The sequence below is a fragment of the Zeus faber genome, assembly GCF_960531495.2.
Source record: "Zeus faber genome assembly, chromosome: 4".
Lineage (NCBI taxonomy): Eukaryota > Metazoa > Chordata > Actinopteri > Zeiformes > Zeidae > Zeus > Zeus faber.
The window spans coordinates 9,007,999-9,070,352 of NC_137191.1; the positions used below are offsets into that span (position 1 = coordinate 9,007,999).

At 44.9% G+C, this 62,354-nt stretch overlaps 2 protein-coding genes across 2 annotated transcripts; both read left to right on the top strand.

Annotated features, from left to right (window-relative positions):
* The first annotated feature begins 9,805 nt into the window (after positions 1–9,805).
* LOC307229239 (uncharacterized protein) lies at positions 9,806–15,713 on the top strand. Its single transcript, XM_079999185.1, has 5 exons — positions 9,806–10,088; positions 10,189–10,448; positions 11,906–12,018; positions 12,147–12,255; positions 14,163–15,713. The coding sequence occupies exons 1-5, from the start codon at positions 10,021–10,023 to the stop codon at positions 15,320–15,322; spliced, it is 1,710 nt and encodes a 569-aa protein (XP_079855311.1). The 5' UTR covers positions 9,806–10,020; the 3' UTR covers positions 15,323–15,713.
* A 16,980-nt stretch (positions 15,714–32,693) lies between these two features.
* Positions 32,694–36,227, top strand: LOC307229240 (uncharacterized protein). The gene is made up of 4 exons (XM_079999186.1): positions 32,694–33,736; positions 33,884–34,029; positions 34,139–34,244; positions 34,700–36,227. Exons 1-4 carry the CDS (start codon positions 33,466–33,468, stop codon positions 35,830–35,832), a joined length of 1,656 nt encoding a protein of 551 aa, XP_079855312.1. The 5' UTR covers positions 32,694–33,465; the 3' UTR covers positions 35,833–36,227.
* The last annotated feature ends 26,127 nt before the right edge of the window (positions 36,228–62,354 follow it).

Below are 62,354 nucleotides of genomic sequence, written 5' to 3' on the forward strand. Positions count from 1 at the left end.
GTGAATGCTCGTTGAATACTCGTTGTTGCGCCGTTTTAATGCAGTTTGAATAACCGTCATAATTAAACCGCGCCGACTGCCTGTGTTGTCTCCTCGCCTTGACTTCGTTATGGGATGTTGGGTGGCCCCGAGAGCTCAATGCACTGCAGCTTAAAAAGAAGACACGCAACGAGACAAACCACGAGCAAATGACGAAAAACACAACCCTACCCACCGAAAACACAGCCGCGTTACGGAAGCACTGGTTGATCTGCGATAAAAAAAAAAAAACCGACCGAAGCTAAATTAATGTCGTGTCCGTTATTATAGATGAGAGTTTACACAAGTAATAACCTGGAGCCACAACTATCACAGGCCAGTCGCGCCACGTGAGGCCACCGTGTCCAAAACCCTCCTCCTGCTTCGTCCGTGCAGCGAATACACAGAAAGAGAAAAGAAACAATACTTTCACACCAACCCACGTATCTTATCTAGGTCATGTAAGTGCAGCGTTCCTGAGCAACCGGCGTCCAGCGGCTCTGTGATACTGTGGTGAAGTTCCACACTATATTTTTTGAACGCTCTTTTTTTCCCCCCCTTCTCTCTCTCATTTTCCCCCAGACTACGCCCTGCAGCAGCTCAGAGTACCTCTGGGGGAACCAGATCCCCCGTTGGAGAAACACTGTTTTAGTGTACGGTGCAGGTAGACCGTTCACAGATGCCGACCACCGTGGCGTTGCCACTGCCGGTCGCTGTGAGCGTGTGATTCCATCTTTATTTTACCTGATAATTAGCTGGCTATGCTAAATCTTTAAAATCACAAGTTGTTCGAAAGTAGTATGTGGGTGGAATAAATATGAAAATCTATAAGTGCATGGACAGAAAGAAGTGTTTGGGTGGAATGAACCCCTCTGAATTTTCTACTTTTTATTTTATTTAATTTTTAATTTTTTCCTAGGACATATTGTGTGCTATCACCGGGTGCGCTGCATTACATTTCACTGCATATATGTATGGAAGTATGTATATGTATGTGACAAATAAAAATCTTGAATCTCTTGAATCTTGGCTACAACCATCCAAAATAAACTCAGACTAAAACAAGTAGTTGTTGTGTATTCAATACTTTATGATTTATCTCACACCTGGGGGCAATAGGAGAAGTTCCAAAGCGCACTGTGGGAATTTCCACGACAATTCATGGTGACGAGAATGGGATCGCAAACTTGATTTTTCCATTCCGGTCTCCACTGAGGGTAAAGCATGCACGGCCGGGGTCCAGCACCACTGGAGCCTTACCCCCCTGCCGCGTAATCGAAGCGGAAAGGGACGAAGGGCGCCTGAGAGCGAGGTGACCGGACTGGACTCTTCAGTACGCGATCCCCGAAACCAAAGTATCCACGTTAAAAGGTGAGAACACAAAACATCTTCAAGTATCTGGGATACTTGGAGCACAAAAAGACCGCCAGTACGGGATAGGGCTCTGGGTCAAGGACATTACCTTGACAAGGTTAAAGACACTATTCGCGGAATACACATGAAAGAAGCACTATTCAGGGAATAGTCGCTGTAGTTACTAGAAAATGGTAAAGTAACAGTAAAATAATAAAAAAAACTATATATTTGTAGTTTTTTAATTATTTTTTTAAAATTATATATATATATATATATATATATATATATATATATATATATATATATATATATATATATCAAGAGTTATAAATCACAACTGATAGAAATATGATTCAAGCCTGCTGAGAACAGTGTAATAAAACGAAGCGTACAGTCGCCATAAAATCATAATGCGTGCATTTACAATTTGTTAAAATGGGTTCCAAAATAAGTAAGGAAGAGCCGTCCAATTGGCAATGCTATCAAAAATAATATGGTCTTGGATATACAATTGCAGGAAGGGGTCATATTGGGGGTTTCCCGAAAACTGTAGTGTCAGCAAAAATGAACGAGACAGATTAGGGAGAAAAATTTGATGAATATGAAAAAATGTAAAAGATAAAGGTAAATTGGAAAGTGCTTGGGATGTGGTATAAAGAGATATCGATTAGGATGACGGAAAGGAGAAATGAGCCAAAATATGTCAAAGAACCCATTAGCCCTGGCCACGGCCAGTTACCCATGTTGATTTTTTTCCTTAAAGGGCCCGGTTGCGACTCCTCAACCTCCCGCTGTCTGTGGCAACCGCTGACACAGATCGGGCAACCACCACCAATGGCTTTTCCGCTGCCGCCGCCAGAAATATCGCCGCCACCGTCAGTTCTACCCCCACCACCCCTCGCTCCGCCGTCACCAACGCCTCCGTTACCGTCACCGCTCCGATCCTGGTCGACCTGGATGAACCGCCACAGCGGCAAGGGAGTCGGGTCCCCCCCCCCCGATCGCAGCCCGCACCAGGAGAACTCGGCATTCACATGGAAGAGGGGGACCCGGTTTCTCAGGGGGGAGACACGCAGACCAGGAGCCGAGGGGGTCTCACGACCCTCAGTCCTCGACTGTCCCCAGACCAAGGGCGGGACAAGACGTCGGTGGGGTCGCAATGCCAGACACCCTACTGGTCTACAGACCATTCAAAGTGACTGAACTTGTGGCCTTAGCTTCCAAACGCCCTAATCCTGCTATTTGAGGAGCGGCAGCCTTCTGTGTGGAACGAAAAATCCTGATGGAATTTCAAAAACCAGCTATCACCGAACTTAACGTTTTACTGGTAGAGGTCTTCGACTTGAAGTGGTTCCATGCGAAAGGTACTTCCCACCCTGAAGGACCCAGGGCTGATGATGGCACTTACCGAGGCCACATACAGGGTCTCATGGACAACATTACACGTGTCTACATGATACGCTTGGACTGGGGCCAAGTAAAATGCTGCAAGCAGGAAGAAAGTGAAACCTGCAACTCCTACCTGACAAGGTTGGAGGACGTCTCTCACACACACGGCAGAATCCGCTGCCCCCCAGGGGGTTCCCAAAGTAGACAGTCGACACCCTGTATGAACAATAATTCAATAACTTTTATCTAGATGGCCCGAAGCCAGAGATCACTAAACTGGTGAAAAGCTCATCCACCGGGTATGAGGTACGACGGTTGTACACCATCCACTCCCATGCCGTCGCCAGGCCAGAGACACAGATCCTGGAGAAAAATACTGTTACAGAAATTAAAGGGTCGCTTTAAGCTTCAGTTTGTCAATCGGTGGTCTTAAATAAAGAGGCAGACAGACGTTGGTTTTACTGGTACAAGGGTCGGATCAGAGATATGCCAAGCAGCAGCTCTCTGAGACGAACAGTTTATTTGGGGAAGTCAGAAACAGTATAAAGTCAGTTTGGTGTCACAGATTCGTAGTGTTGAAAGTTAAGGTGAACTTCTGTGACGAGTGTTGTCCCCGCCCTCTGCAGCTGCGTTTCCGTGAGGCCTAAACACAGATTGCTGAGTCCGGACTCCAAGGCTGGGATGTCTGTGGGAGTTCACACTGTGTGCTGAAAACAAAGATATGTGACTGGGGTTATATGAGGTTGTGTTCGTCATTATGTGTGTGCATATATGTTTATGTGATAACATAAATTTATATATATTGTGACATTATTTTGTTACAACACCATACAACTTCTACCGTCTGGTCAAGGCCGCAGCCACAATCAAGGGAGAGGGAGAAACTGGGCTCCCAGCCGTGGACGGAATCATGGATGTAACCAGAGCGGGGGCGAAGGAAATAACTGTTGCCGTTGCGGAAAACCAGGACATTATGCCAGAGAATGTCCTACAAACCCAAAATCGTTCGAACAGCATATAAATCGCCATGCCAATTAGTGAAAATCCTGCGAGGGCGAACCAGTTTATCACTATTCGTGGGACTTGACTCCAACGGGACCCCGCCCCATTTCTAATGATTTATTAGAGAAGGCCCAGACTCTGTGGGGAAACAAACCTGTCATTATGCCCCTCACTGGTTTATACGTCACAGCTAAGACTGCAGCTGCACCAGACACAGAGTTTGAGAGAAAACGGATTGAAAAAGGGAAAGATGTCGATTTATTGCAAGGACGATATTATCTATTTGGGAGAGGATTATTGTGCCTTATCTAGTTTTTTGACATACCGCACAGCACCCCACACGTTTCACTCTGCAGGGCCCCATGCAAAAACCTGGCAGAGAGTTGGTTTTTGGTAAGAAAAATGTTTGGAATCTACTGATTGGGAGTGGCAACCAGATGGCAGCGAATAGTCCAGATGGATCGACGCTGTTAGATATCCTGATCAGTGTCTTTTTCAACATCAAATTCATCTGGTTCCTCAAAGGCCCTGAAGGCCCAAAATCAATCATTCAAACGCCGAAATTAGCCACTGATGTTCCTGGGTTATTGTGGGCAAAAGACAAATACTGGTTTTATGAAGGGGGCTGCACCACTTGTGGTTTATCCAACAACTTCTCACAGGCCTTGCAAAGCACAATGCCCCCACCGACCCGATGCTGAACAGGGAATCACTGCAGTGTTTGACTCTCTCTTGGAAAGAGGAATTGTTGCACCGCGTCCAACCTCTCCAACGCACGCAACGCACCCATCTTGCCTGTTAAAAAAGGCAGACGGGGTCTCCTGGCGTGTTGTACAAGATCAAGATGTGCTAAATGACGTGGCACACCACAGTGCACCGGTAGTACCCAATCCGACCACTGTGCTCTCACAGGTCCCGGGTGAATCAAAATATGTTTCTGGTGTAGATTTGGCCTACGTGTTTTTCAGCATTCCAGTAGAAAAATCATCTTCAAATTGGTTCGCGTTCACTTCATATACAACAATTAGAATAAAGTGTTGCTCTCAAAGAAAACGTAGAAACGTTTGTTTTTTTCTGCCGGCAGTACACTGATCCAACATGATCTGCTTATCTGTTCTTCAGATGAGGAGTCTTGCGAAACGGACACAAAAGCACATGTTGCCCCCCGGATGCTGCGCTCGTCAAATGAGCGTCGCCTGGCTCTGCCGGCCGTACAGCCACGGCAATCCAGGCTGTTCTCATTTGTAGTCCCACGTTGATGGAACGAGCTGCCAAAAATGACCAGAGCAGGGACCTCCCTCTCTGTCTTTAAGAAGCACTTGAAGACCCAGCGCTTCAGTGAGCACCTCCTCTCCTAACCTACAATTACTTAGCACTACCTAGCAGTATTTATTGTTACACTAATGTTGTTGTTACACTAATCTCTGTCGCCATGTAGCTTGAATGTTATTCTCCCTTGTAAGTCGCTTTGGATAAAAGCGTCTGCTAAATGACTAAATGTAAATGTAAATGTAATGCTCTCCATGCTCGGAGGGAATCAAGACTGTATTAAGCGTTCCTGAACCGATAACAAAAACACAGCTCGGCATTTCCTGGGACTCGGAGGCAGAGGAACGCTTTAAACAATTTACGGCCTCTCTCGCTGCAGCCCCGACTCCAGGACTACCAAAAATGGACACAGATTTCACTCTTGCCGAAGACGAAAAAAATGGTTTCGTGCCATCCCTTTTACAGACTCGCCCAGTGGCATACTACTCTCATCGGCTCGGCGCCGTAGAGTGCGGCCGCACCGCCTGGAGCTTCTAGGCCGCTCAAAGTTCTAGTCCCACATGCTGCTTCTGCTCGTATCCGACTGCAGTAGACGTCTCATTTCTCTAGTGCTCCCTCTCTAGTGCTCCTCTTTAATCTACGTGTTACCATTCAACGCTGCTCTGTTCTCAACCGGGCTACGCTCTTACCAACGGGAGACGACGGCGAGCCACATGAGCGCACCGAGCGTTATTGCTCTCACCGGGGCCGGCATCTTGGGGAAAGGGAAAACCCCATCACGATTCACACTGACAGTGCGGATTCGTGGGGAATTGTGACGTCACAGGGTTGTTTTTTTTTGGAATCTGATGTTTCTCCTATTCTGAATGGAAGGTTTGTTGATAACCTCCTGCGTGCCGTTTTGCTTCCCGCTGAAAATTGCCGTTCGAAAATGTGCCGCTCGCACCGAGGCCTCCTGACCCTGTTTCGGAGGCCAACCACGCTGACGCTGCGGCCAAAGCTGCTGCCACGAGCCCCAATTCACACGCCATTCCTTCGTGTCCACAGCTTACGCCGTCACTGTCCCTCTCTGACCTGGTAAAGTTCCAACAGCTCGCCTCCGTGGCTGAGAATGGTGGTGGTCGCGATGGTCCCGCGAAGGGGTGTGGTATGGTCCTTCTGGTAAACCACGCCTACCTAAATCGCTTCTCCATTACTATGCTTAGTTGTCACTTGGGGTGCACCATGTGTCAAAAGGGGGGGGTGGTACAGCAAGTAAAAAGATGGTGGGACACTGCAGGGTTCACAATTTTCGCTCCGATTTTCTGTGGAAACTGCATTGCCTGGGCTACTAACAATGTGGGCGGAAGGGGCGGGGCTTAGTTCTATATCGACAAACGTGATTGGTCGGAGGTGGCGCTTCCAGATCAGCTTCAGATCGTCCAAACCGATTGGCTTCCCGTTGCAACTTGCCGAGCGCGGAAATGAGCGGATCTGCAGACTTTTTTTTTTCGAAATGATCCACCCAGCACTCATTTCAAATTGGGCTTGGAGGCAATTATTTTCACCGGACATTATGACCGGAGAGATTTAAATATGTGGGACTTCAACAGATTTTCCTGGTCCAAAATCGCCAATTACCGGATAACGGAAACGCTGCTCTGTCACATCTGAGTACAACAAACAACGTCCCGTTCATGTTACTGTCCTGTTGTAGTTAACCTTTTAAGAAGCTTACACGCAGGGAGGACTCAAATATCGAAGACAGATGACACTGGTCCAGACCGACTGTACCCGGAGTACTCAGTTCTGGTCAGCCTGCGCCCCGGTATCACACTCCCCTACTGTCCGCTTAGATGAAAAAACCCTTGGTTAACGCCATATCCATCGTTTCTATGATTTCCCATTTACATGCTTGCGCGCTACCCTCATTTAGGGTCAGAACCAACAATAGAAATTGTTCCGCTGATTGGCCCCCACTAAAAAAAAGGAACCCATGGGGGTCGAGGGACGGCCCTGGCACTGGGAAACAGCAGCTGTGATGGTAACATCACTGTGACAGACTCTGTTTCCCCAGCACCACTTCCTGAACCGGTTTATCTTGTATGTGGAGACAGAGTGTACAGCTGCGTAGCTCCTCATTCAACAGGCGCATGTAACTTGTCTATCTGATTCCGTTGGTAAGAAAGGCCTCAGCTGCGGAAGTGGCACCGTTCCACCCATCACCACACCTTGTTATGCTCTCGCCTTATCTGCCTTCCAGCCAGAAGTTAGATATCAGCAAGGTCGTACAGCAGAACAGAATGGCCCTCGATATCCTGTCAGCCCCAAGGGGCTGGAGGTAAAATCACCGGGAGCAAATGTTTTACTTATATCGCAGATGCCACATCAGTCGTCCAAGGCTTCGCCCATGACACCTAAGCCAGTCTGACCGAGCTCCATGAGGTTCCTGGCCTCGACCCATTCGAGGCGGTATACAACATGTTTGGCTCATTGTTGAAAGGTCTCATCCGTATTTTTGCCCTCATAACCACTGTCTGTGTTTTTGTGGCTATTCTTGTGGCATGCGTGGAAGCCAGTGGGGCTGGGACTACGACCTCAGTGATGGTCCAAGCGGATGTTTCATCAGCTCGCACCGCCGTGACCCCGTCTGACCCTGATTCGCATTCTATTTAGGATTGGATCCCAGGCGACCCATACGCTGATGATGATGATCAAACCCTGTGTCATGAACCCTGTTAATTGTTTTTGTTTTTTTTACCGCGTTGCATATCAATTACATGTCCATTATAATTTTTCTGTTAACTTAGTATGTAGCCATTTTTTAAACAATTATGCATTGATTTTAATATCATGTTTTGTTATGCTCATTATCCTGTTTTGTTATCATTATACTGATCAAAGGGTGCAATGTAGTGGAAAATGATACATATGACTTTAGAACTATAGATATTGCTTCAATAATCACAGATACTGCTTAAGAATAATCGACCACGTTAAATACCTCATGGTGCACGGTGTCTCCGTTTGCTGCAACCTTCCAAAATAAACTTAGACTAACATTGTTGTGTATCCAATGCTTTATTGATTTGTCTCACACCTGGCGGAGCGCGGTGCTGCGGACGCCTCCTGCTCCTCTATGGTTTCATGCACAAACGGTGTTTTGTTCCAGAAAGTTGGAGCGTTGGGATTTCTGTCGAGATGTGACTTTTGAGATTTCCAAAACGGCCTATCAAGCGCCTGGAAAAATGACATTTAGCCATAATTCCACACCGCATGGCTCCACCTTGTGGAATAATGGAGCCCTTACAATTCATAGGAGACCTTATTTAAACAAGAGTGGTATGAGAAATAAAAGGGTTTTAAGTTGTTGATTTGATGCATGAACATGGCCAATCTATACAGTTCAGCTCATTTATTGAAAAATTTGATTTAAATTGCTCTGAACTTACAAATTAACTGCTAATGTTTTTTAGATATAAATTATTTTCTTATTTCAAAACACCTTCACACCTAAGAGTAATTGATAACCGAACAATGTCAATAAATACATATTGTAAATCATTTTAATGCCCAATTTCACCAAAAGTAAAAGACATTCAGTTTAAAATGATGAAAAATGTCTTCATTTGGAAGTAGATCCTTGTGGGTTTTGTTTGACAGAGCCTGACCCTATTGAGCTTTTCTTTTTTTTTCCTTTTTTTTTTTTTATTGTTCGCCCAAATTGCAGTTTTGGCAGGACCCTACAGCTGGTTAAATATCCACACTGGCAACCCTGCATTTGATTTGTTTCAGGTTTTGATCCATATGGACGGTCTCCCAAGGAAGGTGACGGACAAACACAATTATCATTATGGGTAAATGTCATATAAACAAATGCTAATGGAAAACCAGTGAACCCTCATAGCTTGCATTAAAAATGAATGTAAAAACTATTTATTATCCTTAAAGATGTCATCCAAGAATAACCAGTCTCTAAATGGATTACGTGAAGTCATGTCCAGGTCTCTTTCATTTTGAGTCATAGTCCTTATTGCACAAATGATTTAAGTTTACGTTTTTTTATATTGTCAACACCCCACGTTGTTTGGATTCTTCTCGTTTCTTTTCGACCGTTTGTGTTACAAATGCAGACATATTGGTGTACACACAAATATAGTGTATACATATATACACACACATTTTTTATATATATATATAAATACATACATACATACATATACATATATATGTGTATACATACATAATACATATATATATACATATAGATATACATATATATGTATATATATATATATGTATTATGTATGTTTACATGCATACATATATATATATATATGTATATATGTATACATATATATATATGTATATATATGTATACATATATATATATGTATGTATGTATATATATATATATATATATATATATATATATACACACACACATACAGTTATATACATATACACACACACACACACACATATATACATATACATATATATACATACATATATATACATACATACATACACACACACATACAGTTATATATATATACACACACACACACACACACACACACACACACACAATAACTAACTTTAATAAGGCTGGGAGTATACTATGTACACGTGTATTTGCTGGCTTGCATGTATTGATTGTATACCAGCCACTGTTCCCAACTTGAGTCTGTAAATAGTGCGATTAAGGTTGTCCCATCCTTCACCCCGTATTTTCTTCCACATACCGGAAGTAGCTGATGCTAAGCGACGAGCTCAGCTCAAGACAAATTACTTTGCAGTCAAAGGATTTTGACAACACACACGTGTTTCACCTTGTATATGATAGTTGTTCGCGATAGATTTTTTTTATGGTTGTCGTATCTGCAATATTACGGCGGTGTATATACATATATATATATATATTTTTTTTTTTTGTCCAACTCGGGCAATCCTTCCTTTGTACAACGCTAGCCTCGGCCCTGAACTGTGGAAACAGGCGAATCTATGCTTATTCTGCGGGAGAAACCGAACAACAACAAGTCACCCAGACGCGTCAAACGTCCTCCGCTCAGGTTTTGTTTCAGGAATCTAACAACCATCGCCGCGTCGCGCACCGTAAACATCTTGCAGCCCCCGACTAACCACCGCTCCAACTCTGCCGTTGCGTTCCAGACCAGGCATGTCCGAGGCCATCGTAACGTTTCAGTCCCAGCTCTCCGGCGTCATGGAGACGGTGTTCAAGGCCGCCATGTATGAAATAACACGGCTGGTGGAGGATAGTTTCCTGGAGGAGGTGACGCGGAGCCGGGAGCAGGTGGAGTCCCTGACGAGGCGCCTGAAGTGGTCGGAGAGTCGGCGAAAAGAGAGGGACCGAGAGGGGGACGGAGGGAGGTGTGCGGACTGCGGGAGGAGACCCTCACCCGTAAAGACAGGTTGGTTTTAGAGTGACAATTTAAAGTGGTAATTCTTAAGATTATTTTGTGAAGTTAAAAACATCCATTTCAATATATATATATATATATATATATATGTCCTTGCACTCCATCACAAAAAGCCATTCAATGTATTTGTGTTATGCATGCACTCCTCCATATGTTTCCATTTGGTGGCGGGGTCCGCCTTTACTGGAAAGAATGCACCGATGGGGCACCCACAAGAAGTGGAAGACAGCTGCGGTGAATTTGATAAACCAGTTTAGCTGTTTGCGGTCAGCAAACTGTTGATATGGATGCATTCAAGAACATTCACAAAAATTATCCCCGCTGGACTGGAAAAAAAAAAAAATCCACAACCTCAAGTGACCAAGAAAAAAATATCAGATTATCCTCGTCTTCCCTAAAAGATCTTTGAGGGAAGACGAGGATGAGACCGGGTGTTGAAGAAAAAGTGTTGATAAATGAGCTATAATGAGCTCATACGTAGGATTTTTAAATTGGATTAAAAAAAAAAAAAAACGTTTAGAAATCCTCATTATATCCTGTAACCACTGCACCAAAAACCCGGTGACACCGCTAACACCGCTAACATCAGGCATTTGTCACCAGTGGGAAAGGAAAAACCCGGGTCTCAGGCCCCGATAAAATGACTCTGCAATAGACCCGGAATTTAATCGGCTCCACCTCCAATGGGTTGGGATACGAACAGGACACTCGGGTCGACCCACAAGTTTTGGCCCCTTTACCTGCGCGATGAGACGTCTGTTGAAATTCCGGACGCTGGTGCATTAATAGACAGGAATATCAGTGTGTTATGCTATTATTTCATATCCCATTTAGTATCCAAAATCAGAAGTTATTGACTTTTTTTCTGCATGGGGGACTGTGAAATGTTATGAGTGTGGGGATCGCACCGTGGGGAGCACGGCGGAGAACTCTCCCACTCCCCGCCGGGCTCTGAGTCACTCCAGCATTGTCTGACACCGAGGGACCGATGCGTGCACCGGCAGTATGGAGTATGCCGGTGCTCCATGCGGTCGTTCATAACTGATCCGATTCTTTTGAACAGCTCAAAATACTTTTTCAAGTTTTACAATTTTATGTCGTTGTTTGTTGAAGTTGCTGTCTGGGAACGCAAAAGTAGACCAATCACACTGGAACCATGACACGCCCCTTTTCCAGCCTGTTCGTGATGTCGAACGTAACGCACCAGAAAAGAAGGGTTTTTCTCCTGGCAATGGGGAAGGTGTCAATCTCCTATTTTCTAAAAATGTGGTGTATTCCAATGCCTCGCTGTAGTAAAATGACTGAGAAAGTGGAGTTTGGTCCATTTAGGAAGAAAGGCTTGTCTCAGCTTCTCTCATATCTTCTCACATCTCAATGACCTGTACATGACTGGTTCTTTTTTTTCTACTTCTTTTTTTTTAAATTTATATCTATCTTTTTTGATAAAGAAAAAGATCAGACACCTGGGAAGGCTGTGAAGGAAGACATTCAGAACTCCTGCACCAGTGCCACTACACATGAACAAGAAGAAGCAGAATGTGAGACCAATGGACTAGTAAAGGTACCACAGGAAAATAATTTAGAAATTCCCATTTCCTAAGATGTCGCATGCAGGAAGAACATTGAAATTCCTCTATGTCCACAGAGTTTTTTTCTTTTATGAATTAATTTGAGTCATCCGTCCGTCAGTCTCCAAACACAGATAGGGAGAAGCTGGAAACGACGCCTAAGGAGGAGGCTCTCCGCATCACACCGGATACCAATGAGCACCCGGAGAGATGGGGTGTCAGTTTGAGTGGTCAGTTTTGTCATATACTTTTCTTATCCTTGATGAATACAAATCATAAGGTGTTTTCGCACCAACCAGTTGTAGGGACTTCCTGAGGGGAACTAGGGAGCTCTCCCAAGAACTAGATACCTTCAAGGGCTTTTTCTCCTGGTTATATTCGCACAGTGAGTAGGAACGCTGAAGGGATATCAGCCAGCGGGGTTTCAGCACGACTTCCGTGTTCCTCATTGTATTTATTCTGTAACTTTCCCTTTTTTCACCTTATCAGTGCACTAAAATCTGTTACTGAACTAATTTGAGGCAAGAAATAAGCAACGAAGCTGCTGAATCTTCACTCTTATTAGTTCTACAAGATCAGATTTCCCGTTAGGAAAAAATAGGTTCTGGTCCACATGTCCTGGAAGATTTCAGTGTGATTCCGGTCAAATATTATTTGTGTTTATTGAGCTTTAAAACAATTGATAGGCAGGCTACACAAAGAATGAAATCATGAAGGCATGTCGATTTATAGTAGTTCTTATTGAATATTCAAAATAAAACAAGTCCCGTCAGTTAACGCCCTTTTATAAATAAATAAATAAATATAACTGCTTGAACTCAAATAATTTCTGTTTGTGAACAATAACTAACAAGTGCAACCACTTTAACATTTCATTTCAAATCCAATTTTTATCAAATAAACATAAATATGGCAAGTAGGTCTAAATAAATAATAAAGTTTGTGGTGTTGTCCGTCTTCGTCGGGACGTCTCTTCATCATATTTTGCAACACAATGGATATTTACCATCTGCTTTGGGTCGAACTTAAATATATATTTAAAAAATATATATGGATGTATATTGCCCTGTTGTCAACGATACATCATCTTTCTGCTTCTCCTCAGAGTTTGGACGCTGCGCCAGATCTGTCCTCCGCTCTGTGTGTACTATGTTTAGAAGCGCAACCTGCCGGCGGGGATTATGTCTATATTGACAAATGTGATTGGTTAGAGGTGAAAGGTCAGCTTTAGATCTTCCAAACCGATTGGCTTTCCGTTGCAACTTGCCGAACATGGAAATGAACAGATCTGTGGAATTTTTCTTTTATCAAAATGGTCGCTCAGCACTTATTAATTTAGATTTTTCTCAGAGGGAATTATTTTCACTGGACAATATGGCCATAGAGATTTAAATATGTTGGACTTGAGCAGATTTTCCCGGTCAAAAGCCGGCAATTACCGGCTGATGGAAACGCTGTACAAGACGTAGTTTAAAAACTTGTTTAAATGCCCGTGCCAACTTTTGTAAGGCACGGGCATGCGTCGGGACACCGCACAGGGTTTTTTTTTTCAATTCAATTAACATCCTAAAATTAAATAAATGAAACAAATAAAAATACTATTTTTATTGTTTTTATTTTCATTGGTTATTTTTTATTACCACTGAGTGTGCATGGGCTGGTCCGCACCCAGAGCGATGCGACTCGACCGGGCGGACTGTCCTCAGTCTGAGGGACCGGCGAGGGACCGTGGACTTACGTCACTGAAGTTTCCTCTTGTGCCGGTTAGTCCCTGCCCTGGAGTAGGAGCTAAAAAAAATCGCACAAAATGGCACTCTAAGGACTACGAACATCCCTAGTTCCTGCAGTACGGGCACAAAGAAAAGGGGCGGTTCCTCCAAAAGTTCTTAAAACTACAAAAAAGTTCCTGCAGTGTGAAAACGCCTATAGGTTAATATATTTAAATAGTTCTAATGAGCCAGCAAAATCCCTATTAAATACTTAATGCACATGCTTTGGTTTACTGCTTCCAAAGTCACCCACATGAGTAAATTATTTGGAAATGATTGCTTTCCTGAATTACTGTATATTAATCTACAGAAGTCATTCCAATTGTTACAATTTGTTTAAAATCAATGTTTTCCCTCTATTATATCAGGAGCTGAAGGGTCAGAATTGTCCAGGCCAGCTAAAAGTTTGATTGACCAAGAGATCCCACAGTGCCCGCAGGACTGGGAGCCTGGCCTGGACCAGAGTCAAGAGCCGAGTCTAGACGAGGACTCAACCGATCCACCCGAACCTCTTTATCAGAGCCGCTATGACATGGACGACCTGGGGGGCTTTGACAAGGCTGGATATACCGGTGGAAGTATGCTAGATATCGGTGATGTGGACGGATCACAACAGTCGCCAACCTGCGTGAATGAGGAATTGAGTTACATTGGCCAATATGAGGATGAACTGGGGGTGTACGAGGGGGTTGAGCATCAGCCTTATCAGGTCGATCACCCTCAGAGTAGAAGAGGTACATCATGTTCACCCTCAGGAGCCAATATAGAGGTGAGCGGGGAGTTCAGTTGTCTATTAATTAACGAAAAGGGATACCTACAGGATCCGAGTGTCCTGTACCCTGAACACGTACCTGCTGAGTCAAGCAGCCGATTGGGATTCCGGGGGCAGGGCCTTCCCTCCGGAGACCCACCTTTAGCTGGCTCAGATGAAATCTACGGGCCCTCAGAGACCTATAGTCACACTCTAAACATTGGAGAGAAATTACAGCTTCAGACAGGAGGAAGAGGAGGGAGGAGGCACAACTGCAACCAGTGCTCCATGTCTTTCCCCGACTCCTCATCTCTTAAGACCCACAAGCAGACACACAAAAACTGGCAAGGGTCCCGATATTCCTGCAACCAGTGTGGAAAAACGTTTACCCAGGCGTGTAACCTCAAAGTACACCAAAGGATTCACTCAGACCAGGGGCTACACCTCTGCAGTCACTGCGGAAAAGGTTTCCCTTCCTTCTCTGACCTGAAGACACACAAGTGTAGCCAAATGGGGGACAAACCATACTGTTGTACTGTATGTGGGAACAAGTTTAGCCGCCTGTGGAATCTCAAGTTGCACCGGCGCATTCACACCCAGGAGAAGCCTCACCAGTGTACCATGTGTGATAAAAGCTTTACGCGGGCAGACATCTTGAAGGTCCATCAACGCACCCACACCGGGGAGAGACCGTACTGCTGTGCTCTGTGTGGGCTCAGCTTCAAACGCCTGGATCATCTAAAATCACATCAGCGCAAACACAGGGCTGATCTATGAGTTTCTCTGGGGCAAGAGAATTGAAGTTGTACTCAATTTACTATTTGTAATGATGATTTGTTTGGTATTTTTGCAGAATATTGTATTTTGTTTTTTTTCATCAATATCAGAATATTAATTCACATTTTGTTTTTACATTGAGTTTGACTCTTTCTTCATGACTCAGTGTTTTTGATTAAGGTATTATGAAATATGCTCATGTACAAAATTAATAATAAACATAGTATTGTTTATTTCTTTCAAATATAAAGCATTTATTCACATGAAGCCAACTACATTTGTCATGCATATACGTACATACAGTATGTTTGGTAATTTATGAAAACATTTCAGAAGATTGTTCAAAATTGAATTGTTTCACAGTTAAAAAATAAAGCCAAATGTTTGTGCATGTTCTTGTTGTCCGTGTGTTACTTTACCAGATGGCAGCTTATTTGTGAAGATTGAATTTAGATTTGGGATTAAATAACAAACTCTAGACTGGCATGTAAAAAAATACAATGTTTTTTAAAGTAAACGTAAATGTAGAGTGTTTTGGTCTTTTTTGGGCAAAAATAAAGTTGCTTCACATAATTAACGGGCAGTCCAAAAGAAATCCAACAAGTATATCAGCATCCATATAAGCGTCACTTACGTTAGATAAATAGAGAAAGAAAATCACAAAACTTAGCTCTACATGTAATCTAATACAATGAGTTTAGAAATTCTGCATTGGATTCACCCTGTAACCCAGGTACAATCCAGATACAGAGAAATTGACCCAAAGTGTGGATGCTAGGGTTAGGGTGTGTGTGAAACCAATGATGTTTGCAGTGCTGTGCGTGCGCTGAGGGATAAACCCACTGGCGGTAGCTTAAAGAGCTGCGCTTACTCATAGGATCTGGAGTTACAATACGTAACTAACATTCTATTTCGTATAAGCGCCACCTCTAGTGGGTTAAAGGCGGAGCACAGCAGGATATTATCTAGGCCTCAACGCTCAATGCCCAACCACTGCACCACAGGACCCCATATGACCCTGAATGGCACAGCATAGTAGAATAATAAATTCTCGATGATGGAATGAAGGCTGGGAACAAATAAATCCTCATGCTGTGACAGGTGGAGACAGAGGTTACGCACTGTAATGGGGAGCCCTTGAGATTGCTCTCTAGTGCACAAAAAGGTGCTGGGAACGGCGCAAGGACGCCGTGTGCACAATGCCGCAGGACAGCGAGCGCACCGAGCAGCGGAGGTGAGATGTGGCTTCCTCCTCAGAGCTGCGACGGGGGGGGGGAAGAATCCACCGAGAGTTATCACTCTCGATCTGAAGCAGCTAGTGATGCTTTGAGATTTAATAGACAGGTTAGGGTGAAAAATAGCCGAGCTGCCATCTCCTTGGATCCTGAGGCATGAAGGAGCCACGGACAGCGCAGATAAATCACAAACTCTCTTTGCAGATATCAGAGCCAATAGCAGAGTTGTTTTGGCTGACAGAAACTTAAGTGGAACCTGGTCCAAGTCCTCAAAAGGGGCCTCAACCAGCACGCCTAAAGCCAACATTAGGTCCCATTGAGGAGCTAAGGAGCGTGACACCGGTCTGTCTCCGTACACCCTTTAGGAAGCGTTTCAACATAGGGTTACTTAACACCGATCTGTCACAGAAGCCCTTGTGGCAGGACAAAGAGCCTAAAGCCATGTCGTAACTGTGCTGGAAGCTAAATTCCTATCCACCAACAGTTAGAGGAATGAAAGCACCTCAGGCAGGGGACCTACCCTGGCATCCAAATCTTTTCCCACACACCAGTGGTGAAAAGCTGCCCATTTGGCAGAATAAGATGCTCTGGTGGACGCGGCTCTCACGCACTGGATAGTGCCACGCTGTCATTTCGGTTTAGTTTAATTCCACATCTAGACAGCGAGCCTGGAGGGAAGAGGGGACCCCTTTTTCCAATTTATGCTGATGCCCAGGCTTGACAGATATGTCACCAGTGTCTCGTCTGTAGTGTCGCGTCCTCCTTTTAGTGGATCAGCAAAAGCAGGTCGTCCAGATAAAAAAAGCACTATCCCCATCCTGTGTAAGGGCTGCAGAGCTGTTTCCACACATCTGGAAAAAGTGTGTGGAGCCAGGGAATAACCGAATGGCAGATGGTTGTACTAGTACTGAATCCCCTGGAATGGGAAGCGTAGGAATTTCCTGTGTTTCGGAATGATGGAGAGGTGGAAATATGCTTTCAGATCAATTGAAGTGAACCACTCGCACTAGTGAACACATTCCAGCACCAGTCTTATCCTCAGCATGTGGAAAAGCCTTTCCATTATTGCTTGTTGAACAGCGACAGGTCAACGATTGGCCTCATTGCTCCCATCTTTTTCGGAACCTGGAAATAACGAGAGTAAAACCCATGATTTTCCTCTCATAAGGGAACCCTGGAAATTTCATTTTTCAACAGGTGTTCCTGCAGCTCTGTTTGGAGAGCAAGACACTGTTCCTGGGATGACAGGACTGTTTCCAGACAGGCGAGGCAGGCGCTGTTCTTTTTTTTTTTTTAATCTATTTTATCTCTTTCCTCTTTCATATTACCCTGGATCAAACCTAACGTAATTTCTCGTGCCAGAGACACGGCTGAAGTCTTGCTAAATCAAGTGTTTAGCGTGCACAGCCTCCCTGAGTCTCAATTCACTGCTAGTTTCTGGACTGAGTTTTGCAGTCTGCTAGGGACCACAGTCAGCCTCTCTTTGGGTTTCCATCCCCAGTCCAATGGCCAGACCGAGAGGATGAACCAGGATATAGAGGCCACGCTGGTTGCATGGTTTCATGGAATCCTACCTCACGGCACAGACAACTGTTATGGGTAGAATATGATAACATAACACCTTGCCCAGATCTGCTACCGGTCTCTCTCCATTCCAGTGTTCCCAGGGCTATCGGCCTCCTATGTTTCCCAAGCAGGAACGTGAGGGCAGCGCCCCATCTGTTCAAGCTTTCATCCGCCGGTGCCAACATACCTGCCGGCTGGCCTGTGCCACTCTACTACGCATCTCTGACTGCTATCAGAGATCAGCCAACCGTCACCGCATCCTTGTTCCTGCCTACACTCTGGGACAGAAAGACTTGCTCTCTTCACAGGACCTACCCCTCTGGGTTGAGCCCAGAAAGCTGGTCCTATGCTTTGTAGGGCATTCCCCATATCCAAGATCATCAACCATGCAGCTCTTCGCCTGTGTTTTCCCCGGTCTATCTGCATCCATCTGTCATCCACGTATCTCGACTCAAGGAGCTTAAGGAGAGTCCGCTTCAACATTTCATCATGCCATGTCACTAACCTCCATGTAATTTCTTCTTCTGATGATTTTGCGACAGGCTAGACGCAGAAAAGGTGTATTGCTGCCCTCCAAAGTTTATTCGTATAACTTCATTAAATTAGTTATTCCTTAGTTCGATGTGCGATGGAGAAAATCCATTACAGTTTGTTTTTTTCACAATGTTCTGCGATGAGTATTGATTTCAAAGAATGATCTGTTACTCCAATTTCTGACAGCTCTACTTACACAAGGTTTCTCTCTGTGGGATAGTTGGTGCATTCCATCAAAGCATAATTCACAGTTTTTGCCTCTCCACAGATGCATTTTCCATCTGGGTGCTTATCAACCAGTGCCAGCCCATGTTTCAGTGCATAGTGCCCAGTCTCAGCTTAGTTATAACCACATTGTCCCTCCGGCCCATTCTTGTATTAGATGTGTGTTTTAGTGTTTGCTGTAATGAAAAATAAAACCTTCCCTTGTTTCCCTCTTCCCATTCCTTGTGCCAAAACTTTGTTTTTCCTTGTTGTATTAAGCTCTTACACGCAGCTCTTCCATGCGTTACTTCCAGAACTAATTTATTCCTGTTGATGGCCCCTTTTTCTGTCTTATCAGCATCTTCATTCCACTGTACTCCTATGTGAGCTGGGACCCAGAAAAAAAAAACAGTATTCCTCAACTTAAACACTCAATTTAACAGTCAACTATTAGATCTACTATTACTATTCTCTACAATTAGATCTGGTCTATCCCCAATTTTCCCACCCTTCCATGCCATTAGTGGTGCAGTAGAATCTGAGCATGTAATTATCATTCCTAGTCTCACTTCCTCCACCCTGACAAGTGCCAACAAGATAGCCACAAGCTCTGTAATGAAAACTGGTTCGTGATTTGATATCTGCTTTCCATGTTGTATCTGTAATTGTGGGATGCTTCTTCCTATTGCAGCTTTTCCATTGTTCAGATTCCTGGACTCATCGGTGTAAATCTGTATGTAGTATACCCATTTTTCTTGAGGATGGTCACTTACTGAAGTCACAGGATCCCCCGCATCCTTCTTCTTGATTTAGTCTGATATGGAAAAGTCTACATCAGGTTCTGGCAAAAGCCATGGCGTAACAGGAGGCTAGCACATGGCCGGGCCCATTGACAGATCTTTCACTCCCACTTTCCGTGGTCTCTCACCTATGGAATTTACTTGACTCCCCCTCCCCCTCCCTGAAGTTCAGAGTGCTCCCCCAACAAACACCTGGCAGCTATTAAGCACCTATAACTCTATAGCTTAGACCAGTAGTTCAGAGACAATTTGGTCCCTCTCAGCTGTAATGTGGTTTTCACATTTCAATTAAAAGGACATTGATAGAAGCTGTTATAAAAGCCCCACAACATATTCCAAGTGCTTTAGCATGCACCCACTCCAGCTTCTTTAGAACAGAGGAAGCTGCTGTCCCATATTTCATACAACCATAATCAATTGCAGATCTTATGATTTCCCTGTATATCATCAAAAATGTTCCTCTATCTGCTCCCCAGTCAGATCCTACCTCAGATTGTATGACATTAATGTCTTCTCTACATGTACCCTCCATGTCATTCTCTTCTCAAACCAGACACCCAGAAATGTTAATGTTTTAACTCTTTCAATAGGCTTGATGTATAAGCCTGAGGTCCTGCTGTGAAGCTTTCTCTTTAAAACCATAAACCACATACTTTGACTTTGAAATTTCAAAACCCTATTCCTCTGCTCATGTCACTACTTCATCCAATGCCTGCTGCAGTTGCTTATGAATGTGTGTGGTCTAAGTTTCAACCTCTTTTCGACATGGCCCCATCATCAGCAAACAGTGAACCAAGGTTGCACCAAAACCATTTCCCACTTTACAAAAAATATCATTGATCATTATGCTAACCAAAACTGGGCTTTTTTTTCACAGGATATAGCCCCACCTACAGTACTCTCAATTGAATAGTACGACCTCTCAAAAAGCTCTTGATCCAGTTCAGCATCCTACCTTGTATACCAGGATCATACAACTTTGTCACTAAACCCTCATTCCACAACATATCATACGCCTCCTCAATGTCGAGAAATACACTCACGAGTGTTTCTTTATTTGCCAATGCCTTCCTGATGTCCAATTCCAGCACTATTGCAGTGTCCATAGTGGATCGCCCAACCCTAAAGCTACTTTTATAAGGGACAAAATATTTTTGTTTCTCAAGCATATATACTAGTCTGTCTGTAACCACACGTTCCATTATTTTACATAAAACAGCCGTCAGTGCAACTGGGCGGCAATAGCCATGTTCATTTGCTGTTTTACCAAGTTTCTATACAGGGACAACAATCAAGTGTTTCCATTCTTTGGCAAATGTCCTTGTTCCCAAATTGTATTGATTAGTGCTAATATCTCCTCGAGTACCAGATCATCCAGATGGCGAAATATCTGGTTGTGGCAGTTTCTCCTACCACACACCAGCCAAGTGGGGTTTTCAGGGCCCTCCAGCACAGAGACACATAAGAGAGAGAGAGAGAGAGGGAGAGAGAGAGAGAGGTGGGGGTGGGGGGGGGGGGGAGTGGCAACAGTATATTGTAGAGAGTAGTGGGCCAGTTGGAATTAGCCAGGAGCAGATAGACATGTGTCATGAGAGGGCTCCTGTCCTGAATGTGTAAGGATGCCGGTTTTACCTGCTGCTCGTTAGATCAACCAACGAGCCACAGGCATGCAGCCACGCTGATCCAATCACCTAGATCAAGGTCAGGTGTGGCTGCTCAACCAGACCCTCCCCATACCACACTGGTACCGTAACCCATCCCTTCCAGGTGTTGGGTCTCTCCCTTTCTGAATGGCTTGTTTCAGCTCTTACAAAGAAAGTAAGGTATTCACTACATTTGTATTATCATCATTAGGTTCTAGTTTGAAATTCTCATCCTTCAACTTCTTCTCCCTCTTCTTTTTGCTGGCTGAGCTTCTCTTAGCTATGTACTGTTATAAATGTTTTAACTAGCATGACTGCCAATAACTTCCTAACCTGTTTGTGTTCCTGAAGTACTGCAACATTTACACCAGCTTTCTCACTTTCCTTCCTCTATAACCCTCCTGGCTTTTGGCCCGAGTTTCTTATATGCAATTTCATGGCTTTCCAAATGACTGTTCCTCAACTGCCGGTAGGCTTTATTTTGAGCACATACAGCAAGATGCATGCATCATTCCATCATGGTACAAGCTTACGTTCTTTTGGACCTTGTGTTTTTGGTATGCACTCGTCTGCAGCAAATGTTACCATTTCCCAAAGTGTCTGCTCCACCTATCCACATCCTCACTACTTACATTTCCGACCTCTCCCCGAGTCTTCTCTTTGAATTCTTCCCACCTTGCCCTTGAGTAATTGAATCTCCTTGGCCAGTCATCCTGCTCTTTTACTAGCATCCCACCAAACTTCCTTAATATTGTGTATCTGTCCATTATATTTCATCCCCCCACTTAGGCAAGCTCAGATGATGATGTAAATGTTCAGTCCTTGCACTATTTTGCTGCACAACTGACTTGGAACCATGTTGGCATACCATCATTAAATACTTCTTAGTCTGTGTTTGTCTTGAAAATCCTCCAGCACAATTCCATTTCTGTCTCGTGCTCTGCTCTCCTAAACTGCACTATGTGCAATAAAATCCCCAGTCCATATTACTGGTAGCTCGACTATATCCAATATACCACCGGCTTCTCTTCCTCCAACTGTAGTCCAGGGTTGTAGAAGTTACCTACAGAGATCTTTTCCTGTGATGACCATACTTTAACAACCACACATTCAAGCTCATTGTTGATCTCTACTTTTCTGTGTTTGTAAACCTTTCTTAATAAATGTGGCACACCCTCCCCAAACTCTATTGGCTGTGTCTGCCCTTAAGCATCCACATCCTGGAATTGAAAAAATCGAAACATGGCTTAGCCAAGTCTCTTGTACACAGATAAAATCCTGTTTCTCAACAAATGCATCAACAAGCCATTTTAATTCCTGACCATGGCTACTACATAATCAATCCACTGCAGGACATAAAACATATTTTTTTGGAAAAAATTCAGGTGGATGCACAAAACTTTAGAAACAGTCGACATATCTACATTCATTTAGGTAACACAAAGAAATGTCAGATGCAGACCAAGTACAGAAAAACATTTGTGCATTCATTTTAATAGACCAATGTTCAGAGATACAGGACATACACTGTGCCCCTCAAAACATCTTACTGTGGCTACAGTATTAAACACATATTAGACAGGACACCGCTTGCTTTAAAGACCAACTCCTAGACTGTCATATTGTTACGACCCAGTTTTTCATTAGTTTCTACAGTAAAAAATGTGGATAAGCTGCTGTCTTTTATACTGCTATTATATTATGGGGCAACAAATTGGAAAGAGGAAACTACGGACGCTGCTTCTCTGTCGAGAATAGACTTCATTGACATCCCATTTCAACGGGACTTTGAGTGTGCGCCCACTTGCCTAATTTCAGAAAGTTGTCCCACAAACAGTCCTATGAGCCAGACTGGCACCAGCATCCTTCTTGGTGCCAGCTGAATGATGACATTTGCAGAACATAGATCATTGCCCTTTAAACTGAACCGATACAAAACTACCAGTTGCCAGACCATTTAATTTATTCTGGGGTATTTGAATGCTTGAAACTGAACCTTGAAAGGAATGTCTTTGAACTTCTAAGAAGTGAATCAATCACTCAACCACACATTTTCTTTATTTCTAAACTATAAGTACTTGGACGGGAAGTAGTTTTTGGTAAATAAACTTTTAAACTATAAGCAGTTTGGCGGCAAGTAGTGTTTGGGTAGAATAAATCTTCAAAAATATAAGCAGTTAGACAAGAAGTAGCATTCAGGTGGAATAAACATTTTAAACTATAAGCAGTCAGACAGGAAGTAGCATTTGGTTGAAATAAACCTTTAAAATGATAAGCAGCTAGACAGAAAGTAGGATTTGGGTGGAGTAAACCTTTAAAACTGTAAGCAGTAAGACAGGAAGTAGTATTTGGGTAGAATAAACTTTTCAAACTACAAGTTCTTGGACAGGAAGTAGTATTTGGGTGGAGTAAACCTTTAAAACTGTAAGCAGTAAGACAGGAAGTAGTATTTGTGTGGAATAAACCTTTAAAACTGTAAGTAGGAAGTAGTATTTTGTTAAATAAAACGTTAAAACTATAAGCAGTTCAACAGGGTGTAGTATTTGGGTGGAATAAACATTTCTGGAATAAACCAGAGTATCTCAGTCATCTGAGGTATTTACAGCACCTTCCTTCCACACAGATGGGGCCATGCCCCCGCTCTCAAGAAGGCCTTGAAGAGCCTTATAAGCTACCTGAGAGGGAGCCTGTCACAATCAAAAGGAAGAGATACAGCAACTTGTTATGTTTGTTCTCTGGATAAATCACAGGTCAGGGTGACAGGTGGTTCTTATTCAGTTCTGTGAGCTAGATGGCACTTAGGAAGTTATCAGTAAGGACCCTGTTTGTTCGAGTAAGGGCCCTTCACTTTTACTGGCACTTATCTCTCCACCAGAGCTTAACTTAAAGTGGAAAATTGTGATATGAGGAGAAGAAGGAAAAGAGGAGATAGGTATTAAAACAGGAGGTATTTGATGTGGTTGATTATCCTTAAGCAGTATCTATGATTATTAAAGCAGTACCTATAATTCTAAAGTAATATCAGTATCTATGATTATTAAAACAATATGATACTGAGCATAACAAATCATAACATCAATTACTCAATGCATAGTAATCATATAAGAAAATTTCTACATACTAAGTAAATAGAAAAAATCACAATAGACGTATAATTGATATGCAACGCAGTAAAATAATTAATAATAATCTCTTAACATTGGGTTTCATGACACAGGGTTTGATCATCATCATCATCATCATCATCATCAGCGTATGGGTCGCCTGGGATGCAATCTGAAATAGAATGCAAATCAGGGTCGGATGGGGTCACGGTGGTGTAAGCTGATGAAACATCCGCTTGGACCATCACTGAGGTCGTGGTCTTAGCCACACTGGCTTCTACGCATGCCACAAGAATAGCCACAAAAACACAGACAATGGTTATGATGGCAAAAATAAAGATGAAACCTTTCAACAATGAGCCACCCCATGAGCTAAACATGTTGTATACCGCCTCAAAAGGGTCGAGGCCAGGAACCTCATAGAGCTCGGTCAGACTGGCGTAGGTGTCATGGGCGAAGTCTTGGACGACTGATGTGGCATCTGCAATCAAAGTAAAACATTCCCTCCCGTTGATTTTATGTACAGCCACTTGAGAGGCTAACAGGATATCAAGGGCCATTCTGTTCTGCTGTACGACCTTGCTGATATCTGTAATTTCTTGCTGGCCGGCAGATAAGGTGAGAGAAGAACAATTCACGTGTTTTTCTTAGATTGAGTACAGAGTTGCTATTTCTTCCTGTGAAGTGTAAGTACCATAACCAGGAATTAAAACACTAAAAACACGTTTAACCGTAGTAATCGTACACCTAACACGGTGTTGAGATGATACTTTTGCAGCTAAGGCCTTTCTGACCAATGGAATCAGATACGCAAGATAACATGTGCCTGTTGAATAAGGAGTGTGGCGGTGTCGCCTACCACACACCAATCAAGTGGCATTTTCAGGGACCTCCGGCACAGCGACACAGATGACAGGGTTTCAGACAAACAGTTCATTGTAGAGAGTAGGCTAGATGGAATAAGCCCGGAAGCAGATGGACACGTGAGTGTGTGTGGGGATGGGGGTTTTAACCTGCTGCTTGTTTGACCAACCCATAACAGGTAAGCAGCCACTCTGATCCTGGGCCCCAATTACCTAGACCCAGGACAGGTGTGGCTGCTCAAACCACATCATCCCCACACCACAAGGAGGTACCCAGCTACAGACCACTTCCCGAATAGATACACCTGTTCGGGAAGTGGTGTTGGTGAAATTGAGTCTGTCATGGTGATGTTACTATCACAGCTCCTGTTTCCCAGCGCTGGGACATCCCTAGATCCAGATGAGTATGGAGATCCCAAGCGCCATGCACATCGCTCCCCTCATGCCCCCGGGCATTCAGCGGAACGGGTGCCAAGGTCCCTCAAGATAAGCCATGATGCTTTGTGTTGTCTTCAATTTCTCCTCAGGGGACAAATAATGCAGCTGAGCATTGTAGGGTTTTCAACTGACCCTGAAGAGGACAGTATTGCGGGTAAGCAGTGTAGTACTGGATGGGGTTTTTGTGGGCCTTCTATGCATCGGGTTGTCACTTCTGGGGCGAGACAGGTAAGACCTGAGTCACTAAAAGATATCACCCCTGCCTTATCTGGACTTCCCCCTAGGCAGTAAGGCTTTTAAAACCCCTTGGTGACTACGCTAGACTTTAATAATAATAATAATAATAATAACTTAAATTTGTATAGCTCCTTTCAAAAAAGCCAAGGTTGCTTTACAGGAGAGGGGCACAGGGGCGGGGCAGATTAAGGGAGAGAGGAACAAAACAAAACAAAGGAATAGCTAAACTAACTAACTAATGGGGAAAGGCCATAGTGAAAAGGTAGGGCTTGAGGGTTGTTTTGAAAGTGTCCAGGGTCGGGGCGTTACGGATTACGGGAGGGAGAGAGTTCCAGAGGGTGGGGGCTGCCACGCTAAAAGCGCTGTCCCTGAAAGTTCGTAGTCTGGTACGGGGGACGGACAGCAGACCCATGTCAGAGGACCACAAGTTCCAGGATGGAGTGGGCTGGTGAGGAGGTTGTACAGGTATTGGGGGGCGAGTGTGTGAAGGGATTTGTATGTGAGGAGGAGGAGTTTGTAAGAGATGCGGAACTTGACCGGGAGCCAGTGGAGGTGGATGAGGGTGGTGGTGATGTGCTGCCAGGGCTTGGTGTGGGTGAGAACCCTGGCAGCTGAGTTCTGCACATACTAGAGCCTGTCCAGGGCTTTGTTGGAAACCCCAGACAGGCGTTACAGAAGTCCAACCGGGAGGTTATGAAAGCGTGGATGAGGGTCGGAGGGACGGAGACGGGAGATGTTTTTGAGGGGATAGAAGGCCGACTTGGTGATGGATCTGATGTGTGACTGAAGGAGAGGGTAGAGTCGGACCTCGGCAGATGTTTTGATCAAACAGCCTTCAACGAGGAGGAGGAGATTTCCAACCTTCCATAGCAGCGGCTTTGGGGCCACAACCTTGAGCCCTGACTTTTTGCTGTTGAGTAGGAATAGGTTTGTTGTCATCCAGGTTTTTATGGCATGGAGGCAGTTGACCAGAGACTGTGGGGGGAGCAGAGTGGATGGTCAGGTGCTGAGATAAAGCTGTGTATCATCAGCATAGCAGTGGAAGTTGAGACCATGGTGACGAATTATCTGGCCGAGGGGAAGTAGGTAGATCATGAAGTGTGGTGGACTGAGCATAGAGCCTTGAGGGACACCATGGTTGACTGGGGCATGGGGGGAGGAGGAGCCGTTGATGTTGACAAACTGAGTTCTGTTTGATAGATATGATTGAAACCATGAGAGAGCTGTACCGGTGATGCCAAGGAGGTTGGATAGGCGATTGAGGAGGATTGTGTGGGAAACCGTGTCAAAAGCAGCGGAAAGGTCCAGGAGGGATAAGGATACTGATATTACTGGAATCTGCAGCGAGGAGGAGGTCGTTAGTGATCTTGATCAGGGCGCACTCTGTGCTGTGGTGTGCTTTGTAGGCTGACTGCAGGGGTTCGTAGAGCTCATGGTTGGACAGATGTTGATGGAGCTGGGGGGCCACTGCTCTTTCCAGGACCTTACTGAGGAATGGAAGGTTGGAGATCGGCCGGTTGTTGTTAAGATCGTCAGGGTCCAGACCAGGCTTCTTCAGGATGGAGACTATTTCGAGACTGGGGGAACTGTACAGATGCTAGGGAGGAGTTGATTATGTATGTGATGGAGGGGCAGAGGGTAGGAATGCAGGCTTTCACCATAGGGTCCAGGGAGCAGGTGGAGGCTTTGGCTTTGGTCACCAACCTCGAGACTAGTGAAGCATCCACGAGGGAGAAGGAAGAGAAAGAGCATTGGGGGCGGAGGGGGGCAGCTGAGGGCACACTGCCCAGTGTCTGGGACATGTTGGGAGGAGAGGGGGCAGGAACCAGGAGTTGTCTGTGAATGGTTAATGGTGGTGAATAGTGCTCTGGGGTGGTTTGGCTGAGAGCCAATAAGGGTGGAGTAGTAATTGATCTTGGTCCTGGAGAGTTCCTCCTTGTAGGACAGCATATGGTCTTCAAAGGCCAGACGGTGGACGGCTTTACGCACGCGGCTGGTTCTGGAACTTTCCTGCAGTGGCTCGCGTGGACCCCAGTATCTCTTCCTGATACTTTTACTGCAGCGGCAGTAACTATCAGGATCTGGAACGGCCCGCCCACTGCGTGACGCTCCAATTCTTTCGGGTGAAGCTCTTGATGACCACCCACTTTCCTGGTTGTAGGTCGTGTAGGGGTCCCTAGAGGGGGCTGGGTAGGGATGCTTTCACCCATGTGTGGATGGAACTGAAAGTTCTGGACAGGTTATTGCAATAGGACAGCATAGTTTCAATCGCACCCTCAAAATGTCTGGTGGTGTGGGAGGGTGGAGAAAAGCCGGTCTGCTGTGAAGAATCTTGAACGGTGATAGACCTGTGGTTGGATTAGTTCTCCCACACATGACACACATCACAAGTGGTAAACAGTTCACCCATGCTGTTGGAACTTTACCAGGTCAGAGAGGGACAGTCACGGCGTAATTTGTGGACACAAAGGAATGACATGTGAGCAGCAGCTTTGATGGTGGTGTAAGAAAAAAGCATTAGAGAAATTAGATGTCTGTTTCTGTCACATACTAGCAGAAACAATATGTGGGACCAGAACCTTGAGCGGCTGATGGGCCAAAGGCGGTGCAGAGACCGTGATAGCAGCTGACACAGCAGCCACAGACTGCACGCATGGAAGGAGGCCGCACTCTACAGCACAGAGCCGATGAGAGTAGTATGCCACTGCCCGGGTCTGTAAAAGGACAGCAGACATAAAACCATTATTTTCGTCTACCGCAGGAGTGAAATCTTTGTCCATGTCGGGGAGTCCTGGAGTCTGGGCCACAGCAAGCAACTTTCCTCTACCTCTGAGTTCCAGGGCAGTGGGTCCTTAGGGGACAGGTCATGACTGTGTGCAAAATCATGTAGAGGTTGAGCTAAATGGGCAAAATCAATGATACATTGTCTACAATAGCCCGCACATCCGAGAAAAGACGAGCTGTGTTTTTGTTATTGGTTTAGGAATATTTAAAATGGTCTTGATTCTCTCTGAGCACAGAGAGTAGCCTGATGTAGTAATTCATGTCCCAGATAAGTAACACGAGCCTCCATGTATTGAAGTTTAGCTTTGCTGGCTTTATGGCCCTGTTCGGCCAGGCATTTTTACAAGGCTTTTGTGTCTGTTTCGCAATACGCTTCATCTGGAGAACAGATAAGCAGATCGTCAACATATTGGATTAGTGTACTATCGGCAGGGAAAACAAAAGTTTCTACATTTTCTTTGAGAGCAGCACTAAAAACTGCTAGAGATTCAGTGTAGCCTTGGGTCATTTGTGTCCATGTGTAGTGTTTCCATTTTAAAGGGAACGTGAACCAATATTGAGATCCTTTTTCTACTTGAATGCTGAAAAACACGTTGGCCAAATCTACAACAGAAAAATATTTTGATTCAGTACAATGGTTGGATTGGGTACTTCTGGAGCATTGTGGTGTGCCGCGTCATTTACCACAAGTAGATCTTGTACAACACGCCAGGAGACCCCATCTGCTTTTAAACAGGCAAGATGGGTGCGTTGCATGGAGAGGTGTAACAATTCCTCTTTCCAAGAGAGAGTCAAACACTGCAGTGATTCCCTGTTCAGCATCGGGTCGGTGGGGGCATTGTGCTTTGCAAGGCCTGTGAGAAGTTGTTCGATGAACCACAAGTGGTGTAGCCCCCTTCTTAAAACCCACATCATATTTGTCTTTTGCCCACAATAAATCAGGAACACCCTCAGCTAGTTGCGGGATTTGAATGATTGATGTTGGGTCTACCGGCCCAAAGAAAAAATGCACTGATAAGAAAATTGAACAGTGTTTGTCGGTCTGGACTGTTCGCAGTTTGTGACTCCCAATCAGTAGATTCCAAACATTTTTCTTACCAAAAACCAACGCTCTGCCAGGTTTTTGCATGGGGCCCTGCAGAGTGAAACGTGTGGGGTGCTGTGCGGTACCTCAAAAAACTTTTGCGCACGTTCAGGCAAACACACAGATAAGGCACAAAAATCCTCTCCCAAATAGATAATATCGTCCTTGCAATAAATCAATATCTTTCCCTTTTCAAACCATATTCTCTCAAACTCTGTGTCTGGTGCAGCTGCAGTCTTAGCTGTGACGTATAAACCAGTGAGGGGCATAATGACAGGTTATTTTCCCACAGGGTGTGGGCCTTCTCTCATAAATCATTAGAAATGGAGCGGGGTCCCGTTGGAGTCAAGTCCCACGAATAGTAATATACTGGTTCGCCCTCGCAGTATTTTCACTAATTGGCATGGCGATTTATATGCTGTTTGAACAATTTTTACACCCACACTATCACAAATCAAATCCCGGGTGCATAAATTAACTGGACATACAGAGGAACAGATGAAGGAATGTCTGATGTGGTTTGTCAATTCCCCTTTTTTCTCCCTCATCTGTTGTATATCTCTCACAGGTTTCAACTCCCCCTGCTCCAGTAGTAGTGATAGTCTGGTTGCTTAGCAGCGGTGGTTTTCTTAGACATTGTTTCATTACAACTAAGTGCGCAGCTCCTGAGCCTAACACAAAAGAGATTCATTGATCGTTAACTGTCAATTTAATAATTGGCATTTGTGTTTGTGATGAGTGGTTCATAACTACCTGTTTGTTGTGTTTCGTCATCCCCGGCGCCTCGTCAATCTCCCTCATGCCCAAAACGTTGCTGCCCCCCCCCCCCCCCCCGTTCGTATGGGCCACGCTCAGACGCTCCGGGCCAACCACAAGGTTCATGTTTGTAGCACATTCTCTGGCATAATATCCTGGTTTCGTGCAACGGTAACGGTTCTTTCCTTCGCCTCTGCTCTGGTTACGTCCATGCTCCTGTCCGGGGCTGGGAGCCCAGTTTCTCCCTCTCCCTCTGCCTCAATTGTGGCTGCGGCCTCGACCAGACTGTGGGTGTTGTATGGCCTGGAGTTGGGCCAACTGTAACTGGGCTTGCTTGCTTGTTTGCTTGCATTTGTTCAGTTCAGTTTAGTGCGTGCGCACCAAGCGCGTGCGTGCGTGCATGCGTTCGTTCGTTCTTGGAGTTTTCATTCCACTTTTTCTCCAGGATCTGTGTCTCTGCGTGGACGGTGTGGGAGTGGATGGTGTACAACCGTCGTACCTCATACCCGATGCATGAGCTTTTCACCCGTTTAGCAAATTCTGGCTTCAAACCCTCTAGATAACAATTCTTTAATTAGTGTTCATACGTGGTGTCGATTGTTCTCCTCTGAGTACCCCCTGGGGGGTACGTGATTCCGCCGTGTGTGCGAGAAACGTCCTCCAATCCGATGAGGTAGGAGTTGCAGGTTTCACCTTCTTCCTGCCTGCAGTGTCTTACTCGGCCCTAGTCCATGCATATCATGTAGACACGCGTGATATTGTCCATGAAACCTCGTATGTGGCATCAGTAAGTGTCATCATCAGCTCTGGGTCCGTCCGATGGGAAGTCCCCTTTCACTTGGAACCACTTCCGGTCGAAGACCTTTCCCAGTAAAATGTTCAGTTTGGTGATAGTGGGCTTTTCTAAGTATATCAGGATCTTGAATTCTACACAGAAAGCTGCGCCTCGCCTAAAAGCACGATTTGGAAATTCAGCCCGGATTGGAGAACAGCAGCAGACAGACAGGCAGTAGTATTTGCGTGGAATAAACCTTTAAAACTATAAGCGGTCAGACAGTAAGTAGCATTTGCGTGGAATAAACATTTAAAACTATAAGCAGTTAGACAGGAAGTAGTATTTGGGTTGAACACAACTTTAAAACTGTAAGCAGTTAGACAGAAATTGCAGAAATGCAGAAAAGCATTTTGGGAAAATAAAAAATAAAAAACCAGGAGGACAGCAAGAAAAAAAGGGTTGAATACAGAATCCGGGAGGATTTACAGCTATGGTGATATTGTTGTGTTATTTCATTTGATTCAATCACAATACATGGGTGTCAGCCCTTCATCTTGCTGGTGAGCTGATGTTGAACGGGGTCGAAGCTCTTGGAGACTGCCACAGTGGATTATTTGCCACGCAAACAAACTTGGCTGGAAGGTAAGTTTCATCAAAGAGGTAAGTTACTCTAAGTTTCCTTCAGAATGATTTAAAGACGATCAATACTACTGTATAATTACAGAACCCAGATTCGCGATTGTGGCGCCGCCCCTTGCCTGTGCGAGCGCCTCTGTGTCGATCACGCACATTGTAGTATTGTTAGAGCCTGTTGTGCGTAATCTCCCGTTGCGTCGCAATGACATTTCACTGCACATGTGCATGGACGTTATGTATATGTATGTGACGAATAAACCTCTCGAATCTGAATCCGAATACACTACCGCCTTGGTTGCGCGTTTATGCGGTCGTCCAGTTCGCTGGGCGGCGCTGTCGCGAAAAACGGTGTCCTGGGACGGCGGCCCCGGGTCTGCGGTGAAGGTGCAGAACGGGACAGGAACCGTTGCGCCTTTCGACCTTTTTTTTTTTTTTTTTAGTCGCAAAGTGGACGAGGACAAAGGCAACGCAAACGAAGCAGTAATTAATTGAAAACGTGACTATTTCCTCAATGATAAGTGTTGCGTTCCGGTGGCGCTGAGGTTTAGCTGCCCGCGGTTGTCGCGTCCAAACGCACGTCAATCCAACTCCTACGCGACGCCAACGTGACGTCAAACGCGTTTGGTAATTACGCTCAAACCGCCAGCGAGCCACCGTAGCCCGTCGGCCACGCCGCTACCCGACGCAGTGTTGCGTTCCGGTCGTGGCGGCCATTCGGTGAAGCCCGACGGGTTACGCGGAAAGCGCATTCTACGGTCATTTTAAGTCGGTTTTTGGGTGCGCGGCGTTCGCTTTTCCGAGATAACATGCCGGTTTTCACAGCAAGACGGCGAAAAACCCTCTAACGGTGGACAACGTTCCCGTTGGATCGGCTTATCTTTGAAAACACGTCCAACTTCGATCTAATATACTGTGTTTTTGTGTTATGCTTCCGTATACTTTGAAGCTTTCCAACCCCCACCCGCTGAAAAGCAAATGTAGTGCGATCCCTTGTGTGTATCTTTCAGATGGGCGCCATAAGAACACGTTGAGCTCTGGAGTGGGCGCCACCGCTGCGGAGTGACCGACTTCCGAGCGGGGGGCCGGAACGCGGCAGAGGGGAAGGACGCGGACGATGACGTCACGACCGAAAACAAGCCCCGTCCGTCGCAGCTCGGCGCTAGCGGCGTGCGAGGTGCTAGCTTGGCCCCCGGGGGCGTCCATCGGCTCACCCGGCGATCCGGGAAGAACGGCAGCCGCTTGCAGCGTCTAACATGCGGGTCGGGTCGTGCTGCGGCGCCGCGTTCTCTCGGTTTCCGCTCCCCCACAACTGAAGTCACGTAAGCGAACGGCGGTTGAGCCCGCCAGCTAGCGTGCGCGCCCGGGGTGAGGCAGCGCCTCGTCCTCCTTCCCCCTTTTCCGGCCGCCGAAAGGCTTTTCTTTTTTTGGGGGGGGCGGCGATATTTGTTCCTCCCGCCCCACGACGCGCACACAGAGCGTCCGCTATGTCCGACGTCGAGACTCTCGTCGCCACGTTCCAGACCCAGCTGTCGGATGTGATGGAGACGGTCCTGAAGACGGCCATGTACGAGGTGACTAAATTGGTGGAGGACGGCTTCATGGAGCAGCTCAGGCTCCGCAGCCACGACGCAGAGTCCCTTAGGCTGCAGCTGCGGTGGACGGAGGAGAAGCTGAGGGATGGAGGACGGAGGTGTGTTACCTGTGGAAAGGCCGGCGTGGATGTGGCTGAAGACGGACCCGGGGACACCGGCTACGGTCAGTATGACTAACGTCAAGTCAATTGTTTTGGTCACGACAGTGCTGTAAAGGGGGAGGGGGGGGTGTTCCCCGTGAAGTGTAATCATTTGGGGAACAGTTTAGGCTTCACGAATGATTTCGCTTCTGCTTTTCGCCGTTGTGCAGGTGTCCTGGATGGTTGTTCGCCAAAACGGGAAACCAACTCTCCGGACGCTTTAGGAAGCTGTCGGCAGGGTGCGATGCCCAAAGTAGTGTCAACACACGCAGCCGATGAGCCCACCTGCATCGTCACGCCCATGAGGGATGCACGGGTAGGTGACACAGGTCGAACCCCCAAAAACCCTCCTCGATAAGAAACTTATACAAGGGATCTCTCTCTCCCTGGAGGTTCATCTGGAAGCGTCTTTTCTACCCATTCAGGAAACAGAAGACAGTGTCAAGCCTCACGCAAAGATGAAGGTTGAAGAAGACGACCTGCCGTCGTGCTCTGTTGAGCAACAGGAAGGGTGGCCTCGTGCTCCTGATGGTGAGTTTTCTGCTGCAATCATTACACGTATAAAAACGGTCTCTGTTTGGCAGCGTTATTCATGAAGACAATTTTTGGAAAATGCAAGAATATACATTGCAAGTATTCCTTAGAGAGGCTCAAGAAATCGAGATGTTTAAGATAAAGATACTTTATTAATCCCCAAAGAGAAATTCCAGTCTTGCAACAGCAATGACATAAATGACAAAACACACACAATTTACAAAAACAGATGTTTTTTTTAATCAATTATATTTTATATATATATATATATATATATATATATATATATATATATAAAATTGAATTTAACTTAGTGAAAGGTGAAGCTTAAAAGTGGAAGTTAACTGTGGAGTAACTAGTGATTACTAGTTAGTAGTTTAATAGCATGTTTTTATACAGCTGCATCTGTATAATCTGCTAAGGCTTAATAAGGGGGCGTTTCAATTTCACAGGTGGCGATGTGTCTACGTTTCACAGGCCAAATGAAGTGGCTGATTCACAACCAAACCAGACTCTTAGAAGCAGTAAAGACATATCAAGGACCGCCATTAGACAAGACCTGCCGACCTCTGCTCCAAGCACCTTTACTACTGACAGAGAGGACCCGGTCCCTCTGTTGGACTCCAAATCAGCATATCTGACCCTTACAACTGACGACACACTTAGTCTTGACAATGAGCCAACCTTTCCCAGGGGCTCGCCAAAACAAAAAGGCCTCAAACAGGTGCACCTAGAACCTATATACAAAGACAATTGTAATTCACAACATTATATGCCTCATATTCCGTCTAAGGCGAAAAACGACATTAGTTCTGTTGGGGATGTGGTTGTGAAACAGGAGATTCTTGTGGATTCTTGTGGGGATGAGGACGAAGATTTGGGGAAAAAGGAAGTGACGCTGTCAACGAAGGCATTTTCCTCTAGTTCAGTTAACAAACACAACGCAAGACCAGAAGTCATCAAACAGAAGCAGATTTCCCATGAGCCTGCTGCACAGGAAGTTATAAAGAAGCATGCAAAAATGGGTTCAAGTCTCACATTTAAAGCGGCTGTGCAACACCTCCAACCACCGATGACTAAGCCCCATCAGACACATTCGACCACTACGAGCACAGCTCGTTCTCTTCACTTTAACCCCCTGAACAGAACTCCCTCCACCTCCAAATCAGCACCACCTCCTCTTTCTGCCCCGCAGGCACACCTCAGCGCCAAACAGTCTATGGTGCTTAACCGAACCGGCTCCCCCTGGGTCAATATCAAAACCAACTACCAAACTGCAAACGCACACCAAAACCCCGGCTCCCACCCCCACCACCAGCAAGGCCCCAGGAACTTTCTGCGCTGTGGCCTGTGTGGGAAATGCTTTCCACACCCGAGCAACCTGAAAGCTCACCTGCAGACCCACACTGGGGAGAGGCCCTTCTGCTGCTCCCTGTGTGGCCGGAGCTTCACCAAGCTCAGCAACCTGAAGGCGCACCGCCGGGTCCACACGGGGGAGAGGCCGTACTGCTGCTTGGCCTGCGGCAAGCGATTTACCCAGAAATGTAACCTGAAACGCCACCAGAGGATCCACATGGATGTATGACGAGTTACAGCCGGTGACTGATTAACTGTTTTAGATGTGTGTTTGTGTGTTTGGCAACCAAATTAGAATTTGAGGTTTTGTCTTCATGTGTAGCAAACGGGTTGCTCTTGTCTTACCGTGATCATGTAAATTTGAAAATAATGGGAATTTATCCAGTAGCTATTAACATATTTTGATGTTCCAGATGAGTTCTAACAGTCCAAGAAAAGATAAATGAATTGTTTTTCTGAATCCAAGAATTGTATATATTTTTAAAGTTTTTTGTTTCATCATAGGGTTACGGTTAAAACATTTAGTAAAACGATTAATTTATTTTGGGCAAAGTTAACGTGAACTTACACTCTTAAATCAAGTGTTTAATTTCATCTACAGATTAAATTGAGTTCACAACCTTTTCTCTTTGTGTCATGAGTCAGGTGATGAAGCCCTAAATGACTATGCACACACTGGCTTCCTGTAGTTATTCTTAAAGTGAGGTATATGTTAAAGGGGACGTTTACACATTGCATTGCCGTGAAACCTGTATCAGGACAACTTGTCTTGGTAACAAAAACAATTCACATGCTACCTATGGCTTTCAGAAGGAGATCTGATGAGCCAGACCGCTTCAGGTGGTGGCGCAGCATTATGGCTGGATCTCAGGCACCAGGTGTAAGTGTAGACCACAATGTGCTTCATTGCATCCACTCAAATCATCCGATTACTCCAATTAAGCCGTTCACTTTACTACATTATTGAAGTTCATGATTATTTCTTGCACAATTGTTCTGTAGAGTGTGTGCGTGCAGAGCCAACACTATCAGGGGAGCGGTTGAACACCGGCTGCTGTTTTTATTCTTACATTTTGCCCTAATCTGATGACATAGCATAAATCAGCATGAGTCAAATATTCATCCAAAATAATTATTCATAAGGTTCTTTGATAAAGTTATTGGGAATTAAGTCAGGACTACAAGTCCCAAGCTTCCAGTTGCGTGCCAGTGCTAGGATGTAATGCTTGGTACATGACAATGACACAAGGCCAGTCTTTCCCAAACTATTGTGCGCTTGAGCTCTCTAGTGGTTCACATAGGTATAATTTATTTTATATAAACTACTCACCAAAAGTTAGGGATATTTGACTTTCGGGTGAAATTTATGGAAAATGTAAAAAGTTCACGCTACAGTAATATATCATGAAAGTAGGGCATTTAAGTAGAAGCATGCAATGGTGATTTCCTCATCTCAAACAATTGAAACAAAAGCCGACAACAGTGGTGGGTTTACCACAACAAAAAATGTCAATGTCTCAATAACTTGTCATGTGCCCTTGAGCATCAATTACAGCTTGACAACGACGTCTCATGCTGTTCACAAGTCAACTTATTGTCTGCTGAGGCCTGGCACCCCACTCTTCTTGAAGGGCGTCCCTCAGGTCATTGAGGTTCTGTGGTACAGAGTTACGAGCCTCTACACGGCCACTCAGCTGATCCCATAGGTTTTCTATGGGATTCAGGTCTGGAGAAGGTGCAGGCCACTCCATTTGAGGTGCCCCAGTCTCCAGCAGCTGTTCCCTGATGATGCGACGTCAATGAGCTGGAGCATTGTCATTCATGAAGATGAAATTAGGCCTGTGTTGTTCATGCAGGGGCACAATGACTGGATTAATGATGTTATTCATGTAGTATGGGCTTGTCACTGTACCATTCACAAAGTGTAGAGTAGTTCTGTATTGACTAGACACACCTGCCCACACTGTAACACCACCACCACCAAAGGCTCGTCTGGTGACAACAGTGGCTGATGCATAGCGCTCTCCTTGACGTCTCCAACATCGTTGGCGGCCATCATTTCTGCTCAACGTGAATCGACTTTCATCAGAGAGCAGCACTGAGGCCACTGGTCCCTCGTCCAGCGTCAATGCTCCCTGGCCGTGCAAGACGATGATGGCTGTGCCTGGTGGTGTGGTCAGGTACCCTTGCAGGTCGACTAGCACGCAGACCACGCTGATGTCAACGGTTTTCAATGGTCTGACGTGAAACTTGGGTGCCTCTCACCTCCCTTAAATGTGCCTGGAGTTGAGTGGCATTATCATCCGGTTCCGCAGGGCACTGCTCACAATGAAGCGCTCATCAGTGTGGGAAGTGGCCAAAGGACGTCCACTTGTATGCCTTTCTGTGACTCTTCCAGTCTCTGTATCTCTGTTGCAACCTGCTGATGACACTCTGTGACACTCTAAGCTCAGTGGCCACTTCCCTCTGACAAGATCCTGTTTGAAGCCTCGCAAAGGTGAGGTCCTGTTGATCAGTTGTTCTGTGTTGTCTTGGTCTCATGATGTCAACATGTGAACAGCATGATGAAGAGGACTTTAAATACCAATTCTAATTGAACAAGGAAATGTATTGGTCGATTCATGGATCAAACACCTGTTGTGAATTTTGCCGTTCAGCTCCTTGTTGGAGAACAGCAAGTTGTGCAAAAAGTACTGAACCATTGAACAGTTGGACATGTGCAGTCAAAAGTTGAGAGAAGGTCAAATTAAGTTCACCTGTAAAGGTTATAGTGTATTTTAGGTTCATCCTGAAATTTCACCCGAAAGCTGAATATCCCTAACTTTTTGTGAGTACTGTGTATATATATATATATATATATATACATATATATATTTTTTTTTTTAACAAAGCCTTATGGTAAAACAAAACAGACAATATGAAATTTAAATAGAATTGAAATCATATTACATTTGTATTAGAATACAGTTTTATCTCGAGAATTTTTTTTTTTTTTATTGAAACAGTCAAGGGAAGGAAGCGTCACACCCTCACCTTGCTCAAACACGAACAAGAGAGCTGTCATGCCATTTTAGCCTTAATATCTTCTTTGATGTGCTTTTTAAAATCACAACCCAGACACTTATTAGAAAAAGAAAACACAGATCAAGAGACCCTCATGTGGGGAAAACGTAGTGCATCTCTATATTCACTACTTTTCACTGACGGACATTGAGTGGGGAGGTTTTGTGGAGCTTCAGCTGAACTGCAGCGGAACGCACTCCTGCATCGGCTGCTGATGGGACGCGGGAGGCCATGGTGCATCAGTGACATGGTGAACTTTTAGCGGAACGCGGTCAAAATCCATTTCTGAATTAGAGAGCCACTGCTCTAGGTGATGTGATATACTTTGCACGACGCTCCTCTTTGGAACATTCAAGTGAAGGCTGCATTTCTAGAGTTCACTTTTTTTTCTGAGTAAAGTAGACATGATTCCATGTCGTGGAAAAAAAACAACTTTGTGCCGAGAGGAAATGCCATGGGGTCCTCAGGGGTTCTCAAACTGCAGGCCCCGGGACCACATCCAGTCTGCAAGACAATTAATTGAAAAATTAATTGTCTAATGTATTATGTATGTACCTAATGAATAATCAAATTAATACATTTCCATGCAATTTTACTCCCATGTTTTCAGAATACAAAACAGAATAACAAATAACAGATATGACAGAAGAATTTTAATGTTTCACTTTCTTTTTTTTTTAAATCTATTACCGTATTTTCACGACCATAAGGCGCACCGTACTAAAAGGCGCAGTCTCAGTTATGTGTGCCATTACTGTATTTAACACACACATAAGGCGCACCGGATTATAGGGCGCGGGTTTTATATACCGGTACATATCCTCTACTACGTTTAAATACCTCTACTGCGTATTTAAAAATAGAGCGGGAGCAAAACTGAGTATGTTTGTGCTTTATTCATGTATTTATTACAAAGTATTAATCAAACCCATCGAAGTCATCATCCTCTGTTTCTGAATTAAACAGCTGCGCTAAATCAGACATGCCAGTTTCCCCTTCTTCGCTGTCAGAGTCACTTTCCGTGCCGTGCGGCTCCTCGGAAATGATGCCGGCTTTTGCGAAAGCTCGAACAACAGTGCCAGCAGACACGTTAGCCCAAGCATCTACAATCCATCCGCAAACTGTGGCGTAACTTGCCCGGCGCTGCCTTCCACTTTTCGTGAAACTGTGGTCTCCGTCGGTCATCCATCGCTCCCACGCCGCTCGAAGAAAGTCGGAGCACGCAGACTTGTGCCTTGTTACGTGTGTACCGTTTGTGTCGGTGGTGGATTCCGGGCGATGGTCCCGCTTCGGTTGTAGATGCTATATCTTCCTTTTTGATGTTTGAATCCACGAGCGCGACAAGTTATTTATGAGGTGCGATGGAGAATCGCCTCCTCAGTTATACCCGGGAAGGGAAAGAAGAAGGCGGTAGGTTGGTGCTTGTGAAATAACTGTAGCTGTGTGCACTCAAGTGTGTGGCCCTGCTCGTTTACCGTTTCTCGCAGCCGCTTCGATGGCAGCCGCTGAGAGCTCATAAACGTGCATGTTTGTAGGTTATTTCTGTCGCTTCTTCACTTCATCTCTCCTGCTTCTTCTATTTAATAATTACAATTTTCCGGGTGGGCCGCCGCACCTTGGAGCTGATGCAAAAACAACTATAAAAACATTTATCCAACACCAACATACCGGCCTACAGAGAAGAGACAGCGATCCATTGGATGATCTCTGACACTGGGCTGGCCCAATCACAACGCCCCCCCCGCTGTTTCTCGTGTCAGATGCCGTGGCTCAGCGCCAAAAGTTCAGAGAGGTTGCGGGCCCGCCCAAAAAAATATAATAATAATCTGCCAAATGTGCAAAAATAACACATTTTTGCTGCAGGGGCCGCAGTAGCTTCAACATCTACAGTACCCATTGCACAGCAGCAGGTGAAAGTTGGAAGGAGGAGGGCCGGCTGGCCAGGGTACTGCCAGGCGGAAGAGCAGGCGGGGGCAGGCCCCGAGGGACAAAGTGAGCAGGAAGCAGGAGGAGAGTGAGACGGTAAGCACGAGGGCCATATCGTATCTTCATGATACTATTACAATTATGAGGCTAAGGGTTCCCTTGATGAACATGTACGAAAAAGGCTGTAGACTGCGCTAAAATGTATGCCTGCTTATGTATCAGCCTACAGGAAAGAAAAAGGTTTTCATTTCCAACGACGACTATCTGTGGCGCAGCTCTCCACCTACGCTCAGTTCAAATTGTTCGGTGCTGCTGTCCACTCAGCATGCACCTTCATGTGCTAGGCGCATGAACTCAGGGTCAAACAAACAAGCACGCCGTTGATTTAATTTGCCTATCACATACAAAAATCCAACTATTTAAATATAAAACTATAAGGTGATCTATTATGCAATATTCGTCATCAATATTTGGATACTTGAAATCTGTGTGAACTGAACAGTTCGTATCAAATGAAATAAGATGGAACAGCTCCACGCATCTAACTAATAAAGGAAGGATCGTCTGTCCATCTGTCCAATCTATGTATGTGCTTCGATTATCTTGACAACCAGATGTTATTTTTTATGTTTTAAGAAAGAAAAAAAAGGTTATTTTTTATCTTTTTTATTTTTTAGGAAAAGTTCGAGCTTTGAAAGTGCAGTTTGCTGTGTTCTGAAACTGGGGGAGAGAGGGAGAGAGAGAGGGGGCGGAGGCTCCCCCCCTCCCCGCTCAGTAGGGGTGGGCGATACCGCAGAATTTGGTTTCGATCCGATACCAAGTAAGACCAGGGAAGAATCACCGATATCGCTACCGATACCGGGGGGTTTAAGTTGCCATGTGTGATGCGGCTCTAGTGAGTCGGATCATTTCGCTCAGCTCTGAAATAAGGCAAGTTTATTTGTACAGCCCATTTCAACAGCAAGACAATTCAAAGTGCTTTGCATAAAACACAAGATAAGACAAAGTGCCAAGGACATCGGTGCATAAAGTTAAAATAATAGAATACATCGAATGCGTAGTGCAAGAGATACACATTGTAAAAGGAAGATCACATTCTAAAGTTGATAAATAGAATGCGTAAAATCAAGTTAAAGTGACAGTGCAGTGCAAGAAATGAATATATTTTAGTCCAGTAAAAGGCAGCGATAAACATAAAAGCCTTTATTTCAAAGAGGTGAGAGTTGCAGCAGACCTGCAGTTTTCTGGGAGTTTGTTCCAGATATGTGGAGCATAAAAACTGAACGCTGCTTCTCCATGTTTGGTTTTGACTCTGGGGGGCAGAACTCAGACCTGTCCCGGACGACCTGGCAGGTCTGGATGGTTCCTAACGTTGCGGAAAACCAGAAATGTATTTTGGCCCGAGACCATTCTGTGCTTTACAAACCAACAGTAGTATTTTAAAATCAATTCTTTGACGGACAGTGAAGCCAGTGTAAAGATCTGAGAAATGGAGTGATATGATTTACTTTCTTGGTCTCGGTGAGGACTGCAGCGGCAGCGTTCTGAATCAACTGCAGCTGTCTGACGGATCTTTTAGGGAGACCTGTAGAGACACCGCTGCAGTCGTCCAGTCTAGCAAGGATGAATGCACGGACGAGTTTTCCCCAATTCTGCTGAGACATGAGTCCTTTAATCCTTGATATGTTCTTAAGGTGATAGTAGGCTGACTTTGTAATTGTTTTAATGTGGCTGTAGAAATTTAGGTCCGAGTCCATGACCACATCAGCATTTCTGGCGTGGTTTGTGCTTTTTAACATTACCGACTGAAGCTGAGCGCTGACGTTTAGTCGTTCTTCCCTGGCTTCGAAAAAACAATTCCTTCAGTTTTGTTTTTGTTGATTTGGTCAAAATTGTGACACATCTAATCGTTGATTTGTTCAATTGTATTGCACCATAGTCCCTCGGTTATATGTTTATCGTAACTATGGTAACATATATATATATATATATATATATATATATATATATATATATATATATCTTGTTTTTTCCATAATCTGAGCCAGTGGGAGCATGTACAGTAGATGTAAAATGGAAGAGGGCTCAAAATGCAGCCTTGGGGAACTCTGCATGTCATTTTTTTCCGCTCAGATGTGTAATTACCTATAGACGCAAAGTAGTTCCTGTGCTTTAAGCACAATCTAAACCAGTTTTAGCACTGTGCCAGAAAGTCCCGCCCAGTTTTCCAGTCGGTCTAATAATATGTTGTAGTCAACCGTGTCAAATGCTGCACTGAGATACAGTCATACTAAGACTGGAATTCTGCCACCATCTGTGTTTAGATGGATGTCATTGAAGACCTTAGCAAGAGCAGTCTCAGCGCTGCGGTGTGTAGTGCCAAGAAATGTTCAGCTGCTGAGAAACAGCTTTTTCAGTGATTTTACTACAAATGAGAGGTTCGATATAGGCCTGTAGTTGTTCATTAGTGAGGTGTCGAGGTTGTTCTTTTTTAAGAGTGGCTTGATGGCAGCTGTTTTCGGGACCCGTGGGAAGAAGCCTGAGATAAGAGACGCGTTGACAATTTGTGGAAGATCTGAGGCCATGCAATTTGCAACAATTTTTAAAAAGCCTGTTGGCAGGATATCAATGCAGAAGGAGGAGGATTTCAGACGGTGTATTATGTCCTTCAAGTTGTTATGGTTGATCGCATCAAATTGTGTCATGGTATTTGAATTGATTTCTCGTTGACACAGGGGCAGCACATATCCTGTACCTGATATGGCGGTACTGACTGCGTGTTTAATTCTCTGAATTTTGTTGGTGAAGAATAAAGGGAATTCATTGCAGATAAAAGTTCAGAGGCTACTGACACGGGAGGCTTTGTTAGCCTGTCGACAGCAGCGAACAAGGCATGTGCATTATTACTTTTGTTGCGACGATGTCAGAGAGGAGGGAACGCCTCGCGTTTCTCAATTTAAAATTATAAATGCAAAGTCTCTCCTTAAAGATGTCCTAATGAACGTGAAGATTTGTTTTTCGCCACCGGTGTTCAGCATTTCGACACTCTTTTTTTCTTCTTCTTACCAGCGTGGCACTTCTACACGGAGTCATTTCTTACCAGAGACCACCCTCGCCTCAGTTGCTGCAATGGCATCAATGACATTTGTAATTTTAGAATTTAAATGCTCTACAAGCTCATTGACTGAGACCCAGGAGAGGGCGGGTGTGGAAGAGAAAGCCTGAACAAACATGTCACCGGTGTTTTCAGTGATATACCGTTTTGTGATTACCTCTGTTTTGAACTTGTGAATTTGTGTGCACGGAGTAAGTACCCTCAAAGAAAACACAGCAATGATCAGAGAGAACAACATCAGTCACCGCGACATCAGAAAATGTTCAGACCCTTGGAGATGATTAAGTCGAGTCTGGCCCTTGTTGTGTGTGGGCGTGGTCACCTGCTGAGTCAGTCCATAGTTATCAAGAACACAACACGGTTCTTTGGTCCCTTTGTCCCGGGGGTTGTCAACCTGGATGTTAAAATCACCCACAATAACTACAAAATCAAAGTCAATACAGGTTATATTCAGCAGTTCAGCAAGGTCATCCAAAAAGGTTGCACAGTATTTGGGTGGCCTGTGAATATTTAGGAACATAGCTTGAGAGGAAGAATTCAAATTAAGAGCCACATATTTAAAAGAAGCAAAAAAAAGAAATAAATCCACAATCAAATCAAACAATACTTACAGTATTTTGGAGAGAGAAACGGATCCCTTTTTGGTACCGATCCTATTGATGCTAGAATCGATCTCCAAAACAAGACGTAGTATCAGCAATATCTATACTTTTGGTATCTATCCGTCCACACCTACCGCTCAGAGCTGTCAAGTAACCACTGGTGGTCGGGTCTCACTTCCCCGCTCTACAGTCCCGTACAGAAACTTTGAGCGGCAGGTGCTAAAAGAAAATAAAAGAAGAGCCAGCGTTTGGTTTGTCTGTTGTGGGCTACTGTAGAAACATGGCGGCCCCCGTGGAAGCGCACCCGCTCCCTATGTAGATTTAAACGGCTCATTCTAAGGTAACGAAAAACACGATTCTTATTTTCATTGGATTATACACTAATTAAAACATACTTGTGAATATTATATTCCACTGCTGCCAAGTCCATTCTGTAAATTCTACAAACTGCACCTTTAATGCATATTTAAGGGTACAATTGTAGTGGGCCGTCTGGACCAAAAATGCCAGGGTCATTGCTTTGTCCCAGTCCCGCCCTGGTTATTTGCCCACCGCTCCTCGGCTGTGTTATGGGCGGTTCAGGACCCGAGTTCTTTATTTTTCATTTTTGAACAATCGTTTTCAATACTTACAATATTAGAAAGACCTGAAGGTGAACGTCTTAGCCTTGGTTTTCTTTCTTTTGCCGTCTTTTGTGTCTCTTGATTCCAATGTTTTTTTCCCGGCCAGGTTCGGTCGGGCGCAAAGCAAAAGTGCAATTCTTCGTCGCAGATCGGAGAAGAGCGGCCGGGGGGGGGGGGGGGACACCCACAAAACATTTTAAAGGCGCGATTTGTAACTGTGCGTGACATTAACGTACAGATTAAAACCGTTCAGAGGAGATAAGTTCGGAGAGCTCTGAAGTCTGTTCCCGCTCTGAAAGAGAGAGCGAGAGAGAGAGAGAGAGAGCGAAAAGCCGAGCCGAGTTCTGGAGAAATACTGGCAGAGTGTGTAACCTCGGAGCGCCCTGCGAGCCGGCGCGGGAGCTCGTTTTACATCTTGAAAGCGAAGCAACGTAAGATGGTATTCAACTGAGCCTCGCGAAAAAACAAATGTGACGGCGGTCTCCGCTCCTTTCAGGGGGCGATGTTTTGGAACACGATTCTTTTATTGATCAAGTGGACGCCGCATAAAAGGCTCTTCGCAGCTTTTCCTTTACTGTATGTCTCCGAGAGAAATCACCTCCAAGGCCGAGGATCCTTTCATAAAGCCTCTGTTGCGCGCACGCTGAAGTGAGGGATTTTAAGAGCTATACGGACTGAGAGTAGCCATTAGACGGTGTCTCTCACTTGATCCCCCTCTCTCTCTCTCTCTCTCTCTCTCTCTCTCTCTCTCTCTCGTGCTATTTTTCTCCCTCCCTCCCTCCCTCCCTCTCTGTATCTTGCACACCAAGACTGTCGTTAGGGATCAGATGTTGGCATCAATGAACCATCACACTCATCAACAGCTGGGGCGGACTTCCTCTCATTGCCAGTCTCACAGTTTGACGCCTGTTTGTCCTTCAAGCCTGGAAGAGTCTTCTGATGACGTGGTGTGTGTGTGTGTGTGTATGTGTGTGTATGTGTGTGTGTGTGTGTGTGTGTGTGAGAGAGAGAGTGTGGTTGGGGCGCAACATCTTTTTGTCAATTAAAAAAATAAGGAAGTCACAAGTCATGCTCTTCCATGCCCTGCATTTGAGGCATTCACAACAGTTCCGTTAAAATCCTTGCATTCCACAATCTTATGCAAGTTGATGTGAGAAATGTTGCAACAAATAAATTATATGTATATACATAGATTAAATATATGTGTATATATACATATACATGCTGTATATTATGAAAGTTGCAAAGAAAACAAATTCATTCTTAATCACAATTCATCGGCAACTACAATTTCATGATTAAGGCCGCTCTATTTTTGGACCTTTTCACCAAAACCCATTTTTTTTTAATCTTGTTTGTTTTTGCCGTAGCCCACCGTGTTTGATTTGCCTCCGCTGACACCACACTTACTCTTAGCCAATGCTCGATGGAAGCAGCATGGTTGGACAGGACGGCCACAAGCGTTAACCACATTGATCAACCTGCTGCTCATCGATCAAAGCATACACACGCGTGCGCGCACTCACACACACACACACACACACACACACGCACACGGACACACACGCGCACACACACACACACGCACACACACACACACACACACACACACACACACACACACACACACACACACACACGTGCGTGCGCACTCACACACACAGACAGACACTGCCCTTCCATAGCGCTTGCAAGTCATTGCTTGGTAAACAAGACGGCAGCATTTCTGGCTTGTAGATTAAAAAATGTCTCCTACAGACTCTTCATAAGCTCCAGTCTCCATCCCACACACACACACACACACACACACACACACATACACACACACACACACACACACACACACACACACACACAGCACTTTTGCTTGCATGTGTCTGGAATTTCTCCACAACGAACCCATTTTGCAATACAACTTCCATCAGAACCTTTATCCTTAGAATCAGGCACTTTAACAAACACATCTGGCAGTACAAACATGGGAAACAGAGGATGGATTTGGCCCTGTCCAAGCTGCCGTCTGCATAGAACTGTAGAAGAAGAAGGATTTCGGTTCAATGTCCCACATTGTTGTTTGCAATATGCTTTTCTCATGGTAATGCGCCACACTGGGCCGGGGATGATGGATCTTCCTTTACCTGTCTCAAAAAGATTGATGAGGGAGAAGAGAAGAAACGGCGAGAAGGCAGATCACACACACACACACACACACACACACACACACACACACACACACACACACACACACACACACACACACACACACACACACACACACACACACACACACACACACACACTGTTTGACACAAGATGGTAGAATGGGAATAGGAGGAAAGTGGTTGTGTATCACTGTCTGTGATATCTTTAAGTTCTGTCGTACAGTCATTTGGTGTTTTTTTTCCGATTCTTGTGTCCAACAGGAAGGACGAACATATGCATCTGGGACCATGTTGCGCTTTTCCCTCCGTTAATAAGGCACCAAAACCAAACAATTCCGCTTGTTTACCTGTTGATGCACTTACTACTCCTGTTTAATTATTTTGGGAGTCAAGGGCTCCATTGTTTGCTATGGAAGGTAGTGGAACCGGCGCCCAAATGCAGCCGTCACAAATTTCTATAACCAACAGGGGTCAGTGTTGCTCTATGGTAATGGTTGCACACCAGCCGCTGTGTGTGTGTGTGTGTGTGTGTGTGTGTGTGTGTGTGTGTGTGTGTGTGTGTGTGTGTGTGTGTGTGTGTGTGTGTGTGTGTGAGAGGTTTTGGGTGTGGGTTTTTGTGTTTCCTTTCATTTATGTGAAGGTGTTTGTTCGCCCAGGTGGGTCTATAATCGTGTGCGTGAGAGAGAGAGGAGATGTGAGTTTTTGTGTTTCCTTTCATTTAAGTAGGGGTGTTTGTGCACACAGGTGGGTCTATAATCACCCGAGTGTGTGTGTGTGTGTCTGTGTGTGTGTGTGTGTGTGTGTGTGTGTGTGTGTGTGTGTGTGTGTGTGTGTGTGTGTGTGTGTGTGTGTCTTTTGTTTTGGTCTTCTTGCAGCTCAGGTGAACTTGAAGTTTAACCCTGTAAAGCCCCTGGGTGTAATATTACATCCACTTTAAGCTCTGTTTTAAAGACTGCATTTACACTGTCAACGCTTCATATTGTTTATACTCACGATCTTATTGGATGAACAATGTGTTAATAGATCTGGTAACTTGGTCATGTTTGGGTCCATTTTGGGGAACTTTCCACTGAGCTCATCTCTCTCACTTATTTTCTATTTGGGTTTTTGGGTTTTGCAGAGTTACACGCACACGCACACACACATGCACACATACACACACACACACACACACACACACACACACACACACACACACACACACACACACACACACGCACACACACACACTGGTCAGAGTGTCTTCTGTTCAGATTTTTTGAAAAGTGAATGACTTTCTTGCCTGACTTTTTTTCTCTTCTCCAAATGTGTGTATGTGTTTCCCCCCACCTCAAGCTAAGTGATGTGTGTATGTGTGTGTGTGTGTAACAAAATACATACAAACAATGCACCCAAGAGACCTACTCTATAAAAAAGCTCTAGAATGACAAACCAAGTAGTGTGGTGGTTATGTTTATGTATTTTTTCAGTGTATCGTGTGTGTGTGTGTGTGTGTGTGTGTGTGTGTGTGTGTGTGTGTGTGTGTGTGTGTGTGTGTGTGTGTGTGTGTGTGTGTGTGTGTGTGTGTGTGTGTGTGTGTGTGTGTGTGTGTGTGTGTTTGTGTACAATGATAGCTTGTTTTGAACTGGGGCATTTCTCACAAAGCAGGATCTATTTGTCATCTAACCAACATACATAGATGGATAAACTGTAAATATCGAATGTCTATAATATATATGTAATATGTAAATTCCGAATTACACAAAGTAAAGAAATGTTGGCTCGATCAACTCAGACGATCACAGCTCTCTCTGCGACGGAAATTTTTTTTTCCATGTATGGAAATCCAGTATATTGACATTCTAGGTTTCCTTGTTTATGTCAATAATGACCTGACCTGACATTTTCAGCGTGGAGCGTGATATCAAATAATGATAGACATTTGTTTGAAATGAGTATCTGAACTGAACAACCTAAATGCAATGCCCTGTGGCCTCTATCGAAGAGTATCGCATATTTTTGCCAAAAATGCATATTATTTAGTCATGTATTTAAAACACATGAGTCAGCGTTGGTCTCTGCTTCGGCAGCGGCGCTGGTGTTGAGTCTCACTGTGGTGATGGACTTCTGTTCTTGCTACGTTCCCATTGCGATCTCTTACGGCGGTGAAGCGCTCCACGTGTCCTGTGATTGTCTGTTTGCTGAACATGTCATGCAATATTGTGCACGCGTCCGGGGATTAACCACCCGACACCGGGGCCCCGGTGTCTCTCGGTGAAGTAAACCAGGAAGAGCGAAGGGAGTGAAACGCGCGCGCAGCCGAGCTGGTGCCCTTCATGCAAGGGAAATTCCTGTGAATTCTTAATTTGTAGAGTGTGGTACTTGAACCTGGAGGATCTTCCTCAACATGTCTCAGTAATGAGCACCGGGCTTTACATGCATACGCGTGTGTGTGTGTGTGTGTGTGTGTGTGTGTGTGTGTGTGTGTGTGTGTGTGTGTGTGTGTGTGTGTGTGTGTGTGTGTGTGTGTGTGTGTGTGTGTGTGTGTGTGTGTTACCGTGTTTGTTTATTATCGATTTCAGCTAAGATGGGCTTGCCAGTCTTCTTTGGCTGGGTACTGTGGTCTACTGTCAAATCAAATATTCCCTACGCCCCCACCCCCACCCCCCCAGCCCCAACTCTCTCTCCCTGACTTACTCTCCCGTTCTCTTCAACTCTCTCCTTTCTTACCAAAACCTATTAGGGGTCTTGTTGGGCTGCCAGGAAAAATCTAGGGATACATTTCCTCCCCTTGGCTAAGCCTGCTGTCACTATCTGGACAGACTATTGACAGTCGTAGCTCCAGACATAGCTCTGTCTGCTCCGTAGGAAGAGAGCGAGGGAGAGAGAGGGAGAGAGAGGGAGGGAGAAAGAGAGCGGAGGTGGGATATGAAGGAGGAGAGGAAGATCGGATTAGCTAAGATGCTGTTATTGCATTACCTCCACAGACACTCATACACACCCAAAGACGTGTGTGTGTGTGTGTGTGTGCGCGTGTGTGTGTGTGTGTGTGTGTGTCGGTGTGTGTGTGTGTGTGTGGGTGTGCGCGTGTGTTCACAGACTCGAGTGTGAACACATTAACATTCTCTCATGTTGGCTCATTGAGCTCACCTATTCTTTGCTCAACGCTGACCAGATTAAAAATTAGGGGATAACAGGGAGGGGTGGGGGAGGCTTGATTGAGGATCCCTGGATGTTGTTTGACAATTCTGTCTTTTGAGAAACTAAGTGTAGTAATATTTAATAACCCCTGAGTAAACACTGCGAAAAAATTCTCGATAAATAATTGAAGTGAAATTTATAAATAATTCCCCCAAATCCACTCCACTGCAGCACAGTCAGTTCCCCCCAAATGATGCTCATCCCTCTGGACAGGCTGAAGTTCCGGCTCCTGGCCTCATGGGGGCGCTCTGGTTATACCGAAACCCTCATCTGCTGGCCCCTCAAATAAATAAATAAACAAAGGACATAATGGACGGAATATAGGACATGATTATTGGCAACATGCCCTTCCCCTCTTAAAAATATTGTTTTTAAGGAGACATCTTTTGTTGTCTGTTCTGAGTTCTTGGTGGGGTTTTTTTTCGGGAACTTGAAAAGAGGTTTTCGTGCTTCACAAACAGTTTCTGATTTCTTAAAAAAAATGTTGTTTTTTTTCGTGGGTTCAGTGAAGTCTTACTGACGATCAAAAGGCAGGTTCGTTGGTCTTGGCATCAGCGTGAGCGCTTGGCTCTCCATGATGTTTTAACAATGATCATTTGAAAATGTTGCAGCACCCCTCGTCCCCTGCATCGGGATCGGTTACCGACCTCTCTCCTGCAGAGCTCCTTGACTCACACTGAAGCAGAAGTAAAGGAAGGAGAACAGCTTTTCCTTAATGAACAAAAGCGCAATTTCCAAATAAGTATTATTTTTTTTTCTTTCCATCTGCCGGTTTAAATGTCAGCTCCGGCTTGGGCTATCATCAAATTACTGTCAGATAATCATGCCAACGGAGGCCGTTTGTCAGAATTTGATTTAGCTGATGATTTATTTTGGTTAACTTCTGAGGGAAATTATGGGTTGCACCTTCAAAGTTCAGTAAGAGAGAGAAGAAGCCGACAGACGCTCTCCCCCTCCCCTGCTGAAATCGCTGCCTGAATACTGGATGACTTCCAAAACGTATCCCAGCTCTGCCTCTGCACGCTGGTCTGAAAAGGAGCGTCGCTTTTCGTGATCTTCTCCTCTCGTACCCTTTGTTTTTGTTTCCTATACTATCTAGACGCTTCCGTCTTTTGTCTCCCTCACTCATTATTTTATTTTGTCTCTCTCCTCCACCCCCTAGTCTAGTCGTTCTCACCGTAGGCTCCAGGGACCCACAGGGGTCCTCCAAGAGGTTCCAGGCGGTCCCCGGCAAAATGAGTTAGTTAATTTGCAAGACGTTAGAGAACGTACAAGAATGTCTGTTTTAATCATAGTTTACTGTTATCACCCCGAACTATAGTGTAGACGCGTATGAAAGTTTGGACTAAATCATATCTAACTAAAAAAATCTTCTCAGATTGGACACCCAGAGACTAAATCTCATCAAATCGAGGGTCCTTATGTGCTTTCACACATGCACTGCAACCCTGAAATTATCAGGACATTACCAGGAGGAGCTGTCCGTATGTGTGAACGCAAATCTCCGAATCATTTGGACCGGATATTAACCGGACATGACCCAGCCAGCACCCTGGCATAAAGTCCGGGTAATGCCCGGTACGTGTGAAAAGAGCAGGTGATTATCCGGAGAATTCACAATGGGTGAGTGGGCGTGTCGCGCGTTGATGACGTCTCCATCATACGAAGGTGACGTCATCAACACGCCCACTCGTGAGGGTGAGGAAGGGTATGCCGTAAAACTCTGCAGTGTCACGCGACGCGCCCTGCCTCCTGCACACTCTACCCAGGCTCCGCCCGTCGTCTAAACCGAAAGGATTTCCAGTGGGTCCGGACGCATCTGACACGGACGATCTCTGGTTGTGTGCTGCATGTGTGAAAGGGCAACACCGGACAATGTCCAGACCTGATTATCTGGACATTGCCTGGAGTTCATGCTTGATAAGAAAAAGGTTGAGACTCACCGCTGTAGACAACCTTTCAAAGTTTATCTCCGTCCATCAATCTTCCACTCCTTTATTTGCTCCGTCTCTCTCTCCATTTCACTCTTTCTTGGTTGCTCTCTTCCTGGTGGCATTAAGTCACGCGTCGACTTAACCCGTGGACCTTCTCTGTGACACTGATGTTCCGCTCTTCCGCCTTGTGGCGCCTGGCGATAACGACGAACGTGGAGTGGACTGAGGGAAAAAAAAACAAACAAAAAAAAAACATAAATTAAAGACGGAGAAGAAAGAGTGTAATAAGAAGGACAAAGACGGTGAGAGGGGGCCGGGAGAGAGGGAGCGAGAGGGAGAGAGAGAGAGAGAGGGAGAATAAAGAAGAGTGAGAGTGAGCAGCCACCCAACAAAGTCATCAACTCCCTTACATCCATCATTTGTCACAGACCAAAGGTTACTGCTGCTTCATCAGCTACTTTTACTTTATGTGTGCACATAAAGCATGCACGTGTGTGAACATTTATTTCTTCCTTTATTTGTGCGTGTGTGTGTGTGCGTGCGCGTGTTTGTATGCATCCTTTAGATCCGGGATACGGACCACAGACCCCGACGTGATTACAAAGTGGGATCTCCGAGCTCAAAGCAGACGGAGGACATCCCTGTGATGTGCCTCTCAGCGCCTCAGGTGCTGTCGCTGATCATATTTGCTGACTAGGAAAATTGTCCAGCCCATAGAATTAGGGGAATCCTTTTAAGCGATACATGCAGACCGTGCGTGCGCAGTGCGCTCGGTAGACCGGCCCGGGCGAATCAATTTACGGCCCAGACACGTGTTGCTTCAACACATGCTCTGAACAAATCATTTGTTTGTATTTTCTTTTTTTTTTTTCGTTTTCTCCAGTTTATGGTCAATTACTCGGCAGGAGGAAAACAAAACAAAACACAATAATGACTCAGATCAGCCATCCCTGTAAAGTAATTTGTTCCTGATCATTGACATTGCAAAAATAATCAGCTTGTAATTACCTTCTGACAAATTATTTATGTTGCTTATTGATTGGGAACTTGCACGTTGTGCGGTACGGCCTTTTCCATTTGCCAAACTAAATCTCAAAGGTTATGTTTCACTTTTTGCTGCAAACTAGTTTGACTCAAGCTAAACACAACCGCTGCAGCTTGCAGTACAATCCACCAAATACATGACAGAAAAAAAACAAACATGGCTGCAGGATTTTCTCTCGGCTAGATTTGATAAAAAATGATGTGGCCATCCATCACCTCCATAACGGTCACCACTAAAAGTTCATTGTCGCAATGGGGTGCTCTTGTTTTTGCACTTCCTGGTCACACTTACTCACAGATGGCAGGACAAGATTCTACATAGCTGAACGTTATTGCTAACGAGTTAGGAGGAGGCGGGGAATATCAAAGTACACACCGATAGAAAAGCTCCATTGGTGCCTTTGAGAGGCAGTTGGAGGCCAACACAGATATTTTTGAAAGCGTAGTATTTTACATTACATAAAAGTAAAGTAGCCAGGGCAGTGGGGGGGTGGGGGCTCTGTGCTGGCTACATTATATATCGGACAATTCTTGTTCAGTATAAGTGAAATACTGGGTTGGTCACCAGGTTTTCCGAAGTCATGCCCCGTTGGGTCCTTACAGCAGCACTATGTCACTTTGGGTATTTGGGATTTGGCACCCCCGACAGTCTCTGAGTGCACTTTTACGCCACTGTCGTAAAACTCCACCGTCCCGGTGCCTGAAAATAATTTATTTAACCGGACAAATGTGAACCTTATCGGTCACCTTTCAATTACAGTCTATGTTACTACGCATTATTGTACACCTAGGTTACAGGTGTCACTAGGTTCCCCTCGCACGGACATCGCTGTTTCCCGGAGCCGTGGACTGATTCCGCCGAGCCGTGGTGAGAGAGGGCGCGGGGAGGGACGGGGCCCCCTCGTTCCCGTGCAGGTACCAGATGCGCTCGGCCTGGCAGGTGGGCTCGCACGTGCGAGTCAGAGGGTGAAACAAACCCTGTGGTGCAATGAAAGTGAGGGCCGGCGCGCTCCGGCTGAGGTGAGGTCTCATCTGCACCGTCGGGGAGGAGGAGCGGCTTCATTTTGTATGAGCTTTATTACCGGACATTTTGACCGGAGAGACATCGGGGTTTTTTTAATACAAATTTTATCAGGCAAAAAAAACAAAACAGTAATTACCGGAGCCAAACATCCAGGAAGTGACCTCGTGCAGTAAAGCGTACACACTTTTCCCGCGGTTTGGTGCCCCAACACAGAAGTTACATAATGCTCATTCTGCTAATTCAAGAGGGGTGGGTGGGAATGAAAGAGGTGCCATTCTTCATATTACAAGTCAGTGAACCATCAAAATGATCCTGGAGCTGTTGTTTTAAGGTATAAAAGTTACACAGTGCTGCTTCAAAGCTAAAATGATTTCCTGTTACCTCGAACCTAAGCATGTGAGGCCCGTTCGCTCCATCCGACAGCCCTGGAAATATAAGGCCGTCATTGGTTTTGAATTGTGGGACAGGGTTTCTGTTGCGATATAGACATTGATGTTACACAGGTTCCTGTAACACACACACACACACACACACACACACACACACACACACACACACACACACACCTCTATTGAAGAACCCAGAGCTCATTCAAATTTGACTCATGTTGTCTACGTTGATTATCTTGAATGTCTAACTTTGATTGCGTGTTTTTTTTAATCATGTGTTATTATTACACAGTGTGAGAGGAATAATATAAATAGTTATAGCAATATTTCAAATAATGAGGTTGCTACAAAAAAATATTCACCAACGGAGAAGCCATATTCAGTAACCAACTTAATTAGTTGGCTCTATTATATTCGTGCCGAAATACAGAGCAAAAGGAAACGCGGATCATTTTAAGAATGCAGGTTCAGGAATATATCTCAAATGTAATTACAATTACAAACCCCAAATACGATGATTTGCAAATCCTTTTCAACCTTTATTCTATTGAATACACTACAAGGTCAAGACATTTAATGTTCAAACTGATAATCTTTATTGTTTTTTTTGCAAATATTCACTCATTTTGAATTTGATGCCTGCAACACATTTCAATAAAGCTGGGACAGGGGCATGTTGACCACTGTGTTACATCACCTTTCCTTTTAACAACACTCAATAAGCGTTTGGGAACTGAGGACACTAATGTTGAAGCTTTGTAGGTGGAATTCTTTACCATTCTTGCTTGATCTACGACTTCAGTTGCTCAACAGTCCGGGGTCTCCGTTGCCGTATTTTGCGCTTCATAATGCGCCACACATTTTCAATGGGAGACAGGTCTGGACTGCAGGCAGGCCAGTCTAGTACCCGCACTCTTTTACTAGGAAGCCACGCTGTTGTAACACATGCAGAGTGCGGCTCGGCATTGTCTTGCTGAAATAAGCAGGGACGTCCCTGGAAAAGACGTTGCTTGGATGGCAGCACATGTTGCTCCCAAACCTGTATGTACCTTTCAGCATTAACGGTGCCTTCACAGATGTACAAGTTACCCACACCATGGGCACTAAGACACCCCCAGACCATCACAGATGCTGGCTTTTGAACTCTGCGCTGATAATAATCTGCATGGTCCTTTTCCTCTTTGGCCCGGAGGACACCACGTCCATGATTTCCAAAAACAATTTGAAATGTGGACTCGTAAGACCACTGCACACATTTCCACTTTGCCTCAGTCCATCTCAGATGAGCTCGCGCCTGGAGAAGCCGGCAGCGTTTCTGGGTGTCGTTGATACTGTATATGGCTTTCACTTTGCATGGTGGAGTTTTAACTTGCACTTGTAGATGTTACGACGAACCGTGTTCACTGACAATGGTTTTCCAAAGTGTTCCTGAGCCCACGTGGTAATATCCTTTACAGAATGATGGCAGTTTTTAATGCAGTGCTGCCTGAGGGATCGAAGGTCACGGGCATTCAATGTTGGATTTCGGCCTTGTTGCTTATGTGCAGAGATTTCAACAGATTCCCTGAATCTTTTGATGATATTATGGACTGTAGTTGATGAAATCCCTAAATTCCTTGCAATTGTACGTTGAGAAACGTTGTTCTTAAACTGTTGGACTATTTGCTCACGCAGTTGTTCACAAAGTGGTGAACCTCGCCCCTTCCTTGCTTGTGAACGACTGAGCCTTTCGGGGATGCTCCTTTTATACCCAATCATGACACTCACCTGTCTCCAATTCACCTGTTCACCTGTGGAATGTTCCAAACAGGAGTTTTTTGAGCATTCCTCAACTTTCCCAGTCTTTTGTTGCCCCTGTCCCAGCTTTTTTGGAAAGTGTTGCAGCCATCAAATTAAAAATGAGTGAATATTAGCAAAAAACAATAAAGTTTATCAGTTTGAACATTAAATATCTTGTCTTTGTAGTGTATTCAATTGAATATAGGTTGAAAAGGATTTGCAAATCATTGTATTATGTTTTCATTTACGTTTTACACAAAGTCCCAACTACATTGGGATTGGGGTTTGTAGATGAGAGCTAAAATTTAGCGAAAACCAACCCTGTGGAGAGGGGTTTTGTGTATTATCACGAGGACACGTCGATCTGGCACATCGATGCTGGCCTTGCTGCAGTCCTCTCCTTCCTTCACTCTCACTTTATGTTTCTCACCTGCATCTCCTTTTGTCTTTGGTGCCATATTGGCTTAAGAGTGGAGGTCTAATTGTGCCGGCTGATATAATTATCCCCTGCTTTTAGTACCTGTTTGATATTCAACTGTATTGCAAATTTAGCCACTAATGTATGCAGTGTCACCTCCGAAGACGAAGGAGATAAAATATGGGTTGATAAAAAATTCTCCTTCATGTGTGGTTGTGCACTGTTTTCCTCCAACTTCATTTTCTCCGTTTTAACAATGCGTGTTTGCCTTGGACGTTGCCTTGAAAGGTTCCGCTGCTGAAGTGCCGGCGAAATGCGATTTAACGTCCCTGTTCGTTCCATTGTGCGGCGATCTTCACTCCCGGCACCTCTCCAGACACGCAGCGTACCTTCCTTTCAACGCTCCACCTCCTTTCTTTCCCGCATTCCTCCCCTTTCAAGGAAAGGACGAATAAACGACGCTCACTGTATCGACAAAAAAAAAAAAAAAACACCTTTATCTCACGCTGCCCTTTCTCCTACACACCCCCCCCCCCCCCCGCTAATGAGTCATGCCAGTTCTATTGACCTACTTCTGGACTTAAAGGAAATCCAATCACAAATGCCTCAGGTCGCTTTCTTCCCACTTTGGGAGATTAAAAGATTCAATTCTCCCTGCATATCAACACTCATCATCGTCATCTCTCTTTCCTCTCCTCCCTCCGTCTGTCTAACTAAGTTTGCCGGCTCTTTTACAAACTCGCCCTTTGTCTTTGCCGTTCAGACACCGGAGAGGAGAGCGGCCGTGCAGATAATTATCAGCGGCAGAGCAGGGCGTTGTTGGGACACAATGGAGCCGGCAGACGGAGGCTGATGCAGTCTGATGCGGAAGGACGACGGATCACCGGCCGGAGCGCGTGCGCACGTGCACGCCGCTGGAGGACGCACGGGGCCTGCGTGGAGCAAACAACATTGACAACACGTGAAAGGTCCGGCCTTATGAATTGAAATATTTGGCCTTAAAAGTCGCCTTATCGGCCTCTTGTCGCAGCTGCCGTGCTCTCAGTGATGGTCCCATCTGTGCTCCTTGCCAGGTAGCAACGGAAGTCACCTCCCCACGAAGGTCCTGGCGGGGCTTTGGTGTGCTCTGGCCTGGGAGATGATTGGGTTGAGAGTGCCTTGGCTCTCTGACCTCGCCCGGCCGGATTTTTCTGCAGCTGTCCAAACCTTGGACCTAGATGGACTCCACTGGCGCTGAAGATCTGTCGCAGGATGCGCACACTTTTATTTTTTATTTCACCTTTATTTAACCAGGTGAGTCTCGTTGAGGTTAAAAATCTCTTTTTCAAAGCAGCATATAAACAAGATACATCAGGGTTACAGAGAACACATAAAGGACAAGGAGCACTCGAAACAAGCATACAGGAACTTCCAGTTGAAGGGTAAAAATATGTTTATTCAATATTATTTATTATTCACCAACGATTTCATTTATATATGTTTATATATATATATATATATATATATATATATATATATATATATATATATATATATATATATATATATGCCTGTAATGAAATTAATAAAGCGTTTATTGAATACTTCAATACATTCAGCAAGGTCACTATTTGTGTTTCAATACTCTGCCAGCACCTCACACACACACACACACACACACACACACACACACACACACACACACACACACACACACACACACATACACACAAATTTCAATGAGTTCTTGAAAAAACAAGGTCTATCAACACCCTCCAAACATGCACGCGCACACACACACACACACACACACACACACACATACACACACACACACATCGACACACCTATTTCAACGAGTTATTGAACACATAATGTCTATCCACACCCCCCAAACCTACACACACAACAGAGGCACCATACTGTGCTAAAACCAGCATAGAGGCCAGGTGCTGGGGCACCTATTGCCATGGTGTTTGTTTTGTTCGCCAACAGACCGATTACGGTGCAAAAGGACGAACGCTGTAGGATACCGGATCAAATGATGCACAGTATGGCTCATCTGTATGACCGCGCTGGTTTGTGTGTGTGTGTGTGTGTTTGTGTGTGTGTGTGTGTGTGTGTGTGTGTGTGTGTGTGAGACACGAGTCCCCGTGTGAATATGATTAAAGTGTGCCTGTCTAGGTTTTGGGCGAGCTACCCTGAACAAATGCTCGGTTTGGCTCAGGGAAATTTAACTAGAGAGAGAGAGAGAGAAAGAGAGAGCGAGGGAGAGCGAGAGTGAGCTCTTCTCTTGTTGATGTTGTGTTGTTTTTCTCCTTTACACTTGTCTGCCCATGCAAGACAACTGCAACAGCGAGCAAGCTCTTTAAAAATGAGCTTCTCTGTCTCTAGTAAAACAGAACAAATCAAGATAAACCCCCTAAGATAAGCAAGTTCTGGGTATTAGGGTGGCAAAATGGCGAAACAAGGAAAGTTGGGGAAAGTTTTGCGGTTTGAAGTTTTCAAAATAATATGTCCAGTTTTTTTCCTCATTATCCACAGATCATATCTTTCAATATAAAAGGAAGATGAGTTTGTTTACTTTCAGGAGACGTACGTAAAACAGCCGCGTTGACAATGACTGGGGTTGAGCGAGCTGCCGCCCAAGCTGATCTATAAACAATCCTGACGTCTGAAAGATGAGTGATGAAATAACAACCATGTCGACACGTCTGCCCACATGCAACCCTGACTCTCATTTAGCGGTTAAGACATGTCGAAAACCGACGTGTGTGTTTCCACGCGCCGATGTGTGTGGGAATGAACACTGACAACCAGCCGCTGACCCACCCGCGAGGCCGCCCACACACTTAGAAAGTTCTCTTCACTTACCTGAACTCTTAAACTTGCATTGGGCCCACTTAGTTTTAAGGCTGGGCTCGAAAAGTGAATACCATTATTTGCCTCGTGTCAGTGTGAGAGCTCCATGTCTCCCCTCCTTGACAAGAGCATTCTTCCTTTGGCAAATTAGTGGCAGGAGACAGCAAAATAAATGTGATTTATGTGGAGCAGCCCACACTCCACTCCTCCAACGTACCAAACAGAAACTCCTCCAGCCGCTCCTATCCATTGTCCTCTCCTGGTTAGTGTCATTTATTTTCCTTGTGTGGATTTGTGCTTTCCCAACCAAACTATTGCCTCCCTACAAATATATATATATATATATATATATATATATATATATATACATGTTTGTGTTCTGGTTTTACATAATTTTTTGTGTATTATGGTTGTATGTGAACATATTTACCTGAAGGTGCATGTTGCTGTGTGTGTGTGTGTGTGTGTATGTGTGTGTGTGTGTGTGTGTGTGTGTGTGTGTGTGTGGGTGGGTGGGTGTGTGTGTGCGTTTGTTTTCTTTACTGTCGTGTCCAGCTGCCACCACTTCCAGAATGGTCAAACCAAAGTGCTAAATGGCTTAATGTAACACAAACAGTATCACCTCTAGTGTGTATTTTCTTTGTCTCCAGCACATCCTAGGTGTTATATGCTATATATATGATATGCATGTCCTAGGTATTACATGCTATATATACGATATGCATGTCCTAGGTATTATATGCTATATATACTATATGCATATCCGAGGTATTATATGCTAACAATTGCAAATGAATTATCTTGAACTGTCACATCGCCATGACAACTGTGGCCATCACCAACCGGGTGTGATGTTACTTAAAGGCAATTACCCTTTGCCTCCAGGGCTGAGGTCCCCTATCTCCTTTCTCACTCCCGGAATAATTCTATCTCCTGTCTGCGGTTCGAGGTACCTGACTCGCCCTTCAACAGCGGGGTATAAAGTCGTTTAGGTTCATGAAATGGGATTCATGTCGCAAGCGGGGAGAATATTCCAAAACGCAGTGTTGTTCATCAGCATGGTCTCCAACGCTGTAACGCTGTGGTCATAAGGAGCACGGGGGATGCTGACTTGACCTGTGTCTGACACTGTGTGCTTTGACATACAGTATATGTTATGCATTTTTATGATTATTACAATATAATGCTTCTACACCTTCTACATCTGAACTATGCAACCGCCTCAAGAAGTGGGAGCGTTGCCGAGGTAATTAATACAACGCAGGAGGCTGTGCACGCTGTTAAATCAACAGGCTTGCGGAGTTCAATATGAGATGACTCTCCCCATCTCTCTCATGTGCGGTAAATGTAAAACAGACCTGGGGACTCGTTTCCATTACTTTTCCTGGGTACCGCAGTCGCGTAGCTCGCGAGCGGATGCCTTTTTGAGCCTAAAATAAGAAAGGATCCGGAGTCTGAGGCTCGCCCTCCAAGGAGGCGGCGCTCTCTCATCGTCAATACAAATGATTCGACCGACTCCTGCTCCCGGCTCGTGAATATATCCTGTTTTAAAGCGGCTTGAATGGCGCGCTACGCTACAGGATGTTTTCCAGTGTTCTCACCAGAGAATACGTGCGGTCCTCAGTGGTAATGAAGGCAAATTTTTTTGAATATCCGGAAGCCCGTCTTAAAGTATTTGTACTTTTAGGGCTCGAACGAACTCTGTTGAAAGGTCGACACCCATCGAGACGTAGAGGCAAAGTGTGCCTGGCCCTTCATCAGCAGATTTGCCTTTTACCACACCTAGTGTGACACACTACTTAATATTATATTATTAATAACATGTAGTGTTGGTAATATTATTATTTAATATTAAATATTTCACATATCTGTATTTTCATTTACTTTTTGTGTATACTTGGAGTGGGGCTTATTTACTGACTGACAGGTTTGGTGTAATTGTAATTGAGCCCTTATTCTGAAAATAATACAAAATATTGGCATGAATAAGTAATGATTACGAATGCCCTCAATCATGTTTCAACTGCTCGAAATTCAGTTTGAATGGAATGTAGCGAAAAGAACGACAATTCAATCTGAAGGAAACGGAGGAGTTGAAGTCCAGCGCTCAAGTATTCACGTTAACGCACGATCCAAATCCAAAGGTGAATCCATGAGCTGACGTCGGCCCCTGACGTCGGGGATTCCTTTAGACACAAACCGGCGGAAAATCATTTCTTGTGATTTTGTGATTTAATGGCGGTTGAATCACTTTGGCGACTGCGTCGTTGAATCACTTTGGAAGGACGAGAGGGAGAGAGAGAGAGAGAAAGAGAGAGCGAGACAGAGAGAGAGAGAGAGAGCGAAGGAGAGGGGGAGAGGGCACCGTATTGAGCCAGAGGGAGAGTGTGTGTTGGGGGGAGATTGGAAGATAGAAAAGAGATTGTGAGAAACAGTGGGGTTCTCAGATGCAGCAGGTGTATTTATAGCTGAAACCAGAGATATACACACACACATACACACACACACACACACACACACACACACAATTGAAGCTATATACTATCCCTGGTGCTAAATAATGCATCTGCCTGGAGATCTAAGGGACTCCTATTATATTAAACTTGAGTGTGTGTGTGTGGTTGTGTGAAGAAGCACCATCTCAGGGATGT

Coding starts and splice junctions, on each gene's coding strand:
- LOC307229239 (XM_079999185.1), top strand. CDS start 10,021: ATGCTTATTCTGCGGGAGAAACCGAACAACAACAAGTCACCCAGACGC. Junction 10,449..11,905: donor ACCCTCACCCGTAAAGACAG/GTTGGTTTTAGA, acceptor TTTTTGATAAAG/AAAAAGATCAGACACCTGGG. Junction 12,256..14,162: donor ATGGGGTGTCAGTTTGAGTG/GTCAGTTTTGTC, acceptor CTATTATATCAG/GAGCTGAAGGGTCAGAATTG.
- LOC307229240 (XM_079999186.1), top strand. CDS start 33,466: ATGTCCGACGTCGAGACTCTCGTCGCCACGTTCCAGACCCAGCTGTCG. Junction 33,737..33,883: donor ACCCGGGGACACCGGCTACG/GTCAGTATGACT, acceptor GCCGTTGTGCAG/GTGTCCTGGATGGTTGTTCG. Junction 34,030..34,138: donor CGCCCATGAGGGATGCACGG/GTAGGTGACACA, acceptor CTACCCATTCAG/GAAACAGAAGACAGTGTCAA.